The sequence below is a fragment of the Scleropages formosus genome, chromosome 14, assembly GCF_900964775.1.
Source record: "Scleropages formosus chromosome 14, fSclFor1.1, whole genome shotgun sequence".
NCBI lineage: Eukaryota > Metazoa > Chordata > Actinopteri > Osteoglossiformes > Osteoglossidae > Scleropages > Scleropages formosus.
The window spans coordinates 9,270,035-9,328,010 of record NC_041819.1 but is presented as its reverse complement, the minus strand read 5'-3'; the positions used below and the strand labels follow the sequence as shown (position 1 = coordinate 9,328,010).

The 57,976-nt window shown below is 41.9% G+C and overlaps 3 protein-coding genes across 4 annotated transcripts; all 3 read right to left on the bottom strand.

The window, feature by feature from the left end:
- Window positions 1-3,657: 3,657 nt before the first annotated feature.
- Window positions 3,658-9,575, bottom strand: LOC108920415 (mitochondrial pyruvate carrier 2-like). The gene is made up of 5 exons (XM_018729155.2): window positions 9,195-9,575; window positions 7,291-7,331; window positions 7,090-7,174; window positions 6,729-6,840; window positions 3,658-5,685 (listed from the first exon to the last, which is right to left on the bottom strand). Exons 1-5 carry the CDS (start codon window positions 9,292-9,294, stop codon window positions 5,634-5,636), a joined length of 390 nt encoding a protein of 129 aa, XP_018584671.2. The 5' UTR covers window positions 9,295-9,575; the 3' UTR covers window positions 3,658-5,633.
- A 714-nt stretch (window positions 9,576-10,289) lies between these two features.
- Window positions 10,290-23,108, bottom strand: f5 (coagulation factor V). The gene is made up of 25 exons (XM_018729130.2): window positions 22,886-23,108; window positions 22,312-22,394; window positions 22,054-22,176; window positions 21,293-21,505; window positions 20,924-21,085; window positions 20,576-20,797; window positions 18,968-19,133; window positions 18,703-18,883; window positions 18,484-18,580; window positions 18,121-18,326; window positions 17,885-18,035; window positions 17,494-17,706; window positions 14,749-17,326; window positions 14,134-14,302; window positions 13,696-13,932; window positions 13,379-13,595; window positions 12,994-13,173; window positions 12,522-12,638; window positions 12,337-12,408; window positions 11,990-12,078; window positions 11,790-11,921; window positions 11,441-11,585; window positions 11,015-11,166; window positions 10,730-10,915; window positions 10,290-10,613 (listed from the first exon to the last, which is right to left on the bottom strand). The coding sequence occupies exons 1-25, from the start codon at window positions 23,026-23,028 to the stop codon at window positions 10,467-10,469; spliced, it is 6,381 nt and encodes a 2,126-aa protein (XP_018584646.2). The 5' UTR covers window positions 23,029-23,108; the 3' UTR covers window positions 10,290-10,466.
- A 4,892-nt stretch (window positions 23,109-28,000) lies between these two features.
- Window positions 28,001-36,573, bottom strand: LOC108920448 (coiled-coil domain-containing protein 80-like). 2 transcript variants are annotated; one of them, XM_018729206.2, is made up of 7 exons: window positions 34,187-36,573; window positions 33,406-33,562; window positions 31,091-31,227; window positions 30,163-30,314; window positions 29,475-29,578; window positions 29,225-29,308; window positions 28,001-28,837 (listed from the first exon to the last, which is right to left on the bottom strand). In XM_018729206.2, exons 1-7 carry the CDS (start codon window positions 35,915-35,917, stop codon window positions 28,515-28,517), a joined length of 2,688 nt encoding a protein of 895 aa, XP_018584722.1. In that variant the 5' UTR covers window positions 35,918-36,573; the 3' UTR covers window positions 28,001-28,514. The 2 variants fall into 2 exon arrangements, with proteins under 2 accessions (XP_018584722.1, XP_018584723.2); XM_018729207.2 differs by lacking the exons at window positions 28,001-28,837; window positions 29,225-29,308; window positions 29,475-29,578 and adding an exon at window positions 29,588-29,769.
- Window positions 36,574-57,976: the final 21,403 nt, after the last annotated feature.

The following is a 57,976-nucleotide window of genomic DNA, read 5'->3' as shown; positions in this document are numbered from 1 at the left end:
TTTAAATTCTTATTATTTACTATATTATGTACCGAATTTCAGCGAATCCTCTAGGAATCCAGTGACATATACCAGTTTCCAGTTCTATGTCCAGAATACGTGGGAAAAACAGTGCCGCGCTCTCATGCAATCGCGCATCAGGACTTCTAATTTTCACTCCACTTGGAGGGATTGTTGAGCATCGGCATGATACCGTTTCACTGTCTTTAAATAGAGACCTGTTTGGCTATGCGCACGGAAACACAGTTGGCGTGGAAGCCTTGGACGCACACGGCGCATGAGACAGAAGGGACAGGGCGCAGGTCAGTGCTCGCGAAGTACACCGGGATGGAGGCTGTCACCGCTGTGAGAAGGAAAGCAAAGCCATTTGTTGTCTGCTGTTGCTATGGGTGACGTCCAAGCCGACAGCTCTCGTACGGCAGACCGAAGTGCCCTCTCCTGGTAAAACTCTGCCTCAAAAGCAGGGTTTCCAGAAAAGACCAAGGTTAGGAATTTCCCAAGTCATTGACATACTGTACAAGTACTCCTTTCTGTCTTTCTAGGCTATTTTTGTGAAGTTCGGTCCTTGTCTGCGGACTGAACTAGGGAGGACAGCCTATCTATCAGGCACACCGATCACGGAGCCTCTTTCCAATGTCTAAATTGCAATTATTTTGTTGCCTTGGATGATTTGGTTTCGAATGTTTTGTGTGCTTGAAACATGTTAAGGTGTTTGTTTCACACTTATGTCTGGACTTGCTCTTCCTATGAACCTTTATCGCAGTTCTAAGAGACCCTTCATACATAGCCTGTCCCCTCTTCTTATCGGCAGACCCAGATTTTCTCTCCACTCCGCACACCATGTCTGTCCCAGCGGTAGCTGTGTCCTTGGTCTCACGTCCCATCCATGTGTGTCCTCTCTTGGCTCGCTACAGAAAGACCCTGTGACCCTCAGCCTGGTTGCACGGTCAGACCAGCGGAAGGCTGATGAAGCTGAAAATATGGTCAAATACGGCGTCCTGCAAAAGGATCCTCCTGGTGCTCTGTGCAACACTGACACCGGTGCATTCAGTCACACACACACACACACAGAACAGGGTGCCTCCGTCTCTGGCTCCATCCACTTTACCAGACACAGTACATCACCTCCTATTACAAGGACATGAAATTAGATCGTGATAAATTGACTGTTATCTTGCAGATGCTCACAGATCCCTTTTCCGCCCATAATATCGTATTTACCTTAATTCCATTAACCATCATTTCCATTCTGATATCTTAATAATTAAATAACATTTACTAAGCACTGAGTGCTCAGACAAATGAAATTACTTTAGACCATTTGGAACATAATAGAGGACAGTTTCCACCGTATTCTAATTTGCAATTAAAGGCACAGCGACCCTAACCTGACGCTTTTCTCCAAAGCAACTTACAGTGTTAAACTACTTATTTTTTTACCTGTTTATACAGCTGAGTAGTTCAACTGCAGCAATTCAGGGTAAGTACCTTGCTTAAGGGTGCTACAACTGGAGGTGGATTCAAACCTGCAACCTTTGGGTCCAAAAGCAGCAGCTCTAACCACTAATTATCCCATAATGTCATGTCTAATTTATATGCCTGTATAAGCCGTTACATTATACTGCATATGGGGATATTTTGCAGTACTGCAGAATTGTAAATCATCCAGTATAAAAACACAGAAAATTGTGCAAAAAAGAAATTGAGAAATAGCCATTTTTGTTTGCTTCTTATTTTCTTTACTGGGTCTTGTATCTGTAGTCAGCAGTCTTCCTACACAATTCTATCTTAATACTCTTAATTTTAGCATTGTCCATTAGATTACGTGGGGCGGGCACGATGGGCTTGACCTGTTCCCACTGTGTGGCGGGTCTGGGGTTTGAGTCCTGCTTGGGTTGCCTTGCGGCAGACTGGCGACCCATCCAGGGTGTCCCCCCTCCTCATATTGCTGCGTAGGCTCTGGCTTGCCACTACCCCACTAGGGAGAAGCGGTTTTAGACATTGAATTGCATTTAGATTAGATGCCATGTCGACCATTCTGGCTCTGTTTCTATCAAATATTGCATTGTAGTGCTTCACTGCCCCCTTGTTAAAGAACTGCTTATTATGCTATGGTTTTATTATGTTTATTGCATGTTTGGAACATGCTAACCTATCAGCAGTACACACTGCATGTACTCATGGTGCTCATGAGCCTTTAAATACTATCATCCCCCTTTGGGGTGGTAGGGTTGCAAATAAACAAACGTGCTTTAACTGCAGTCACAATACTTCAGTGTTAATAGCATCGTTTTTACCTTTTCCTTCAGTGGTGACCTCCTTCACTTTGCAGTTTTGCAAGGACAACACCTCTGTGTGGAGTACTCTCCAGATAGGCATCACAGAACAGGTCATACCAGCAGGTGCTGAGGGTTAACAGAGGTTCACACACTGATGGCTGTGGTGATTGCAAGGGGTATTAACAGGGCAACACTGAAGATGGATCATACTTTTATCTCAGAGCTCAAAGGCAAACAGTGTCCTAATAGCTGGTTAATTTCTCCTTGTCCCAGTAAGTCTTCTCTTCTTCTAGTGCCATTTGTGATAATAGATCCCCACCGGTTTCCAAATGCTCTCAACATGTATATCTGGATTCCTAAATATCAATATGAAGTGGGCAATCAGTCACAGGTTTATCCAAAACTCGTCTTTGGACCACGGAGGAAACCAGTGCACTTCCACATAAAAACAGGAAGAACATGTAAATTCCACAAATACTGAGTTAGATTTGAACCCAGGTGCAAACCAAGAGCCCAGGAACTGTGAGGTAGAGCACTACCACAGTGCCCCCAAACCCTAAATCCCAAATCCCAAATAAAATGTTTAAGACAAATCTTGGTCTGCGCTGGAATATGTAGTTATCCGTTTTTTACGGTTGAGCTGTCTTTCAAAATGCTCTTTCTTGCAAAGCAAAAAATATCTGGACTGCACTTCAACTCGACATTCTTTCAGCACAGATTACCACCTTTTATGAGTGAAACCAGTGCACATCTTCAACAAAACACCAACATAATGACATGAACTTCAGTACACATGTATTTCAAATGTTTTTTCTGTCTGCAGTGCAACATAAATATGTTTAAAGGCAGCGAACTGCTCAACCCGAAAAACATCACCTTTCTCTGTTCACTGGGTGCTGGCAATTCAACCTTTTCCCCTCCCACAATACCGTAGAAAACCTGCAGGGGAATCTGACCGAAAGAGCACACCTGCAGGCTGTGAGGAACGGTGGGAGGGGGGAAAGGACCCGGAGGAGGGAGGGAAGAATGCTGCACTGCAACGTGACCGACACACACCACCAGGTGTAATAAATGCAGAGTTGTGCTAAATTCTGCCACTTACAGCACTAGACGGGCTATTTCTGGATGTCCTCTCTGCACCCCATTAATCAACGAGAGTTGCGTGTGTCAGAGAAAGGGAGGCTGTGTGTTACCGTGGGGCCCAAGATGTGCCTGCCCAGCACGAGTGTTCACAATTACCCAAGAATGGGACGGACGCATCGGTAAACACCTTAGTTAGCGCGCTGTTCCTGTCCGTCTTAGGGGTTTCTTAGCATTACATTCAGAATGTGACAGTCATACAGGTGCCTTGTCATGAGTAATTATGAAAGCTTTCATGTTTTTTTTTTTAAATACAGCTGAAGTAATTCCATTAAGAGCATAACCTAAAGACCCCCACTGGGACGTTACCTTCTGATCACAAAATACACAGTGCAAAAACTGAATGACGTGCAATACTATTTTTACCAATTGTATCTGATAACTCTGTCTGTTGTCTTCTGCTCTATTTAAACTGCCAAAGCATATCAACACACCAACCAACAGGTAGATTCCACTTCTTCTCAGACTCAAGGAGCACCTTAGCACGTGAAGTGGAGTCTTTTTTTTTCCCCACTCAGTTTATTGTCTGTCTGCTGTTGGGAAGAGTTCATATATTGCTCCACATAAACAACAGTCATGTTGCAGTATGGATTTGTTTAGTAAACAAAATCGTGGACAAAAAATTATGGATGGATGAATGAATGTCTGAAACTTAATGAAGATCAGGGCTACCCACTGCCTCCAGAACACCTTCAGTTCTTCATGGAAAGTGGTTATACAAGTTCTGAACAAGGTGTGAGATACCAGATCATTCTTAAAGGCATTCAGTGGATGAGGAACAAAATACTCCTGCATTCTGGTCAAACCTTTCACAATTTTTTTTTCTCCCCCTTTGAGATTTTTTTTTTCTTTGACAACATCCCAAATTTACATACTTCATTACATATGTAGTGGATAACAAGGTTTCGTGTTTTCATCAATAGGCTCTGCAAAAACCATTAGATAAATTATCTGGAAATTAAGCTCATCTACCTCAGTAAAATTACTGTTCACACTAATATAAAAATCCACTGATGCCTTAACTTTCTAAGGGTGGTCAATGTTCATTCTGACCCTATTTGATGGGACTATCCTGCCACCTGGTGGTTGTATTTCTTACCACAGGAATAACCCCCCCACTCCACATTGTTACAATATAGAATATGACTTAAAAACATCCGATTACTCCCAAACATTTTAAAGGTCTAATGAAATATGTCACTTAAAACTATTGGTTTTATATTTGTATAAACCCCAATATTAACCCACACAATTTTTTTTTTTCTTAAATCTGAAGCTGTCTAAATGCATTCTAGCATTCACGCTTAGAAACTGGTGCCTTTGAAATTAGTTACTTCAAATATAAGCTGCAATAAAAATAAATTTGCAGAATTTAAAATGACTGAGAAGAAAAAAAAGTTGTCTCCACAAACACCTATTCAGTAGATTGTCGACCGTGTCATGTATATTTGCAACATTTTGTCATCTTGTCCGTGATCGTTGATGCTAGATAAACCCAGACAGGAGCTGTAAACACTGTGGAAGAAAGCTGAATTAAGGGGCTCCCCCACTCACGAGTGTTACGGCCATATATATTTACTCGGCAGCTACACACAAATTACGTTTGGACCGCTGCAGAAATTGTAGAAAAGACAAGTGCAGAAAATGCAATGGGAAAAAAATGGAAAAAAAAACACTTTAAAAAAAAAAAAACATTCGTCCCTAGCAAGAGTTGCCAAAGGCTGTTTAAGTTTGGATTTGTTAACTAATTTGTGAACGGTTTAGTTTCATGTACAAATGAACTAAATGATATTTAAAGAGTAATTGTTATACTGAATTTTTCTATAATTTATTGGGAGACGTCACATAGTACAGTATTCAAGCCAAAACCAGAATTTAACTAAACTAAATCAAGAAAACAACATGTCACCCTATGACAACTTGGCAAATGTTTCAACTGGACAGTGACCATAAATTTAGCAGTATGTTTTACGAAAAATAAACATGTATATCCCCAGAACTTGTGCGTTGGTGACTTCAGTGTGCATTACTGAATTATAAATTCAGTATGATATGAACTGCAGAAATCTCTTCGACCCTGACAAAGTAACATGATCTCTAAAACATAAATCTGAAGAAAAAAAAAAAAAAATCTTTCTCCTGGATGGGTGTTGGATGTGTGGATATGACACCTAGTGGTAAGTGGGTTCCTTTTTAACCTATAGGACTAGCAGCTCAGGACTGTGCCACCTTCTCTCTCTCTTTCTTCTTCAGCTCCTGATTATACCTTCAAAGAGAAAAATGGTTTTACTGTTCATGCACAGTGGACTGGTAGTCACTTCTTTGGGCTTCAGGACTGTATGAACATAAGCACTAATTTCAGATGTTTGTATAGGAAGACCAGGGCAACATTGTGATGCAGCAAATAGTGCTGGTGCCCGGACCGTGCAAGGGGACATAGGTTCAATCCCATCTCTACCTGTGTGAAGTTTAGTCTTGTGTTCACATGGGTTTCCTCTGTATACTTGAGTTTCTTCCCACACTCCAAAAGACATGTGCTTCAAGTAAACTGATGAGTTGTAACATGTGTTACATTACCGTGGTATATAAAAAAAATGGGTCATTGCAGGGGGTTTACTGTGCTGTATCTAACATTGCATGTCTCCTTGGATAAAGGTCTCAGCTACAAGCATTTGCTTAATGAATAAACGCAAATGTTTTAAGTGTGGTTTTCAAGTACACAGCAATCACAACACGTCCATGTGCTGGACTGACACTTATTCTATAGTAGACAACAGCAATCAACAGATAAGTGATTTGAAAAACCTAACAAATAACATTTGGTCTATTATAAGATAGACAACTTTGATGTGTGGATACATTTGCAGTGAGAAGAACAAGTGTATGCTACAGATCAAATCGAGGCAGGCATCATAGACTGCCTAAACTGGGTCACATGCACTGAAGTACCAATCTTTTGAGAATGAAACAATAGAACTACTACACACACACTAGAGACAACTTATCAGTTTATGGATGTTTAAATGATAATTTTCTTCAGTTAAAATTTTCTATGACAATGAATACCATAAAACAGGAAAATGCTTTATACTAACTTTGATTATGCTTGTGAATCCACACCAAATCCTATACAAAAGAGGAATGTAATTCTTGCCTTGTCTGCTATCTGTGAACCCTACCTCATTTTAACCATAATGCTTAGCATTTCTTTAGAGTGAGCTGAAATTTCTCAGAGCACTCTTTCAGTGTCAATAAATAAAACAGTCATTTTCTGCCAGATGGCTGCTCTACAGCCGGACTCACACTCACCTCCAGATCCTGTAGAGCTGGGAACTGCCTGCAGCACCCACAAAGAAATTTACAGCAAAAAGGTTCCAGTTCTTTGGGATGATCACCAGGGAGTACCTAGACCAAATCAGACCTGAAAGACACAGGAAGTGGTGTGCAACCTTGCAAAGGCAGAAGGTAGGGTTATGGTGAAGAATACAACTTGCAGGTTATTGGTTAAAGTCCCAGCATCCCTAAAGAAATTCCTCTAAACAAGATATTTAAACAGCTGCTTGAGAGGAAACTCCAGACCCTAGCTTTGTTCCATAGATGCAAGGATTTATATGCTACTGAAATAAAAGCATTCAATTTTCTGCTCTTTTTTCTTCCCATACTCCCATACCTGTAGCAGTGAGCACCGCAGACTGGGAAGTGCTAAGCTTCTCAGCAGGTCGCGTCAAGTCAGCCAGGCCAGCTAAGACCAAGCCCTGTAGTGGGGGTATGAGAGTTTCAATCTAAGTGTATCCATTGTAATCACTCTTAATATATTGACTATGTCTAATATTGAATGGCCATGACTCATCACAGTTTTGGCAGACCTTACCCATTTGAACATTGGGGCCCAGAAGAAAACTGTTTTTGGACCTGTAAAGAAAGAAAGAAAAACAAAGAACATTGTTAGACACTTGTCAAGCTTTGGAGCCAGTATTACTGAGGGCCATGATTACTGAAATTATGTTTAATGTAGTAATTAACTCACTCAGATGATGTTAACTTTTCACTGAGTCATTAACATTTAATTATCTCTATTGGTAATCACAAGCCTTAAGGATCTCTCGTGATTATCTTAAATAGTCTAGATAATGGGTTTAATAACCAATTTTAACTGTGAAGTATATTTTATGCTTTTAAATGCTTAAATTACACACACACACACACACACACACACACTTTTTGAACTGCTTGTCCCATACGGGGTCACGGGGAACCAGAGCCTACCCGGCAACACAGGGCGTAAGGCCGGAGGGAGAGGGGACACACCCAGGACGGGACGCCAGTTCGTTGCAAGGCACCCCAAGCGGGACTCGAACCCCAGACCCACCGGGGAGCAGGACCCGGTCCAACCCACTGCACCACCGCACCCCCTTCTGCTTAAATTACATTCTTGAAAATCAGTAAATATAAATATATACTAATTTTCAGCATAATTGTACATCAAATGCATATGTAAACACTGATGTCATCCTATTAGCATTTTTAGAGCGGTAGGTTATTAATTCAATTATTAATCCGAAAATTCCTAACTTTCACAGAGAAGGCAAAAAGTGCCTCATTTTGATCCATCATGGGCATGACCTGCAGGAACCTGCCATGCTACTCCAAGTGAGTAGATGACCACCCCACAATTAAGACATCGCAAGCACATTAAGAACAAAAATTTGCACTGGTTGGAATGCACAGCTCTCTGCATGCAGCATGCACATTGTCCAACGTGTTTCACTAAACGTGGCAAAATTAATCTGGTTAACACCTTTTAGTGTTGTTTTTGATCATTCTATTCAGGCAACCAAGTCTCAGACAAAACACATCTGAATTTGGAATAACAAGTGGAAAGAAGAGCAGAATTAAGGACCAGTAACAAAAATTAGTTATTTTAATTTAAAAAATTAGTTGCATCAACAGAAGACAAGAGATACTTTATTTTATGCAATACAATGAATTTTTGTGTAGCAACCCTCAGAAGAACAGCAGCAGAAAGAACACTTGCAATGAATGAATAAATAAGAATTATTTAGAACCATACCACTCCAGTGATTCTAGAATTGTAAAAAGTCAAAGAATTCTAGCATGTAGATCAGCGTGAACATAAGGCTGTCACTATTTTCATGACGTTTCATCCAGTATGCAAATTTAAGCATCACATGGATTTCAGGAGGAGTCGGGGTTTCCTGTCGGAGCGAAACGAATAGCAACGCTTTCTGAAGCTCGTGGGATGACGTAGGCAACCTTCAGCCAACCAGTGAGCAGCGTTCACCGTTTACACGCCTCAAAGTTACGTAAACACTGACCGATAAACGCTGTCCCAACTGAAAAGGTAATAGAGGAGTTAAAGAACAGACCAACCACAATTACGTTAAGTTTTTACTCGACAAAACAAAGTCGTACAAATGAGGATACCGGAGTTTTAAAACCCCGAACAGATAACAAGTATTACCACTCCCCAAAACTACTGACTGACGTGCTCTGAGTTGGCCAACTTCCTCATTCTTCAGTTAATTTGTGTGAAGTAATTTCTTTTCCCCGTACAAAAGAGAAATAAAAACTAAGATGCATTTTGATCAGTTTTGATTTCACTCGTCTATTCCGTGCGACCGAATTCCCGATTCCATTTCCAAACGTTAATTTTACAGACAATACTTCGAGCATACAACAATGAATGATGAACGTTTAAATCTAGGCCTCATTTGATTTCCATCCTACAACGCAACAAAAATGCATTTGTATTACCTGCCGGATGGTTATAAAAAGGTCTTAGTTTAGCCGGCAAACTGTGCTCGATTTTGTCCAGGATCCGGTGGTACGAAGCTCTCAGTCCCACTAGAGCCATTTCTGCAGCGAGATAATTAATATTGATGAAAATAATACCACAAAAAAACGTCAAGTGGACCTCTACACGCGCGGTAGCACGCCTCCTTACGCTGTAAACCTTTATAAAAATGTGATCCCCCACAATATCATATCTTTAAAATGACCTTAACGTCAATATCCTGTTTAACCGCTGGCTAGGCTAAACTAGGCGTCTTTCCTCCCTTTTCTATGGAGGACAAGCTCACACTCGCGCCGGTTCAAAGTCGCTACAAGGGTGTCTGCCGCTCGGTATGACCCACCCCATCTCCCCCACAATTGGTTTATGCAGCCTGTGGCTCTCATTTGATTGGTCAGAGTCAGAACCGAGTTGACAGCAAGCGAAAACTTGTCATTGGTCAGATTTCGTCATCAAGCTCCGTTAAATGTACTGTGGTACTTTAAGAAGGTCTTCTTCCTATGTTGTGAGGAGCGTGGCTCGTGTGGGGGGAGTTTGCGTGGCTTTCTTCCGGGTGCTCTGGTTTCTTCCCACAGTCCAAAACCCCTGTATTTGAAGTGAATCAGCGACTGAAAATGTGACGTAATGCTTTCCGGACAAGTGATGAATGAATTTTGTACATTTCTTGAAAACTGAATCCTAGAGAAGGCAAAAACAAAACACTCCTTCAGCCACAAACTCTGTTGAACTTTATTTTGTTGAGCAGCATAAAACCTAAAATAACACAGTTTTCTGAAAGTCAAATGTAGAAGAAATCTTTTTGAGTTGGCTGTTTTATTTTGTATTGTAGGTCAGCTAAAAATATGTAAAAAGCCAAAGCAAGGGGAAAGAAATGGTGGATTTTATACTATTGCATTTATATTTTAATTGCTGTACCATCTGTTCTGTTAAAAGAGTCAGGTAATTATGGTGGTATGTATCCACGCGGGATGTGCCCTTTCAGCAGAACAAGAACTGCAGTAAAACAAGTCAAAACAGTTTCCTTCCCATGAGCCAGTAATGACACATGGCAGAATGAGTCATTTCACAACAAAGTTATTATTTATTCTCAAGTAATTCATATGTTTTCCATGTACATATTTACAGCTGTTGTCTTCAGCAAAATACAAATATGATGCGATAAAGCAGGTAGTGTGCAAACTGTGGTAAGTTATGACCACTGTTATGAATCATGAAAATTCAGGTGTCCAGTACTGTCATTCAAAATCACATCCAAGCAGTTCTATTCTCATTGTGATGGCCCTTTCCCACCTTTGAGGCACAATCCTTATGAATTTTGAAAATATTGGTGGATATATGTAGTTTTTTGCGTGGTCATTGTTATCCGTATTTCCCACAAAAACCTGAAAAAGGAAGAAAAAACACAAAATGGCTTGAGTTGCTAGAAAACACTTTTCCATGGGATTGTGGGAAACCATTTGAACGTAAAGAGTTTTAAAAAAGCAAAAAACCAACGTACCTTTGGATGACCATACTCGTTGTCTTCATTGTATGTTTTCCAAATTTTACCATCATCGCTATATTGTATAATGTATGACATGACATACATTTCTTTGCCCATAGACTTTGCCCCCTGAGTTACGATCCCGGTGATTTTCTTTACATCTTTTAATTCCACTTGCAACCACTGTTGCATGTCATTATACTGTAAGGAAGAAGAGGAAAATTATTAAAAGAGAACTTGGGAATTCATTGCTGTGTTGCTCCGTATGTAACTGGGTTAGGAATTCACATGCACGATTACCTTTGCTTGCCAAGCATTGACTGCACCCTGGTTATTGAGGCGAGCAAGCCAGGGATGCCAAAGACCATGAAGCCAGTTGGAGGCAGATGAGCTGGCTGTGATCTGGCTGTCCTTGATGGTCCTCTGCTCCATTCCCAGTGGTACAGAACATCCTACCATAGATAATGCATAATTACGCAGTCATGTGGAGACTCAGGACAGTTTAGACTCCCCGTAACAAAATGGTACAAACAAAACATCTAATAAATTTGTGCATCTGCATTGGCTATTTATCAGTCATGAGAAAGGAAATATTAAAAATCTAAACTTCCTAGAAAAAATTTGTCTGTGTATACAGTCCCAGCCTTTGCTTTAAATCTAACACCTTTAAAAACAAACCTGCATGCATTTTTACTGATATTTTTTACAAAAACTGTGACAACCTACCATCCAGTTCACAACCATAAAACTCCATGCGTATTGTTGGGCGGTTGTAGGAATGGAGAGGGTAGAGTCGGACATAGCGTCCAATCAGAGGGGGAAAGAAGGTGTTTTCTTTAACCTCATACGAATTTTTGTTTCCTGAAAAGGTCTTTAAAATGCAAAAAAATCTGTCCATTATTCACTGAGATAGATTCTGACATACAGTATGAAACAGACTGATTTTTGCATATGTAAAAAAGTGTTGACAGGTGCTTTTTTTGTCTGCTTTAAGATTACAATTCTCAAAGTTAGTAAAATGCGTAGGCTTTTTTTCTGCAAGCTTTTTCACTGCATTCTGAAATTCTCCACCTACCTTGTAAGTGATCCAGTTCTTTCCATCTGTCCTGTAGGAGACTGTGTAGTTTAGAACATAGTGGGAAGATATAAACTGCTTTGCTCCTTGTGTAGCAACCTTACTGATCACAACTGGCCTCTGGAAGTCCACCTGAAAAAAAAAAAAATTAGACATAGTTCTCCCAGTTTTCATGGCAAGAAAGTCTGCCTGCATCTTACCTGGATCCAGTCTCCAGAACTTCTGTCAGTGCTCCAAGCATTGTATTTACCTATATTATGTAGCCTTGCCAAGTGGGGTTTCCATTCTCCTTCAGTGCAAAGAAACGGATTAAATATCGTTAAATAAAGATGCTTCCCTGGTTTTAAGCCTTTTTTTAAAGAAGAAAATCCTGTTTTACTTATCCAGCTACAAGTATGTTTTTGGATTTGTTTGGCTGATACTTACAAAAACAAATAAAATAACAGCGAATGGGCATAGACGCAGTCTTCATTCACTGACTCCAAGATTTCACCGACTGACCGGCTTCAAACCCATGTTTCATTCTCAACAATGCAGGAGAGCTTACCTGTATAATGAGAGGCTGTGATCTGGCTGTCTTTCACACTGTGCGAGATTAGGCCCAGTGGCTGTGCACAATCTATGTATGAGAAACAATCCTTCAGGTTAGTCTATTCTTTCTCTTTGGAACATACTAAGTAAATCTTAAAAACTGTGAAAGCTTGGAAACATCTGAATGTGAGTTTGCCTTACCAATATCTATAATCAAGAAGAGTGTTTGCATTCCTTTCTGCTGGAATTCTCCCACCTCAGACTCCAGCAGCCAGAGTCCAGGCTTGGAGGGCCACATCTCCAGAGTGGAGAAGCTCCCTGAGCAAAGCAGAGCACAGAGACAAGGCTGCCAATCAGACTGGGTACTTGCGCTCTCAATATCAATCAAGATATGGGAATTTGAAGAAAGAGACAAAACCATTCGCCATTCTGTAAAATGTGTTAATTTCTCTCAGTGTATAATAAATGCAAAAACAATTTATGAAATCACTTTCTTGCTAAATTAAAATTGTAAATGGTTATGACCCTTGTTTGAAAGAATAAATGTAATCATTTTAGCTATCAGTAATCGCTGCTGCATTAATGGATCAACACTGACTGTTATTGTTTTCTAAGGTATTAGATACAATAAATAAATGAAATATGAAGTCATGATTAGGCAAATTTGACGAACCAGGAAGCAACAGATGAACTCCCTGCCGATACTCATTTTCTCGTTTCTCCACAAACGTCTGTCCGTGGAAATGAATGCTCTGCACATCTTTTGAAGAGCCCATGTTGAATACGTGCCACCTGACCAACTGGTTTGTGTACATTCTGAGTCCTTTTAAGCTGTAGATTATTCCATTTATGGCTGAAAAATAACACACAAGAAAAGTCAAATTCTCTAGAGGATGGATGATTTTGTGAGGTTAAATAATTTTCTTTTTTTGTGCTAAAATTTAAACGTGTTGATTTCAGTACAGAAACGCGTTGCCGTTTCTCATCATATTCAAAAAAGGTAGTTCGATGTTGTGCTAGGAAAACCTGTGAAATACATACTGCTGACAGTTTCATACCATGGAATTTCAGTTTGTCTTTAAGCTGAGGATCCACAACCGCCCGTTTGTTTTTCATCTCTAATCTTTGTAGGTTTTTTTCATAATACCAGCTTTTAGTTTCATCAAAGGACATAAAGAGTAAGATAAACTCCCTCATGTCCACCAGTTCTTTGTTCAGCGTTCCCTCCCGGCAGATCAGCAGTGGCCCGACCAACCCTGAGTGGATGTCCTTTTCCTGCAAACCACCACACAGTCACAGGGTCACTGTTTGGTGTCGGAAAGACAAGACGACGCCGACAGCAGATACAGTATACACTGAGAGCAGTCGTACTCACAGGATTCACACCAGAGTAATAGGGCCACATTCTACAGTCCGAATCGTGACGTTTTGGCCCAGCTTTGGGCTCCACCTTCCAGATGTAAGTATAGCTTTCATTGGGTAGGACTTCGTTGTCTAGTTTATACCAATGAGGAGAATTATCATCATACTTCAGTCCTTCCATTTGCTTTGAGTAGGAGACACCATGTGCATGTAAGGAGTATGGCCGACCAGCCAGATTTTTGAAAACAACCTTAAAAAAGGAATACATTTTTTTTAATTTACTCTACTTTAAATTCAGTTGAGAATACAGAGCAAATGGAATGCATTTTGCAACAGACAGTTATCTTCTGTTTCATACTTGCCATGCCCACAACCTCATACCCATGACAATACTGGGGTAACCAGGAGTTGTCATTCACTGAAGAAACCAGTGTCACAGCAGCCAGCCTACCATTATAGTTTCATCCACTTCAGCTTTTATGATTGGACCAAGGATTCCCAGGTGCTCATCTGTTTCCCCTCTAATCTCAGGTATAGTAAAGGTGGTGTCAAGGTATCTTCGGAAAATAACTTTGGTGAACTTTGTTGGTCCGTCCTTTGAGTCTGATCTCTCCTGTCTCCTATTAATAGGATCAAAAGGCATGCATGTAAAACCTCAGCAAAATGTCAAACATGAATTAATACATGTGTTTCTTGTGGTGGGGTATTTTGTGTTATTAAATTGGTGCGGTGGCGCAGTGGGTTGGACCACAGTCCTGCTCTCCGGTGGGTCTGGGGTTCAAGTTGTGCTTGGGGTGCCTTATGATGGACTGGTGTCCTGTCCTGGGTGTGTCCCCTCCCCCTCCGGCCTTACGCCATATGTTGCCGAGTAGGCTCCGGTTCCCCGCGACCCCGTATGGGACAAGCGGTTCTGAATATGTGTGTGTGTGTGTGTGTGTGTGTGTGTGTGTGCGAATATTATTAGTAAATTTTAGTATTCATGAAATGTTAAAGGCTAAGAGAATGGCAAATTGCGCAAAAACTGTTTACTGGTTTATTAACAAAATAATTCTCAAGAAATACATACCTCTGCCCGTATCCTTCGTAATCCCATTCCATCTCCACCGCTGCAATGAAGTATGTTCTTACATTTTCCCCTGTTACTTGAGAAAAATACCTTGCCTTTTCATCAGTCTGCTTGCCATATGGGTCCTTGTAATTTACGTATTCATATTCATTTCCTTTGTGTTCATCAGGAATGTCAATATGATCCAAATCATCATTCAGTGTTGGTATGTATATGTCATAGTCATTGAAGTCCTGTCTTGGCACACCAATAACAACAGGTTTCTCAGTCAGATCTTCTTCGCTGAAGATGGGTCTTGCCCCCCTGGGATTTAATGCAGGAGGCATGAAGCCTCTTGGAGAGAGTTCGCTTCTCGGCTGAGGTTTATATACCTTCTTTTTTCTTGTTTTTACAGCATACATTTTCATAGGTCTCCTTCTTTTGTACTTCATCTTGCTTTTAGGTTTCTGTTCTGTTTTCTTCTTGTTCACAGTGGAGTTTGAATCCTCTTTAATGTACCGAGTCATGTTTTCAGTCATCTCTAGCTGCACTATTTTATGCTTTCCATCATAAGACCAGTGCTTCCTTGGTCTATCCAAGGAGCTGGTGAAAATGGCCTCCTTGCTGTTATCCTGTAAGTATATCATTACATCTCCTCCGTTCTCAGAACTGGATGTCATGTTCTCCTTTGAGCTGTTCTCTACATCCTCATCTTCAGTTACATCAGTTTTGGGTACAGCGACAGAAATGTTGCTTCTATGGGCTTCCACAGCTTGCTGCTTATTCCAGTGTGTATCAGTATAATTGTCTGAAGATGAGAGATTCATTAAACCAGAAGACCCAGTGCGGCTGCCATCCAAGGATACCATGGAGTTCTGCTCCTTGCTGTCTGATTTTTCTTCCTCTGATGAACTTTGGGATACAAACTCTGGAGTTCTGGTTACATTTTGGGCTTGTTCCTCTTGAGCAGATGAAGAATTTGTGCAGTTATTTGAATTCAGAGCATCTAGCTGTGTTTCAGTTGTTGCCAGTTCTCCTGTTTCATTTTTGTTAGGTCTGCTTAGACTGTCATGGGACAAATGTGGTCCTGAGGTTGGTTCAAGTAAGAAACTGTTATTGCCTTTTTCAGTCTTATTTGTTACTGGAGACTCAGTTGTTTGGTTTATAAGGCTGCTATTTTTCATTTCAACATCAGAATCAAAGTTATATTTATTTTCAGTATCAGATGTTGTATTGTCCAATAAGGCTTCTTTAGCTTCAACTACAATAGATGCATTAGAATCAAAGTTATGAAGATTTTCTGAATCTTGATTGACTAGACTGTTATTTTCAAATTCAGCATCAGAATCAAGGATATCATAACCTTCACTATCAGATGTTGTGTTGTCAATTAATACACCTTTAAATTCAATAGGGACAGAAGTAGCAGAAGGAAAATTATTACTATGTTCTGAAAAATGACTGGATAGGCTGTTATTTTCAGATTCAAGATTAGAATCAAGGATGTAGACATCAACAGTATCAGATGTAGTATTGTCAAGTAAAACACTTTTAACTGTAGTAGGGGCAGAGGTAGCAAAAGGAAAGCTGTGCATATTTTCAGAATCTTGTCTCTCCACATGATGTGCATCCAACATTTTTTTGTCATGATTGTAGGTAATTGCCACAGAGTCAGCACCATCGAGAAACAGAAAATCCTCAACCCTGACAGTGGTGTTGGATGGAGTTCCATGGGTTTCACCCACAATGTAAGTGAACGCATGGTTATTGATCGTCACTATGTCTTCTGAACTGTTAGTTGATGTATTCAGTATGTATGAGCCTTTGAATGTCTCCGATGGATTTGTTGTCTTGGGCTCCTCTATGATGAGATTTGGTTCAGCTAATGGCACAATTGTTTTTGTTCTTTCTTCCAAGTCACTGCCTTCGGTGGTGGTGTTCTTCAGCAGAATAAATATGGTTGTTTCACTATTATCTTCCTCTGTGCCATTTCTTTTGACTTCAGAGTCTTTATCTAATGTGTTTGCAAATTGAGTCCACAAATGGTCTTCACTTTCATTCAGTCTCCTTGTGTTGCTCTCAATTCTGCTTTCATTGAAAGAACCTACAGTCACATTAGGTTCCTCCAAAGCAACTCCCTCTGTCAGTGTTAGCTGTGTTTTTGTCTGGCTGGAGCTAGATTCTGGATCAGTGACATTGTTTCCCAGTGTGGAGAAGGACAGGCTTAGATTTTCTGTCTTGTTGCTAGCTGGCAAGTTCTGATCAATATCCAGTAGGGAGAAATCCAACAACTCCACATCATCTATCGGTCCATTTGACTGATTTCGGAAGGACCGAAGTCCAAGTTGGGATGCCCAGTAATCAGTTGACTCATCAACAACTGGTGGACGCATTTTTGTAATCGGCTCAGGGTCTTTATTTCTTTTCTTTAGTTCATCTCTGTCTTCAGGCACCCACACAGACACAGCATCAGGAACCTTATTTTCTATCAATGGTTCACTATATTCATAATAGTAGTCTCTGTAACACTCAACGTCTTTAAAGTTCAGCCTCATTCCTTTCTTTGCATGAGAGTTTAATGATGTCAGGAGCCAGTGACCTACAGGAAAAGCATTATCAGAAACAAGAAAAATAATGTTAATCTAATCTTCAATGTATTGGTTCTTTTCTGAATTAATTTGATCATTTTCGCTGGGAATTTTATACCCAGAATCATTATTTCGCATATTCTGTGCTTCATAATTTGGCGTAAAGGTGCTAACTCACCTAAGTTATCCATGCTCATTGTGATGGTCTCGCCAGTCATTGGAAACAAACTTAGGACATCCTCCACTCGTTCATTCAGTTCAAAACTGTGTCCATAAAAGGTCACTGTTTGGATGTTGTCTTGCGCCCCAACGCTGGACATGTGCCAAGTTACGATTTCACCATTGCAGAACATCAGGTTTTGTCCACTGTCATATACATAACCATTTATTGCTGTTGAATGGAAAAATGCCAGTCCCATTACGGAACTAAGAATTGAAGTTTCTCTCTCAGCTTAGTATGAAAAAACCCTAGTACAATGTACAAGTGAACGCTACTGGGAAATTAACTTTGTCAGGCTATTTTAACCATTAGGGTCTGTTGGAAACAAAGATTGTAAAGCAATACTCACAGTGCATAACATTTGACTCGTAGAAATCTGGACTGTTTTTGTTGACATTTGAGGGGTCACTGCAGAATGTTTTGATGTTTTCGTCCAAGTACCAGCTTTTGTTCTCATCAAAAACGGCAAGCATAGCCTGCTGCTCCTTATCTGCCTTCAGCTGTAAAGGAAGTGGAGTTATTTATTATTTCCTGTGAAACTGCACATATTTAAAGTAATCATTATTTGTCAGGCAGCAATGGTACCTGAACGTTTCTCTTGTTGAGGGATTGGCTCTTGCAGATGAGAAGGTGCCCGACAAGGCCAGAAGCGATATCCCTGGGTATGTCAACTGCACTGTGGTACATCCTGGTCAAGCATCGAGAGTCTCTGTCTGTCGGCTCATCTTCATCAATCACCTTCCACACATATGTGTAAGTTTGACCGGGCTGCACTGCATGGGTCTGATTTCCTGGCCAGGCGAAGCACACACAATGAAAATATCATAAGTATAGTAAGAGACTGCCATGGGACAGTCTTCAAAGCAAGAAATAAAACATTCAAGAAATCACAGCTTATGACTGATCAGCCAAAAAGCCAAATGCAACAACAAAGTTGAGGACTCACACCTCCTTCAGGATAATAAGTTCCTTCTGCATCTTTATCAATAGTCAGTCCATGAGGATAAATGCTGTACGGCCGGCTTGCCTTATTTTTGAAGACAACCTGCCACAAATAGGATTTTTTCTTTTTTTAATGTTTTTTTCTTAACATTCAGACAGATATGATACTGACATCCACATAAATTGCCAGATTTATCCTGAAATAAAATTACAGTTTTGGCCTACCTTCACCACATCCCTGATCTGAGCTCTAATCACAGGACCAAGGATACCCGTCTCCATCTTCCTCTGCTTGTTTTCTTTTTTTACTGTGAATGTTTCATTGACATATTCCACAAAGACTGCCTTTTTGTACTTCTTGCCAATCCGATCACGACCCTGCTTCAGGTATTTCGATTGGTACTCGCTGTTTGACAACAAACAAACAAACAAACTCATTTTGATTGAGGGGAAGGTTAAACATGACAAAAATGTAAAACGGAAACTGTACCTGTCAATGTAGTCAGGAATATTTGGTGCATAATCCCATATTATTTCTTCAGCAGCAATGTAGTAGGTCCACTCTTGACTTTGGCGTTTCTCCTGGATTGTGATTCTTCGTCTTGGAGGTGTTATTCCCACACACGTTTGAATATTCAGGAAGCCATGCATTCCAGCTGCAATGAAACTGTTGCAGCTGACCTCCTTGTACAAGCCATGCAAATACTGCTAAATGCAGGTATACCCCAGTATATGGACTTCAGGTGCGTGCACACTTTCAGCATAAAGGCTCTAGAAAAGTTGTACCCATGTTCGGTATATGGACTGACTGCTTATCTTATCTATAATTATCTGTTTTTTCCGATGTTTGAAGCAGAATTTTTCCCAACGTAGCAGAAGTCATGAACCAATGAGGTGCAGATTTTTAACAACGATGTAGAAGTTATTAGCCAGACTTTTCACCAATGACCTCAAAGTCATAAGTCAATCAGGTGCAGACGTTCTAACAAATACGATAACCACTTGTTCATTTTGAATTGTTTTTCAAGTTGTTTTGTTACAGTTTTGAGAAATCTTTTCCTTTTTAAAATTTTTTGTTCACATACTGTACCTCTGTATTTAACAGGGGTCTCAAAACTCATCTCTTTCGGACTTACTTCTCCCATGATCTTGCAAATGCTCGACAAACAAAGTGTTTGCTATGTTTAATAATTTTTAATAACACCTTGTTTAATAAAGGAAAAAATTATGTGGAGCTACTCATGTGGTGTATATTGGTTCATATGGTAGTATTGACTGTACACAAGAATCACGTCTGCATCCAAATCTCTTCTTCTGTTGATGTAATGCACTTTTTTGTATTGTTCTCTGAGATGTATATCGCTTTGAAGAAAAATGTCTGCTAAATGAATAAATGTGAATGTAATGCAGTTGTAAAAGTATTGTATGTTATATTTACGTGTACTTTCTACATAGTAATTTAGTAAAAAAAAAAAAAAAAAAAAAAATTCTGCCCAAATTTAGTCTTTGTTCATTTCCAACTTGACCATTTTTAAAATCTTATCATTCTAATGTTTTCATTACTATTTCTTAAGACTCTTTTAACATGTTTGTAGGTGGTTGTGGAAATATTTGTACATGTCTGTAAAGTCCAGGAACGCATAATTTTTTTCCCTTTTAAAATGATGGGAAAGGACCTCCCCCGTTTTACAGATTCTTGGTATATGAACAGTTTTCAGGAACCAGTAAAGTCCATATAATGGGGGATACCCGTATGTGTGTTTTTTTTTTTTTTTTTTATTGTGAGATGGCAATTCACACACACATACACACACACACACATTTTCTGAACCGCTTGTCCCATACGGGGTCACGGGGAACCGGAGCCTACCCGGCAACACAGGGCATAAGGCCGGAGGGGGAGGGGACACACCCAGGACGGGATGCCAGTCCATCGCAAGGCACCCCAAGCGGCACTCGAACCCCAGACCCACCGGAGAGCAGGACCCGGTCCAACCCACTGCGCCACCGTGCCCCCCGAGACAGCAATTCAAATAAATAAATAAACCACAAAAGACAGAGAGATTTTTTGGGAAACTTTGAATACATAGACCCTCACCTTCCAGGTGTTTGGTGGCATGTGAAGACAGCAGCCAGCAGCCCGGATGGACGGCTGTGACATTGATGCTGGTGGCAGTCCCGCTGATCAAGCCCACCGAAGACAACCTGTGCCCAGTATTCTGTAACACCTGGCCATTGAAGTGCACAGAAAAGATCTCCGGCTCTGAGCTCATACCCAGCAGGTGCCAGCTTACTGAAGTGTAGGCGCACATACTGAGATCTAGGGCCAGAGCGTGAGAGAAGCCCTCAGCATGTTAGAAAATGTGGCATTTTGCTTTAAAACCAAATTACACTGATCAAGTGCATGTCTTGACAGACAACATATTTTCTCTGTTCTTTGACTTACCAGGTATTGTACCATTGCTGTAGCCGTTAATGGTGTACTTTACATGGTTCTGAGACGACGTGCTCTTTGGGAGGTACCAGCTCTTTGTCTCATCAAACACGCTAAAGAGGAGGACATACTCCTTGGAGAAGTGGATCTGCTCGCCAGCAGGATTTAGGCTGCCTGTGGAACCACACAGCTTGAATAAAGCTCTAATTCATATACCGCATGGATTACACCTTGCAGCAAGCATTTGCAGAAATTAGTACTTGACCTGCAGGTCTTATTAAACACTAAACCTCCAGAGCTCTGTTGAAAGATGTTTTACAAAAGGTTTTTCGTGCTTGAATTCAGGATATCCTGAAGGGACAAAGGCTTATGCTAGAGTACCCTTTTTGCACACCATCAGGGTGCCAATTAGTCCAGAATTGAAGTCTCTGATGAAATCTCTGTGAGAGAGGTAGCTGTAGGTAAGGCAGGGGGGGTCCGACTGTTTTGGAGCCACCTCGGGGGTCACCTCCCAGTAATACGTATGTTCTTGCTCTGGCAGCACCTTGCCATCCTTCTGCTCAAAGGGTGAGGTGTTGTCAAAGTACAGCGATCCTGTGGGTGTGTCATCAAAATTATATGACATAGCAGGACCATACTTCAAGACCTTTCATACATACAAGTCCCTTAAGAATATATAATAAATAAGTCATTTTTATCTTCAATACAAGTTATTGTACATCACATGTAATGTAAGTAGTTCTCAGCATTTCCCGTTTTCAAATAAAACATTTTTATACCCAGATTTTTTTGTCTACTGTTCACATCTTTGCTGTGCTTAAAGAACAGTCCATAACTTGAGTAAATGAATGATTTTCATCACCTTTCTTCTTCCTGTTGGACTTTAGTACAGACTCTAGTTAAAAAGTTTCAAAAGAAGTCAAACACAGCTATTTGTTTTTTCCTCCTCTGTGTACTTATCCAAAACAGCAACGTTCAATAGTATTAGGTCAAACAGTATTCCCCTACTCTCAAGTGGATAAATTTCGTCTTGCTTCTGCTGTAAGTTAAGGGGAAAAAGAACAACTTCTGAAAACTTGGAAAGAAATCTTGAAAGCATTCTCTCTGTATCTTCTTTATTTTAATCACGTCATTGTACAAACCCTCTGATTGCTTCCCGTAGGCGATGCCATGTGGATGGATGCTGTACTCCCTGTCAGCCATATTCCTGAAAGTTACCACGATGACATCCCCTTCCTCTCCACGCACAGTGGGACCCAGCAATCCTGGAATGCAGTAATGACGTTTTTTCGTCCAAACGCACTCAGATCCTAAGTTTGAGGGCATGCAACATTCTTCCTTTCACATTTATGATAGCCCGTGGTGTTTCTGGTTTCATATTAACATTCATTGATATGTACCTGCCCATGATGGATGTTTTTTGGGTTGTTTGAAGCCAGCAGTATATTCCCTGTATACCACTTTTTCATAAGAAGAATCAGACCTAAACAAAAACAATGGCAATGTCAATGCGTAGAAAGGGCTGTAAATATGTAACACTTGTATTTCTCATTATTAAATGAAAATCACATATGTTTGACTTTCCTAACATTATGTGAAAAGTGCAAATTGAAAAAAAAAAACAAACTGTACCAAGAAATGGTTGTGTAGATGGATGTGTAGCATTAATGCCATAAGAATGCCATACCAAAAGTGAACATGTAAAAGCGGAACACTAAATTAGATTCACGCTATCCAAACACCAAGGAGGTAAATCAACTAAATGTAACGAACGAGTCAGTTTAATTATCTCTTAAAGATACTTTTAGTCAGTTATCTGGAAATTAGTGTCTTCAGCAGATTCTTTTATAAAATAAGAAAAAAATATATGAATCTCTTTTGATTTGGGCTGAGTAAAATTTTATTCCTCTTATTGTACTTCATGGTGAGGGTGGTCTTTAGCTGAGTTTTTTGTGTCTGGTGTGATCCCATTACCTGGGGTGTTGCTGTCCACCGTAGTCCCACTTGATCTTGACAGCAGCAATGAAGTAGTGCCTCTCCACAGCCTGAGAGACTGGAAGAAGTGAGCCTAGCAGGCCCAGGAGGACAGGAGCCACTCTCCAGAAGCAAAGCCTCATGGCTGGGTCCCAATTCCCAGACAAGCTCGGTCCGGTGTGGGACTGCAGCGCTTTCTGGTCTGCCGATGGAGTCTGGCGTAAGCTTTATCACTGACGTGTAGACCTCCCCGACCAGCAAGCCTACACACAGGTCACCGCCCTCGCATGGAGCCTGCGTAGTGCAAACAGCGTGTTCCTGCCTTCGGAATAGAGCTCTAGCTGTATTGTGAAAACACTGGCTTGGATCAGTGGTCTTCCTTGACCCTTGAATCTGACTTTCATGTGTAGGGTCCGGTAAGCTTATTTTCAACAGACTATTGAAAAAAAAAATCCACTTTCAGCTTTTATTTTCAGCATGGCTTAACATATGAAAGCACACTGAAGGAATACTAGCAAAAATTTTCAAGTTATTTGTTATTACTTTAAACTGTTGAATTTCTCCACAGTTAAACTGATTAAAATCTGTTTTTAACACACAGACATTTTCTGCTCATGGTACAGTTTGACTCCACTTGTTTATCTTCTAGAACAAATACATAATGTCTATTACACTCAGCAATACAGAATTAATCACTTATTTTGTTTACACTGTGTGTGTGTGTTTTTAAAAACATAAAGGCTGAAGATTTTCATCCTGAGAACAATACCATGTAAATCCAACATCAGCATGTCTTCAATTAGCTGACACTTTCAATGTTCAGCTGCTTGCTATTATATTATTTGTATGTATTAGCTGGATATTTTTTACTAGTGTAATTCCTGGTAAGTGCCTTGTTCATCAAGGTCTTTTGAGGCCAAAGCAGCAGCAATAACCACTATGCCACCTGCTACCTTCAAGTATTAAGCCAATAACGTGATGAAGGTCTGTATTCTTAAGCTTTTATTCATTTGTACTTATTGTACAAGTGACTTTTGAGTTACAAACTGAACAAATTATAAACAGTTTTCCCAGCTGAGTTTGTAAGTTGAACAGCTGTATATTTCCTAATTTAAAAAAAAAAAAAAAGATCCTATTAGTTTTCTTCAATATTTTTAACATTAGAGATAGGTCCACTTATGGTGCATTGTGAAAAAGTGCACTGTGTTGAATTAAAAATTATCAATATTATTTCTTTTACAGTAACTTTAAACATAACATAACATAACATAGCAGTAAAACGTCTCATTTTTTGTAGAGTTTTCACAGCACTCTGTTAATTAATTGGAGTTCTGAATTCAAACCCCATACCGGTGAAGAAGCACAGTAAAGTGATCTGTGATCACAAAACAATACCCCCTCACTATGACTCACTCAGAATGTCTACACATCTTTACTCACATACCGAACAACTTATGCAATGTTGGAAATAGTCCTCCATCTATAGATAGTTTTCAATAACCACTTGACCTGATCAGGGCCGTGGTTATTCGGAGCCTATCCCAGAAGCACTAGAGAGGTACACCCTGGACGGGACGACGGTCCATTGAAGGGAAGTCGCACAGAGTCACTCACCCATTCACACATGGGCAATTTAGCGTTACCAATCCACCTGAATTGCATGTCTTTAGACTGTGGGAGGAAATCCTCGCAGAAACAGAGAGAACATACAAACTTCACATGGACTGAGCTGGGATCAAACACACATTCTCTCACGCCACTTAGGCGCTGTGAGGCAGCAAAGCTACCTGCTGCATCGTTGTGCCAACCTGGACATCGTCGTAGAGCTACGTTTTTCCCTCCAGCTTTTGCTATTTATATATTTATGTGTAACCAGTAGACAAATCACTTCTCACTCCATTTAGCTTTCTGTACTTTTCAGAACATTTACAAATAATAATTTTCAAAAACTGCTTCTTTCACAGGGTGGCGCAGTGGGTTTGGCCAGGGCCTGGTCTCTGGTGTGTCTGCGGTTTGAGTCCTGCTTGGGGTGCCTTGTGATGGACTGGTGTCCCATCCTGGGTGTGTCCCCTCCCCCTCCAGCCTTGTGCTGCTGGGTTAGGCTCTGGCTTGCTGCCACTCTGCTTGGGAGAAGTGGTTTCAGTCAACGTGTGTGCTTGTTTCACAGGGAAATTAGTTTGAGTACACCATAGCTAGAACAGAAGTATAACAGAGTTTACCATGGCAACTTGGAAACATGTATGTTGCTATTGACAGCTGTGTTAGCTGTTGGCTTGTTGCTAGGGTAACTAGAGTGATGCCACTTGGCTTTGCAGTGAGTTCCCCACGAGGGGGCGGCATGCACAAGTGATGAGTGCTGAGGCCAGGAATTTTCCAGTCTGAAGGAACATGTGTTGAAGGGAAATTTCTGCATGGGGTATGATGAAAGATCACCCTTCTTCTACTACTACTTGACCATCACAAAAGTGACCATGTCTATTACTTGAATCAGACACGATTCGTGCAGTTACATATTTCACCAAAACAGTGGGATTGCTGTGGTCTTTCAACACTATATTCACGAGCAACCAACCCTGCACTCAAGGTCAGGCCTCGGAAGAAAAATTGTTCCAAAAGGGACATGCAGAATAGAAGCAGTGGTGCGGACATGTCTTACTGAAGCCTATAGTGCAATATAACATTTACATTTATTTATTTAGAAGACACTTTTCTCCAAAGCAACTTCCAATGAACTCTATGTAGCGTTATCAGCCGACACACCTTATTCACCAAAGTGACTTACACTGCTAGATACACTACTTACACTGAGTCACCCATCTATACATCAGCAGAACACACACTATCTCACTCACACACTATGGGGGAACCTGAACAGTAGGTCTTTGGACTGTGGGAGGAAACCAGAGCACCCAGGGGAAACCCACGCAGACACGGAGAGAACATGCAAACTCCACACAAACTGAGAAGGGATTGAACCCACGTTCTCTCGCACCACCAAGGCGCTGTGAGATAGCAGGGCTACTCGCTGCCCACCGTGCTGCCCATACTTTTGTTAGCTGTGTGCTGTAATGACCGTGGTTTAGGTTTTATTCTAAACCACTGAAATAATAGTTATCCCCTAGGGTTGAAAATGAATAAACTGAGGTTTTATATCTTTTTATTTCAATACTAAGCTTATCTATGTTGAAATACAGAAAATTACATATGGCTCTGCATTTATCCAATTTTTTGCTATCCGGACCACTGCCATTCCCTTTTAGGCTGGATAATTGAGGCACTGCTATATTAGGGCTTCATCTCTTCAGTCTGTTCCATCTGGGGCTGGAGGCAGATCGCACCGAGTACCTGTGAGTACTGCCTCCCTGAAAGTGCTGCTCACGTGTATAAATGGGAGAACGCAGAAATCGCTTTAAATAAAGGAATCAGTCAATTAATGAAGCACTCATGTAATAACATTTCCTCAACACCCTTTCTCCACGAGGCTCTGAGTTTCAGGCTGACATTGTGCAGTTCTGAGGGACCATGAGCAGCAGGGCTCCCTGTCGTCAGTCGCTCTCGAGGCCCGCATGGCTGACAGCTTCCAGAAGCGAAAGCCTCCTTTTAGAGCCGCTCTCCTGTCGCAGGTGAACAGAAGCACTGACACCCAAGCCCAAGCTGGTTGTTTCCAGCATCAGACTTTAGCTCTTTGGTGATAGGTATAATTTAGGCAGCGTGAAGGAGGTTCATGCTGCCATTCTGGAATTTCTACAATTGCTTCTGACAACTGGAAAATCCCTGTCTACACTCCGCCTTACGCAGGGAATATTCCGGCAAATTAAATCAATGTCATTGATTCATCCCTGATGATTCACCAGAATAATTCATTCTTCAAGCTGTTCTTTCGTTTGAGAGGAGACTGCATCCCTGTTTTGCCTCCAGCATATACTCCAAGTCAGTATGGCTCTCATATTACCAGCAAACACAATGAGGGTTTTAAAAACAACCTTGAAGGAATTGCACACATGGTTTTCAGAGTGTTTTTTAGTAAATTGTACCTTCTGAAAAACAACCCAAGCAAGCTAATGCTGGCCCTCCAAAATGTCAAGCCCTGCCTGGTTCCCAATATTTGGGCAGACTCCACTTTGCTTGACACATTTTCATAGACGATTCTTTCACAGCCAAGAAGTATAACACCTCAATTAATGTCCTTTCTATCAGAGTGGGCCTATGTGTCAGTATTCAGGATGAACCCTAACCCTAACCCAAGGAGCAGGATGAACTTGTCAGAGGTAAATACCATATTTTCGTGTATTTCGGGGTGTTCATCGCAGCCATTGTTTTAACTAAATTAGACATCTGAATTTTGAATAATATTTATTGTCAGTGTAGCTCTGTGACACCAGAATGTAAAAGGTAATGACTTGTTCATTATTAGCTTACTGTTGCAGACAACATATTATAATATAAACAAATGTCATTTAAAATACTCACTTAAGTTTACATTACATTTACATTTATTCATTTAGCAGACACTTTTCTCCAAAGCGACATACATCTCAGCGAAAATACAATTTGTGCATTACATTAAGAGAAAGAGACATGGCTGCAGACACGTGATTCTTAAGTAAACCTAGTTTGTTACTTTCCACTTGATGCACCGATGTCCACCGCTCAAGTAGGTGTATAAAACACAGGACAGATAAATCCTGATAACCTTCCTACAAAATATATAGTTCCATTTTTTGTAGATTTTTTGCCATGAGGAAAAACAGGGAAGTCACATAACCACAAATTTAAAAAAAAAAAAAATTCAAATTTGGCCAAAGTTGTTATAGTGGACCCATAAGAGGAAGTTTTTATGAATCATGCTACACAATGCATCATTTTCCTTCTTGTTTAAAACTGCAGACCTGGTAGGAAACTTTGGAGTCCTACAGGGAATGATGAAGAAGCACACTATAAAATTATGGAAATTGTCATAAATTATGTAGTTTACACGGTTTAAATGGAACATTGGAATTTGTGAATTTCACAAATCATTGTAATAAGTAATTTCTTTTTTCTTACAGCAAAGCTTTTAGCATGCAAAAGATAAAATACGTGATTTACATATAAATGCATATCTGTTTAGTGGGTAGCAAAGCAGTCAAAGAATTTCAAATACACATTCACTGAAAGGTTGAGGTTCGGAAGTATAACGAAGTTCTAATTTTTTATATAGCATTTTCTGCATATGAATGTGTGCACACAAGATAAAGCAAAAGTGATGGGGAAAACAGTATAGAAGGTATTTTTTCGAAATGATGTTTACTTCCAGCAGCATTCACCCACTAATAGGGATGTTTGCATCTTCCCTCACTTTCTAAATTTTGCAAGGTCATCCATATAATGAAGAAAAACACAAAAAAGAAAAGTTTTAAAAGAAGTTACTTTTTCTATGAGGCTCTCTCTCTACAGGTCAACACACCAAAATTCTAACTATACTAAGTGATATGTTCATTCTAAGGTACAGCATGTTTAAATTAGTATTAAACAACATAGACGCACACACACATACATACAGAAAAAAGTCCAACACAAAGAGCTCTGGCCTGATACTCATAATCACTAATATAAATAATCTACTGGAGTCCAATGGTTCACATTTGGCTCAATATCCATATCCTTGGTGATAACCCTCTTGGTAGCCACCATGATAGCCCTGATTGTGGTACCCATATCCCCCATACTCTTCCTCAGGGCAACGCATGCCCAGCGACTGTTGTATGGCCATTTCCTGCCTGCGCAGCTGCATGGAGTCCACCATGTCGTAGATGATGGCCATAGACCACATTGGCGATGGGTACCAGGACTTCACGTTCCCATCCTTCCCCACTAGCAGCATGGAGAAGTACTCAGGACTGATCTGAAAGTAGTTCCGGATGTCCTTCACCAGGGATGCTGGGAGTCCCTCTCGCTCTACAGTTGCACTTCCTGGAATCAAGAACATTTATCCTGTAGATTGTGGCTTTGCCTTGTAGTCGTTGTTCATTACAGAGAAGTCACTAAGCTGTGATACACTGAGGAAACATTCTAGCAAACTACCAAGTCACATGATTACCTAATCAAAATAAAGGTGGAAGGGTAAAAACAATAAATTGTTACACTGAGCAAGAAAAGTCATTTTCTCTTAAGAGCCAATAACGTCCCGATTCAGACACTGTTCAACGAATGAAGCCCTCTTCTAAAAGTTCAGGAACTGCTAACGTCCCCCAAACACTCTCTTGACTTCAAGCAAAGATAATGTAGTGTACATGCAATCATGTTTCTTTGAGCAGTCCTGTGGTAAGCTGGTAAATGTAGAGACCCAAGGACCGTTACCATTTATAGGGTAGAGTTCTAGTACTCCACCCATGTCCACTGCATCCACCCCTAGCAACTTGAGAACGGACACATGGCGCAGACCTGAAGGTATAGACAGGTCACAGTCATTCGACAGCAGCATATCTAGAGCAGTTCAGTTCATACACAAGGAAAAGCACACCCTAGCTCAGGTACAGACACACTTTAGCAAGAGCACTTGGTGGTGGTGCACAGGATCAGGAGCTCCGCAATGCCTGTGACGACTCACCCAGGCTGCAGGCCTGGCCGCTGAGAGCTTGCAGCTGCTGCTGATAAGCCCACTCCTCATCGTTCGGGGCAGAGATGATGAACAGCCTACGCCTCCAGCGGAACCTAGGAACACACACTCCGTTCAACATAGCCTAGGGTGCAGTCAGCACCAGACACACTCGTAGAGAAACACATCACTGATCTTTCCAAGGCTGAGTCTGTGGAGACATTACTGTATCTCTTATGAGCTGCACACAAACTCTAGGGGGATCTTCTCAACACTGGGACTAATGCAGAAGACGGATGCAGTGGATCTAAAAAGATTAAAAGAATAAATTACAGAAGTATCTTGCATATGTGCTTTTCCTGCTGTCCACACTATGACTGTGATTAATGTAGTGCACGGATTTATTACACTTTCTCATTCTTCACATGTCAACATTAAACAGGTCTCCTACGACATGAGTTTGCGGACCATTATTTCTGCTTTCTCCCTGTTCTGCTGTTACTGACATTTCTAACACATTTTAAGATAAATGATGAGTGCAAGTTAGACATAAACACATTTCAGAGGCCTCAGGTAATAAAATAAATCAAGAAATCTGCTTCTGGGATTACTTTGGTTATTTTGCGCCTTGCAGGCTGTATTATTTTTAAACTGGACCTTACAGCCTTCTGTGAAACTACAGCAGTTAATGCTGGAGTACCTGGAGAGGAAGTTCTCTAAAGATCTAGGCTTGTCTTCCTTCTTGCACATGACCCCTTCCCTCCTCTGCTGTTCCATCTCACTGATTCGTGAGTTGAAGGTGTCAATGTAATCAAACATGCCCTTCATGGCGATAGGCACTTCATAGTATTGCTGGGAGGGATGAATGAAGAACAACATATTTTATTCCTTTTACTGGGACTTAAAACAGTCAGAATGTACTTATCCATATCTTAGGTTTATGATTCACAGCATGGAAATAGTTACTGTACATCTTGTATCTTGATTCAAATAACCTCCCTGAATTCCTCAAAAGCTAGTCTCTTGAGCTTCAAAAGTTAAACACTGAATAACATAGTTTTTTCAGATTTTTCTTGTCATAGAAATAAATTGAAAAGAACTTCAGAAACTGATGAAAACTCTCATCTTCAGAGTCAACAGCATTGTTTTAAACCCCATAAAACCCTACATGTTGCGGCAGATCACACAAGAATGTCCAACTTCCATGCTGGAGCTAACCAGCCAACCAGAGAAGCCAGTGGTGCCTTTGTTCACACCAGCCTTAGGCACACCAGCCAATTTACACTTGTACCCATAAAATGTTAATGAGGATGAAACACGGAGACCATATGACATGGCTTAAATATGGTCAGCCATGACAAGGCAATAAGAATATGCAATGAAAAGCCCTGCTTGGTGCACACACTGCACCTCTAAACAGTGAATACAGCACAGCTTGTAGTGTTCAATGAGCATTTCAGTGCACACTTAACTCGAAGTGGATGCAGAGAGAAAAAAATTATTCGGAGAAATTCACAATGTTGACTGAGTCAAAAACAGGGCTGTGGTAAGACCAAGGTCAAATCAATTAACCGCTGTCATGCGTGGCCTTCACCCAAAAGCACAGCTCGGGGTGAGGGAGCTCCTACCTTAGCCTTCATGTCAAAGTCAGTGAGAACCATGAAGAAGTCCTCGTCTGTCATCCCAAAGCCCTTTCTCAGCTGAGTGATGAGATCCTGGTCTACAAGATCCTCTCTTCTCAGGCCTTTCATGGGCTTGTCATGCTCTGTGGCAGAAAGCATCATTGTTACAGTAAAAGACTAAATAAAGTTATATAACTTTAAGAAAGATGATGAAAATGAAATTCCCCCAGTCCCAAGTGGACAAATAAGACTTTCAAATTTAAACCTCTCAGACCCTCTTCTGAATGGAACGCATTAAATGACAATATAAAATATGCAAACAATAGCTGTATGTTATGTCATTCAGGTAACAATAGACCGTTCCCTTTTGTGCTGAATAAATAAGCCCTTGTTATTCTAAACTAATACTCGGGAAAAAGTTTTTAAAAAATCCTTTAATTAAAAGAATTAATTATAGAACTAGTCTACTGACTGACACCATATTTGGCACACTGTTGACGTGAATGAAGAAAAGACGTTATCCTTGTTTTTTGCTCCAACTTACTAAATTACTAAATTATTAACTACTAAAATAATCATTACCTCTTGACTAGGTTTTGATTTTACAATCTTTATTTTATATTGTGTCCCAAAAAACAGTATGCTATTACTGAAACAGAAGAGAAATTTTGTGACAGTAACCCTTATGTGCTGCATGAAGAAGAGTAGAAGAAAAAATTAATTATATTATAGCCCATTAGCACCAACTACAGTAAAATCAACTTTGCAGCAAGTTCATTTTAACACTCAGGGACAAAAACTCTTTCAGAGCTGATTTAATCATTGTCAGTTTTTACTTACAATCTCACTCAGTTGTACCGCAGGATACACGCAATGTTGTGACTATGTATTGAGCCTATGTGTGAACCACGAAAGCAACCTCAAAAGGGCCCTTTCCTGAAATAACAGTGTTAATCCAACATGTTATTTTTGAAAAGGGCCACTGATTTTGCTTCTTAATGGGATGATTTAACTTTTTACACTCGTGCACCACTGCACAACTGCTCACGACACAGCGTGTGACAGGCCAGTGTATGGAACAAAGTATTATCTGCTTTGAGTGCACCAAAAAGTCTAGTCTTCCAACCACCGAGAGTCACACAACTGGAAAAATTTTGATACATCACACATACATATTGTGTAGTGCAATTCAGTCACAAATTCACATTAAACACGTCTTTGAGCTGGGAGGAAACTCATGCAAATATGGGAGGACATGCAAACACCACAGAGACTGACCAGGATTCAAACCCACATCCAAACCCACAGCCCAGGAGGTTTATTTTTAGCTTTATTGCAGCTGTAGCTTTGTTATTAAGGAATTTTTTTTGTTCCACATGCAATTGCCCGATAGACAGTGGCATAGCAGTTATGTTGGTGCCTACTATAAAAAGTAAATGTGGTGATTTGATCAAAATTAATTTTAAACCTTTAAATAAAGAAACGGTTTTATACTGCAGTGATGAGAGGTTTAAAGCCTGAATTTCTGATTTAGACAAATATCAATGAAATATGTTTGCTATTGCAAGCCAGGACACAAGACCTGTTCTCTGGAAAAACATTGCACAGTTATACTACATTTCACACGCCAGCTGCAGAGGAAGCAAAAGTCTTTTTCCTCCTTTCTACTGAGCTGATCAGGTAGTTGTCTCAGTTACTTCACGGTGTACGTTATGTCATTCCAACACTATGTTCCAGGCTTTACTGCTGTCAAACTCCAATCCCTGTGTCATGAGAAAAACAGGAATGATTGTTTTCTTATTTTTTTGCTGAATCAAATACGTTTATCCTTGGGGAATCACCATAAATATTTTAATTTGTTACAGGATGAATGGAAAAGACAATACTGGCTAAATAATACAGTGCTTGGTTACGCGCTTGGTCACAGTTGAATACAGACAAAATGCTGCAGCTATTTTTCAGCATATTTTGTACTTTTGAAGGGACCAAAGCATGATGGACAAAAAACATGTGCTCTAAGCTACGAAAGTCATTCTTTGTAGGAAATGTTTTGGATTATTAGGGCAAACGTGAACTGGTACTGTTCATCATGTTAAACCTGTTAACCAGTTTGACTGTCCCCCCTGTCCATGCCAAGGAAGCTCTGGAGAAAAATGCCTGACCGAAATGATCAAACAAATTTATGCTTTGTGCAAGGATTTCTAAATACTACACATAACCAGAAAGCTTGCAAATAATAAACATAATGGGAAAAGAAGGCAGGCAGTGAGATGTACTGTTAAAACCATCTCAGACACAAAAAAACCACAGAACATACTCACCTAGTTGGTAATGATCAATTTTCATGGTACTGTTGGTGAAGGTGCCAAAGATAGTGATGATGGAGAGCTTCCTGACAGCCATCTCGCACACATGCTCCAGGTACTCATCCCTCTGCTGAGTGTACATCTTGTGGTCCTCACTGGGGGTGGTTATCAGCTAGAAGAAGGTAGTTGTGCTGGACACATTAAACACTGCTAGGCTTTGCATAGGATTGTCCAATACAACTCTTACCCTAACATCATGGTTTTTTCCAAGCAAGAATTCCATCATGCCACATAACTACTTAGAAAACACAGTATTGTTTAAAATAAGTTTATTTAGTGTGTGGAAGAGTCCAACTGTTTAGTGAATAATGGATAAACAGATTTTATTTGCAATAAATGTATAAAAAGTGTACTGGTAAAACAAAAAAAAAAAAACAAGGCAAATGTCTTGCCATTCCAGCCCTGAAAGAGTATAGTCTTCAATGTGTAAATTTCTTTATCAACTTTTTCCCAAGAGCAAAAACACCAATTTCCAAAACAGTCGATAAAATAAAATTGTTGTATAAGAAGACCACTTTGTATATTTGACATTTAAAAAGTAAAGCATTTATGTTTTTATAACATACACAAATCTTTGTGAGGTGACCAGTGCCCTGTTATGGTACTAACATATATCTTAAAATCATTTTCAAAACATCAGTTAGCTTGCTAATATTAATATATCAAGACACACACCAAATTAGCCAAATGAATCCTGTTTTACGGACACTTGTTTTAAGAAAGACGAAAAACTTACCAGAAGCCGTCTTCTACCTTCAAAGTAATCAATGAAGGATGCTAAAGATCCCTTGGAAGGAGTCACTTTCTTTGAAGGCCTTTCAGCATCTTCTCTGTCTTGGTTGCTGGGTGTTTGCTTGTCAGTCTTTCTGTTGCGACTTTCTCCCTTCCTGTCTTTAGGAGCCTTTGCCTTCCTCTCCATTTTCTCCCTTTTGACAGTCTTTTCCATTTTCTGAGCCTTCTTCTTCTTCTCTGCCTTGTCCTGCTTGTTTTTGCCCTTTTTGGGAGGGATGACCTCTATTTCTGTCTCATCGAGGTCTCCAGCGATGGCACTTTCTTTGTAAGTATCCTCATGTTCATTGCTCACCTCTTTTCTGAGATTTGTGTTTTTGGGTTGCTTTGCTTTGGTTGACGGTTCAGGTTTGATTATTGTGCCACCGGCATTCCTCTGGTTGTAATTCCTCCTGGTTTGACTGTCTCCATTCCTACCTGTATAGGCCTTGGTTGAAGGAGGTGTAGAGTAGAGACTGGTGTGGGGATGGTTTCCATCAGCTGTGGTTCTGTGGTCAGGTACCCAGTGGAGTAACATTTGAGCTTTAGTAGGGTGCTGAGTAGCCGCTAAGGTAGTGGCGGTTGTCGTGGGAAGGGTGGTTGTGGTTGGAGGTGCAGTAGTTGTAGTGGTAGTAGTTGTAGCTGTGGTGGTAGTAGTTGTAGTTGTTGGCCTTCTAGTTGTGGTAGTTGTTGTGGTTGCTGTTGTTGCTGGCACTCTTGTAGTGCTGGAGATTGTTGGGGTTGAGGTGCTCTGGGAAGGTCTGCGGATGGGTTTTCTTTGTGGCCTCTTTTCATTTTGTGTGTCCACCTGAGGGTTTGAGTGAGGAGTCTCAGTCCGTCCACTCTTAACTATCTGTCCCTCAACGCCAGCTTCTTTGCATTTCTGCACAAAGCCCTTCTGCCTGATCTTTTCCACCTTGCGCATGGGAGCTTTATCAATCACCTCATACATGGCCTCCAGTCTGACTGGGTAGGGGTACCTCTCCTCCACCTGCAGTGTTTTACGTAGCAACACCATCCCAAATTTTCCTTTGTCAAGCTTGAGGAAGTTCATAAGCCTAGGAATCAGCAATGTGTCCAGTGGCTCTTCAATGATCTGACCCTCATTGTTGATGCGCCGCACTTTTCCACCCATCTCTCCCTCCTGATGGAACATCACAATCTGCTGCATGTGCCGCTCTGCTAGCTCACAGTAGATGTCTGGCTTAAGAAGGCTCATCATCAGCCGGTAGTAGCCATCAGAGTCATGTGGGGCAGAGATGACCAACACACGGTTTCTGCCCGCAAAGCTAGCTAAGAGGCTTGGAAATCTGCCACTTCCTGGCGTTTGGGTCTGCCTCGGCTGCATCCCTATTGCGGCTTCATCCTGGACCATCTCGTGCCATCCAGTTCTTCTCCGATGACTTGGTTTCCTCCTTCCAGGGGCCTTCCTACTCTGGCCATCAGCAGCAGAGCGCTGACCTACCTGCTGCTCCCCAGGTCTTACGCGGTCCCCTGAGGAGGACACAGCAGCTTTAGAGTGACCCCTGCCGCCAGCCCACGTTTGAGCACCTGAACTTGGCGTCGCCACACGTGATGAGCCACGATGGACGGACAACTGTCTCCGTTCTTCTCCTCTGTCAGTCGCACCACTCTCCCACGTGTCCACCACCAGCGAGGCCAAAAGCAGCGCAGCACGAAGAACTAGAGCCCACCTCATTGTGCGGCTCTGTTAAAGAAGAACCCAGCGGCGACACAGAGAGACCATGTGTGGAAGGAGAAGAGAGGCAGCAGGGTCCAGTCCCTTTGGCTTTGTGAGACTACTACGCAATGAGCTTGACCGTCACCCGTGTGTCCACATTCACCGCAGGAAACCACCAAGTCAAGTCATGGCATAACAAGAGAGGAATAAAATAAGCAATCACAGATGTGAGGAAAGGGAAGCACCAAGCGAGGCGTAAACTCCACTTGAGCGAGCGTCCGGTCCGCTTTCACTGCACAAAAGAGCGGCGCGTAAACGCGGGCGCCGCACAGACAGTCGTGTAGCTCAGCAGCGGTCGGTCCCGCTTGTTTCCCAAACACCAAACATGAACTCCACGTGAGAAATCAAGAAAACGTCTTTTTCACGCGTAACTACGCAAGAGCCAGACAAGCGCCGTTCCGTGACGGACTCCACTGGCTGGTCTCGGGTTCGCGCTCTCAGACTCTCTTCTCCTCCGCGAATCGATCGGATGATGATCGAACCTGCGGCGCTTTCCCGCTTTTGAGTCTCGCTCTTTCCTCTGTTTCAGGAGCAGGACGTGGAGGAGCGATGCGCACGACTCACTCATCCCGTGTCGGTTTCCACTCAGACTCTGCGAGTCATTCCAGGAATGTGAGGAGAGCCGCGGGCTCCGTGCCCAGCCAGCCAGCCAGCCCTCCACTGCAGAAACAAGGACCAAATGGTGCGGAGAGAACGGGGTTGGGGGTTGGGGGTTGGAGGTTGGGGGGGGGGCGTGGACGTCTCACTGGGTCTCACTGGACCTCTCACTGGGTCTAAGTGGACATCTCAGTGGACCTTTCACTGGGTCTCACTGCATCTCTCACAGGACCTCTCACTGGGTCTAAGTGGACATCTCAGTGGACCTTTCACTGGGTCTCACTGCATCTCTCACAGGACCTCTCACTGGGTTTAAGTGGACTTCTCAGTGGACCGCTCACTGGACCTCTCACTGGGTCTAAGTGGACATCTCAGTGGACCTTTCACTGGGTCTCACTGCATCTCTCACAGGACCTCTCACTGGGTTTAAGTGGACTTCTCAGTGGACCGCTCACTGGACCTCTCACTGGGTTTCTCACTGGGTCTCTCACTGGACCTCTCAGTGAACCCCTAGGTAGTTCTCTCAGTTGGGTTCTGTAGATCTATCAGTGGGTCTCTTAATGGGTCTCATTCAATCTGTCAGTGTCTCCCAGTGTATTTATCAGTATGTCTCTTAGTGTCACTCTCACTAAGTTTCTTTCTGAGTCTCTCAGTGAGTCACCCAGTACATCACACTGGGTCCCTTGATGGATCTCAGTAGGGCTCTCTGTGGGTGTCTCTAGATCTCTCAGTGGGTCTCTCAGTGTCATGTATGAGGGTCTCCATTTGTCTGTCAGTGTATGGTATGTCACAACATGATTCAGTTCTGCTAGGACAAACTGTCCTGAAAAAAACATGTCACTCATCTGGTAATGTAATGACACATGTTAGATTTGGACATGTCAAAATAGGGCTTCAAACTGGACTTGAGTATCAATTTATCAATTTATGCCAGTCCCAGTAAGCTCAGGAATGTTTGTGGGCTGTGTGGTTGTACTAGAACAAATTAAATTTGAAAAATGTGTTCTGAAGGAAGGGGGCATGGTGGTGCAGTGGGTTGCACCGGGTCCTGCTCTCCAGTGGGTCCGGGGTTCGAGTCCCACTTGGGGCGCCTTGTGATGGACTGGCGTCCCGTCCTGGGTATGTCTCCCCTCCCCCTCCAGCCTTACACCCTGTGGTGCTGGGTTAGGCTCCGTAGGGGACAAGCGGTTCAGGAAGTGTGTGTGTGTGTGTGTGTGTGTGTGTGTGTGTGTGTGTGTGTGTGTGTGTGTGTGTGTGTGTGTTCTGAAGGACCTATATATAAAGCCTACACACTAGCAAAGGCTCACAAGTAATTCATACTGTAAGCAAATGAAAACACAAGTTAGTGTCGTGTCACTAAAAATATGCAGTATGCTTTGTGAGTGCATTTCACTACCTCAGAAAAGTTCTAGATCAGTGTCGGACTGAGCCGTTTATTGAGTATACTGTATTTGATCTGCTTTTTACATGTTAATAAAACACATTCACTTCAAAACAAAATGCTTTTATTGCCTTTGTAATTGTAAGGCACCACATCCAGTTGGCTGAAGAGGACCGTACTGCCCAATTTGTTCCGGTCGCTCGCCGTTAGTGGTGTAGGTTTACACACACATGGCTCTCCTTCATAATGACCTCTGAGGGACACTAAACGCAGCACCGAAGGAGGGGGAGTTGGACATAGAGAGAACAGCCGAAGCAGACGCCACTACGGGGGCCAGAGTGTTTGAAGGTGTCCTTGGAAACGGTGCACTTCAGTCCCCCCGCTCTCAGCCCCCGTTCCCTGGATCCGCAGGACTGACTGCTCCCTCTTTGTACGCTGCCGGGCATTTGGGTGGAAATCGGAAACCTCCCTTAACTCCTCCAGAAGCAGAGAGAACATGTATGATTTCTTAAACCTCTTTGCAACGTCAGATGAAGGCCCCTTTGCTTACATTTGGAAACGAACTGAGAAGGTAATTCAGATCACGTGCAGGGGTCCTCAGAGACGCACGTGTACAGCAAATATTTTCCGAGGTAAAACAGCTTCCACGCGTATCAAGTATGCATGACGTACATTTAGGACCAACAGCAAGAAAAGGGAGGCAAGTCTTCGATTTGGACAAAATCCAGATGCAGTGCTCATTTCTGAGCGTTTAAAGTGAGTCTTTCAAGACAGTCACTTTTTGGCAATATTTTTATGTTATGCGGTCACAAATGCTAAGCCAGGACTTTGTGGACACTGAGCAGTCCGCAAAACAAGACTGGGAGACTTATATCTTACATATGCCCTGTGATTTTGAAATGTAATTAATTTGAAATCAATACAGCCATGTGTCTGTGGAAGAAGAATTTGCTTGAGGAGATGCATGGAGGACAAAGTAAAACTTGTTGAACTGGTGAAACCTTTTCACAGTGAACATGGGCTTCTGCGTTAAGGCCGTCATGGTGCTGCCCAGAACAGAAGAACCTAGGTCCCACTGGGGTCCATTCATCTGGGCACATACCGTTGAGCCTGCTGATGGTTGACCTCAGAGAGGTGTACGGACGGCCTCCTCCTCCTTCCTGCCTCCTCGGACATCTGTTGGTAGTTATTCTCCAAGTCCTGAGAGCCTCTAACCAGGAATGAGTCAGTCTCAGCTGGGTCTGTTTTATTTAAACCACACTCTATCTTCTTCTCCCCAAAGTGATACTAAACTGGTTTGTATATCCTCTGAGTATTGCTCCCTGCTGACGCTCTTGTTTACAGAGGCACAAGATTAATGTAAATAAATAGATGAATGTTCTAGATGGATAAAAATGCAGCCTTATTCGCTCCATTTTTAATTTTTGTACGCAGCCTATACTTGTCAGATGTATTTGTACACATTGCTACAATGCATTAATGCGTGAATATAAACTTTTTATTCCGCCCTGCTGCGAACAACTGGCATTTAAGACGATTTCGCCATGTACTGGATGTGATGATCCGTAATAATTTGAAATTGCAAAAGTAGGGTGATTTTGCTGTAACTACGCACGCAGAGGTTTTCAGTGTTTTTGATGTTTTGGAGTGACATACAAAACATATTTCAGGATATTACTTAGAGTTGTTGCAAATGAAAAAATAAATATAAACAAATGTTAGCTAGAAAAAGGCAGGAAACCACACACACACACACACATTTTCAGAACCGCTTGTCCCATACGGGGTCGCGGGAAACCGGAGCCTACCCGGCAACACAGGGCGTAAGGCTGGAGGGGGAGGGGGAGGGGACACACCCAGGACGCGACGCCAGTCCATCGCAAGGCACCCCAAGCGGGACTCGAACCCCAGACCCACTGCACCACTGTGCCCCCTGCAGGAAACCAAACTTTCCAAATTGGCTGGGGTAACGGTTTTTAGGTTTAAAACCAGAGTGAGTATGATACAGTAAATGGTACTTTGTTTTTTGTTTGTACCTGCTTATGAGTAAAACTCAAGCGAAGTACACCTCAAACTTTGAGAAGTGGATGTCACCAGCCCAGAGCAATTATATTATCGCAAGGTATACAATTTGAGTCATCATAAGCAAGTGTTTTCTAGTGAGCAGTAGTATACTTCAACAAAGCTCAAAATTTAATTCTTCTCAAGAATTACATACAATTAAAAGGTTGTGTTGTTATTCTCCAAAATAAAAATGCAATATATATTAGTTTCTCTGTTTTTAAGAAATTTTCCAGGCAGTTTTTCCAGCATAAATTTGAGACTGGTGTTCATTGTTCTGGTTCAAAGAAAGTCTGCCTAATTCTATTCAGAGGAAGCAACAACATTACAATGCAGGGAGAAAAGGATTTTGACATCTTTTTAAAAAAACTGGATTTCAATTCTGTTGTTTAAACTAACCCGTCCTGGGTGTGTCCCCTCCCCCTCCGGCCTTACGCCCTGTGTTGCCGGGTAGGCTCCGGTTCCCCGTGACCCCGTATGGGACAAGCGGTTCTGAAAATGTGTGTGTGTGTGTTTAAACTAACGCTGCTCGAGAAATGAAAAAAATCATATATAGGTTTTGTTAGTGTACAGAACACATACGATATAAATACAGATTTTCATACCTGAACAGAATCAAAACAGACAAAATGGTCATGAGAGTAACATCAAGATAATCAGTGTTTGATGTAGTAACCGTGTTTTTTCTATTTCTTAAATCTTCTCCGTAATGCAGCAATTCAACTTTTTTATTTCTGTTACTTATTTTTAAAAAGCCCGAGAGCCTATTCCTATTTATATTCCAAATTGCACAGTGACAAAAAGACTGTGGTAAATTCTTTGTTCTGTTTTTTTACGATTTTTTTTTTTTTCAGTTTTCTACATTTGCTGAACACCGATTAATTCAATGTTCCTAGGATCTAAAGAGCTCAATTTGGACATCATTAAAGATAAAGACAGCAGTGACACCCTGATTAAACTGATTGCTTTTTCGTAATGATAAGATGAGAAGGCATGGACTACAGCGTGCATGACTATACTAAGGTCAGGTCTTTTCTAAGATGACACTCCGGAAGCATGACGGGATTAGAGGATCATGAGATCAACAAACATGAGCACGTGGCCAAGTTTCATCTGGCCTCTGACAAGCTGCTCTCATTAATTTACTACATGGAATCAGCAGTTTGCAATGCATGAGGTCTTCATTTTCCATGAACCTTGTGTTGGTCTGTGTGTGTGTGTGTGTGTGTGTCTGGACAATAGCCAACCTAAAGCTTTGGAACAAGATGTGAATGCTCAAGCATAATCAACACCTTGGCATTCTCACGGTGGACTTTTGACTCATCGCATACCATTGAAATAAAAAAGGCACACCTAAGACACTGTATAGCCTTTCCCCCTGTTCTGTGGATTTTGGAAAATAACAAGGGGCATTCCAAACATATCACAGGAAGCTGACTTTGAGAGAGATGTCTCAAACGCTAATCTTTCAGAAGAGCTTGCCAACGCCACAGTGGCTTGGCTGTGTTTAACAAATGTATTCTCCACACCCTTCAGGACTGACAAGGGCAGTGTGTTCCATGGGCCTCGCTGTAGTGTCTCGGTAATCACGAACACATGGAGACCTCGACTGGAACAAAATCAACATACTGAAGCATCACGGTTGCGAAACACTGCAGTCACAGGGCACGTTCGAAACCCCTGCAACAAGAATGCCAGAATGCTGATGGTCTTGTGCAGTTGACTTATAATTGTCATACATGTGTTAGACAGTGGGGGTGCGGTGGCGCAGTGGGTTGGACCACAGTCCTGCTCTCCGGTGGGTCTGGGGTTCAAGTCCCGCTTGGGGTGCCTTGCGATGGACTGGCGTCCCGTCCTGGGTGTGTCCCCTCCCCCTCCGGCCTTACGCCCTGTGTTGCCGGGTTAGGCTCCGGTTCCCTGCGACCCTGTATGGGACAAGTGGTTCAGAAAGTGTGTGTGTGTGTTAGACAGTGTTGAGGCAGAAACATAAGCCAAGAAGGATCATTTACTTGTTGGCATTTGATAATACAATGCATAATATGCAATCACATGTTAGTTTAGTTTTATCCATCGGAATACAATTATCATACTTCGAATCAGGCTGAGCTTTTGGTTTCAGCTTTTCAGACATTTCTGTTTTAATTAGATTACTATTATTTTAAACACACTTTCGAAATGTTCATGAGAAGGGCTGCAGATGAGATGGCCCATACTGCCTTCCCTAGTTTTCCAAACGACAGCAGAAATTCCCACTACATGCATTTCACACACACACACTTTCTGAACCACTTGTCCCATTCGGGGTTGTGGGGAGCCAGAGCCTAACCCGGTAGCTCAGGGCATAAGGCTGGAGGGGAAGGGGACACACCCAGGACGGGACGCCAGTCCGTCGCAAGGCACCCCAAGCGGGACTCGAACCCTAGACCCACCGGAGAGCAGGACCCAGTCCAACCCACTGCACCCCCTAGATGCATTTCTAGAACAGCAATTATTTCCTGTGTTTTAATGTGCACGATTTTGGTGTCTAATGCAGGGCTCATGGAATGAAGACTTTTGTGGACGCACACAATATGTTCCACACCACAATTCCACTACAATCTCTTCCTTATACAGAGGGAAGACATCTCTGAGTGCTGTAAGCAGCAGCATGTTAAAGTCAATGTCTCACTTTTAGCTAGTTAGACTTTCATTGGTCATACTTATAAGCTGAAAGGGAAATACTATACTGTACTTCACATATTAGGTCTGGACTAGAGATGCCACTCACCTTTTCTGTTCAAATAGTATATGTTTTTATCTAGGAGAAAGCAATCGATTTCATATGTCCCGTGAGAGTAAAATGAAAAGGATTATTACATAATTAACTTGAAATAATATACTCTTCAACAGAAAAAGTTTGTTTTGGCAAACAAACAAAGCTGCTGTCTTCATACTGGACCAAGAGATGGAATTTCAGTTCTCAGTTCTTCCACATTCACATCCTTATAAGCATCTGCAGAAGAACCCTCAGCAATACTTGTGGAATATAGTGAATTAAACAAAGAGTGGGCGTGACATTTTATAGTGAGTGTCCGAGAGTTCGTGAGTAGATTGTCTCAGAGATGCTACCTTGTTCTACACAACGTCTTGTTTTTTGACATATTATAGGATATTATGAAATATATGTTCTTCAGATCTTCGTCAAGAAATCTGGGATGTAAATGTGACAGGATATTTGGCTGAAAGAGAAAGATGTATGGCACTGGGCCTAAACGACAACTGCACCGGAACAAAGATGTACATGATCCCACAGCACAAAGCCAGGACTCTGATCTTTACTTTCCAGCGGAACTTCCACCGTGCAGAGGAGATCCCAGCCGATTATATGGGACCTACACAATTTCAGTGTTATTCACAATGACACAGTCAAGGACCCAGTCTTCTGCTCACTATGAAATACGAAGTGCTCTGTGGCTGATGTTAGTGTGATTGGTCAGCCTCCACTTGTGTTTAGAAAGCGGGTTTATGCATAAACATGTATCCTTCTTCTTGGATACAAAAATATGGATCATCACATATTTTTTCATCTGTACATTTAGTAATGTGATACAGCACAGATGTTAAATGTGTTCCTGCTCTGACACAAACAACAGTCCGTCACATGTCTATGGTAAGCTACAAGGAAAGCAGCAGATCCACATCCTTTTGGCTCACACTGTACCTGATTAGTCATATAACGTGGCCAACACATGGTTTTTTACTTAAGATCATGCTTAAAAGAAAAGAAAATCGTGGACGCAGCAAAGCCGTATGTTAAAGTTCAGTCGGGAGCTGACTGATCTCAGTCTACTCAGCGGATCTGCACAGTTATATTTACACTGATTCAATTAATAAAAAACAAATAATATTAAACCATGCACTGACTCAACACAGTCAAACTTAACTCCACACAGATATGAATACATTTCTGAAGATTCGCATTACATTTATTCACATAGCAGACGTGACTCGAAAGTGACGTAAATCTCAGAAGACAAACCTTTAACCCGAGAGCTGTGAGTCACCAGCATTACCCGCTGCACCACCATGCTGTCCCAGTGCCCATCTATACTGTACTTATATTAAGATAAAACTAACATATTGCAAGGCTTACGACGGAGTTTGTTCAAAATCCTAAGATTTCCAGGACTGAAAATGACTGCGTTATAACTTTTCCATATTGGCTTGTGAACGTCTGCATTCTGCCAACATTACTGTTGCGTCAGATAAGGCTTCATAGTAAGTCGGGTCAGACACTATGAAGCAGAGGAATGAAGAGCGGAGGATTTGCAAGGTTACTGCCAGCTGAACGCAGCGTCACCAACTGCCGGCCTATTAAAAGACAGACTCCATTCAACATGGCACTCATATTAATTTTTAAAGAAGGAGACTGACAATGATTACGTACATTTAGATTAAAACTGATAGTTCATTGGTCATAGTTATTAATTCAGAATAATAAATGTTCATCTTTAGCCATGAAGATTATTCCCTATGTTTTTAGTTGACAGCTCTTGAGTTAGTCCCCTGTCTAGCAGATTAAGTGTAATGTCCCATCTCATGTTTTCAAGCAGTCTCGGAGAGATTGTATTGCATTTTTTCATGTTTTATTGACTTTTTTCTTCGCCGTCAAATATCTACCTCTGGAAGTGGAAAAACAAACTATTTACCTTTTAAATAATTTGAAACGTGGAGAGAGTCAATGTGGAAAACCCTCTTCAACCCCACAGCAAGATGTTACAATAATCATGGACTGACTAATTAATATCAATTAATACAAACCAACTGGAATGCAATTTCTAGGACAAATTTTGCTATTGTTGCTTCTTCTGTTACCAACGCTGTGAATGCTACTATGGCTACTGCTCACACAACAATGTGTAACTGAAATATTTCCAGCTTCTGTTCGAGGAGGTGTCCTCGGAATGCCAGATTGAACACTGCATCGCTGCGCCTGATGAGCTTTTTGAGAGGGCTGGGCTGGCAACGGCAGTAAACAGCATTTGTCCTTAGTAGAAGCACAATCTGGATGCAACCCTAGACAAGCACGAATGTGAATGATAATGAAGCTGACATTTACATTAACATTCCATGTGTCCAACAAGACAAAATGGAATGAATGGAATGGGCAACGAGCTCACAATTAAACTGAAAGGTTGATGATTGATCAATGGGACAAAATAATGTTGCCGCCCTACCTGGAGGCCACCCTGTAACTCCGGGCATTATTAAAAGACACAATAGCATGAAGAAGTAACCCTAAGGAGAAACAGAGTGGGAAATGTCAAGAGGAAGGTGAACTTCAGCCTACAACAGCAAGGCAGCAGAAATGGCACCACACACACACACACACACACACTCACACACTGTCTGAAACCGCCTGTCCCGAGCAGGTCTGCGGCGAAGCGGAGGCCAACCCGGCAACACAGGGCGCAAGGCTAGAGGGGGAGGGGACACACCCAGGAAGGGACGCCAGTCCATCACAAGGCAATGGAAGAACTATGTGAGTCTACATTGAGAGGTAGAGGAGAGTACTGGAAGGGCTTGTTAATCAATGGTCTGTATGCAGACTGAGCTTGCTTATGCGTTGAGCGCTGAAGACCTCTCTGACACGGTGTACACAGAAGTGTGAGAATGCTGCCATCTACTGCCGTGGCTTTGTGTACAGTCTGATACTGATAATGTATGTACGGTATTCACTGTCAAACGCTTCTGAAGGCATCTGTTGTCGCGTCACTTAAAACCCTGGGGGTGCGACTGTGGCATGTCTCATTTTACATCCCTGAAAATCCATCATTGGTGTAAATCTGCAGACCGTTACAGTTAATCGCATCAAGCTTAATAAGGGCTTGAATGTTTCATTCACAATTTTGAAGCCACAGCAAAATGACGCAAGGACTTTTCAGCTTGAAACAGTTTTCAACTGTTCATCTAGATTCTGCAGTTTTTTTGAAGCTGTGAATCGGTGTGGATTTTTGCATATGACTCAACTGCATGACCAGTTAGCCCAAAGAAATCCTAAATCTAAGATTAGCAAACACTAATTCGGAAAGCGAATTTCATGACATTCAAAAGTATCCCCGAACTCTAGAGAGATTAGAATTCTCGCACATCGCAGACCAACGCGAGCGTGATGAAGACAGACGTTCATACTGAAACATTCTGAGGACGGAGCGTGTTTCCAAAAAGTGTGGGTTGACAGAGAGCGTTTGAGGTGGTGAATAAGCAAATGAAGCATTTAAAACATCTCACAATCCTGTCCCCATTAAAACCACAAGCTGCTGTTTCTTGTTTGAACACGTCCACCTGTACAGTACGAGGCACAATCAGACAACATGCACACACACTGTTTTTGAGCCCTGGGGACCTCAACACTTATTTAAACAGTTTTGTGGCTTTTTCTCCTGACATATTTAGTCGATGGTGTCTGACTTCATATCACATTCTGCTCTAAATTACTAACAACTGTAGTCTCATACTACAAATATATTTGTTCTCTGTGTAGCTGAGGTCACAAATTACTGTACTTGATGTTCTGCTCAGTAATAAAATCCCCCTGTTTTACTAAAGAGAAACTGAGGGTGGCGTTGTTGTTCATTAGGTAGACTGTCTTGTGCTGGCAGAAGATGCCAACCACTAACCAAGGTTGCTTGTCCTCTCGCTCCTACCTGTGGGCTTTCATCCCAAAAGAGTATTTAAAGAAGCAGTGTGGAACCAACTCAAAGAGGTCCGTCCTGGACTCATCCACATTTACTCCACTTGATTTCTTCACATTTACTGTCAAAGGCTTACGTGCTATCCTGGATGACCATAAAAACCCATAAACATTTAACGTTTATCTTTGTCACCAGGAAAGCACAGAATTTTTGTGTTTTTTTTTTTTTTTCCCCCTTTTAATGTTACGCTTTGTTGTAGCGTTCAAATGAATCACTGTGAAAGTCAGCTGCAAGCAAAATGCTCCTTGTATGAACTGTCACTTCTCTCCATTTGTCAGGTCATTTGGAGTGAAGCGCCCCCAGTGAGTTTTCCCCTAACCATGACATCCCAGTAGCAGTCATGAGACCTTTTCGTGGGGAAAACTCAATGACACACTGGGAAAATGTTTTCAGTGGGGGATGTCCCTTGACAAAGTGGGCCATCACCAGTATCTCTTAATATTACTTTAGTCCTTCTTTTTGATTAACCAGGTTTTCACAAGAGAATGTCATTATCAAAACGTTTTATCTCATAACGGGTGAAATAAGGAAAAGACACGCCAGCCAGAAGTGCTTGAAAATTGTATGTATATTATTCATTCAGACTTGTTCCAAATCCTTTATGAACCATTAATATCCAACTCAGTACATCAACAACATTCACTTCAGCATCCATTGCAAGCCAGACTCCTGCTGGGTGAGTAATGAAGACCTGCCATGTCCCTCATCTTAGTCCGGTGAGTTTCACTACACAAGGTGAAGCAGTAGCAAGCAAGGGCTTACATGCCCTTGGTCAGTCTTAGAATCTAATGGGGGCTTTCTGACCTGCCGTACAGGGAGCACCTGAACGCCCCCACAGTGCTGATAGGTCCATAATCCTTCTTTTCTGCAGCATTTTCCTCAGATTCTGCTGTTCCCAGAGCCCCCTGTCACTGCACACCCCAAGTTCAGCACATGACCACATGCCACAATGTCCCAAAAACTCACGCTATTTGTTCAGACTCTTATTTTGTGTAAACAGGACATGTTGATTCACATCCTCAGTTATCTAGCCCTCTCTTTTAAAAGGCTTATGCATTCCTTGGCATGTCTTTTGACAACGAATATAAGGGTTGTGTAAAGGTGCTTTTAGTGGGTGAGATTGTGAGTCAGCCTTAAAAAGGCTGCCATGTCTTTACTCAGAGGTGTTTATTAGCCAGTGGCTTCAGTCGCGTGTACCCCAAGCCTCAGTAACGTGATTAAAGTGGGAGACTTACTATACTCTCTTTGGCACTTCCTGAACTCAGTGACATCCAACCATCTCCTACAGAAGCCAATGTACCCCAAGTCAATTGCTGCCATTTGTCACTTTTAAATTTTACAGCACTGTCAGTTTGTGGGAATATTTGTCGATTCAGCCGATAGCTGCTGAAAAGGTATTCTCGGACATCTCAAACAAGGGTTTACAAAGGCATTTTTAAAGCATTTGCAGTGTCACAGATCACAGGGAAAGATGGTATGACCCTTATTCACATTACTGAGAATGCACAATGGGAATAAACTGACCTTACAGAGCAAAGCAGTAAATCACATCAGGCCATCCATAAATACGTGAAAGGGGTTTATGGCTCTTAAAGCTACAGAGTAGCCATATCACACCCTGTCTGTTTTGCATTCGGGAACTTAATGGATATCCATTTGCATTGTTCACTTTTAGACTCAGGTAGAAAAATCTATCCTGGTGGGTTGCATCCTGACTAAACAATCAGAGATCCTGAGTGCATCAGTGCATCTGGATCACTTCAAAATCCCACATAGACATCTATATAGCTCTCCACCTCTTTCAGCAATGAGCCTTTGGCCTGCTAGCCCTCCCAAAGGGACATAAGTGGCACCCATTACTGTGACAAACACTAATGAACACCAGTCTTTAGACAATGTGCTCTGAGCAGGTGATCGGTACAAGCAGACTCCCGTACTGGGCCCACAAGCCCAACTGACAAACTGAGCAGAGAGGAACAAACTGGTGCTGGAAAGGTTCACATCTTCATGTCATCTGTAGGCTTCCTGTAGGCTTCTTCTACGGAGAATGTGAGAGTCTCCTTGAAATGTACGAGAATAAAGTTTGCTTTAAATTGGATTTCTTTGTGTCTATGTGCATATGGCTGTGTACAGGTGTATGAGTGGTTCAATACATGTCTTTCATTAATGATCAGGGCCCTCACTTTCCATTGTTGGCTCCTTTACTGGTCTCGTCATCATACAGACCATGACAAGCAAACCTCTTTTGTTATGTGTCTTATTCTGTAAGAAGAGGGCCAGAAATGACAGAATTACAGCTAAAATGTGTTCAAACTGTTGGAGGTGCTCTGATTCTTTTTAAAATCTCTAGCAAGATTATATATTTTAAGACTGCAGGGTGAGGTCTGAACACAGATGATCATGCATGCAAGTTAAAAATGATTAAATAACCTTATGCATCTTGGAATGTTTCCTGGAATTTGGTATTCTGAGGGCAACTGCATAAAGAATTTCAACAGATTGCATGGACATTTCTCAGTTAAACTAGTAGTTTTTTTCATAGAAAACTTAATACATGCATGCTTGTCTCTTTGGAAATCATAAATTTCAGACTCATTTCTTTACATCAGTTAATATCCATTTGAAGGAGTTTAACATTATTTCAGTAGTACAGTTTTTGGAAATGCAGGTAGTGTGGTAGTTGAAGTTGCTGGTTCAAACTTGACTTCCTCTCCCTGATAATTAATGAAGATTTTAGGAAAAGTATTTTCTGTAGGAGGGGGCGCGGTGGTGCAGTGGCGCAGTGGGTTGGATCGGGTCCTGCTCTCCAGTGGGTCGGGGGTTCGAGACCCCCTTGGGGTGCCTTGTGATGGACTGGTGCCCTGTCCTGGGTGTGTTCCCTCCCCCTTTGGCCTTATGCCCTGTGTTACCGGGTAGGCTGCGACCCCGTGTGGGACGAGCAGTTCAGAAAATGTGTGTGTATTTTCTCTAGGGTACAACAGGAGTTGTACGCCCTGGGTGCCGGGTTAGGCTCCATGTCTCATAGGGGGTGAGTGGTTCAGATGGACGGACAACAGGAGTTGCTTTTTTGGGTTCAGAATTTAAAGTCTTTGGTAAAATTTCAAGCTCTTGAAACACTGGGCCACCTGCTTCCTGTTGAGATTAATTGTATTACTTGTGCAGCTTAAACTAATGTCAACTGCGGATGTATTCAAGTTATCTGCATTTATTACCCCGTGCTGAAGTTCTCAGGGTGTTATTGTGCTGCAACTCATGAATATGAATATCGCCATGACAAACTAATCAAAGCCATCATCAAGAAGCAACAGGGGCATAATAGGAAATCAAGGATTTTTTTTTTTTTTCTCAAAGAGGGAAAACAGTAACGTATCATTTGAAAAAGGTTTTGTGATCCACACATCCACTCCGACGTGTCCACAGTCAAAATGAACTTGACAAAATTCCCAACAGCCTTGCAATCAAATCACATGCACTTGGCTTGAAATCGTTCAGTGTGAATAAATGCAGCATAACAATGGCAACTTTCAAGTGGAGCATGGGCAGGATAACTATCGTCCATAGATAACAACAACATGACATTATAACCCCTTTAGCTACAACAACACTTTTAAACAAAAAGCATGGTGTTCTTCCTGTATGCCTACTTTGTTAGATATTTCTATATTTATAGAATTTTGTAAGATGATGTCTGGAAACACGAGTCAATGAGCAGAATGAATTGTTTCATTCATTACTGATCAAGCTTGCTGTTGTGTCTATTCTGATTTATTGAAATGCCTTGAAATAGTAAAGGGAAATATAAATTTGGAGAAAAAAAAGACATAATGGCACTGAAAAAAAAAAAAGAGTATCTTCTTACTGCAGCCGATACTGATTTTTTTCACGTTCGATGACTGTTTAAAAAATAAACCTATTTGATAAAGAAAACTTCTTGTGAAAAATTACTGTTATGGCACAAGACATAATGCAAGGAGATGCTATACTTTCCTATACTTGTGATGTTTGAAAATATCAGCATCACCTGATTGAGGAGTAACAGGAAGAAAACAGGAAGCAAACAGATCTGGGGAGTGGTGTGAGTAGGAGCTTTGTGGTGAAAAACAAACACACACACATACACACACACACACACACACACACACACACACACACACACACACACACACATAGAAACCACACAGATGTGTGCAAATATAGGTAGTGGGTACCTGTGTGAAGGGGAAGGGCAGTGAGGGGACATGGAAGCTGAAGACAGACTGAGGGGTGGATGGGAGCAGGCTGCGGAGTTTTGTCCGGAATGCACCGACCTTTGACTTGTAGATAAATACGGAGCACAGATTAGGACAAAGGGACGGTGCTCTTTGCTTTAAAAGCACTGCTTGGACAGCTATGCCAGGAATGCAGATACTTTCATGGTTCGATACAAACCCCCAATACCACTGCAAGGTATGCGGTGACACAGACTTACGGTACCCTGTTTACCTGAACGACGGACTCTCCACCCGTGCACTCATAAACCGTCCGCATGGCTGTTGCAGGAGCACATTGAGCTTTTTACTGAAACTAGACAGACAGAGTGCCTTTTTGGCATGCAAGACTGTGAGGTGAAACACAAAATTAATACCAAGGTCTGTTTGCCCCTTGTGTCTTAGAAGAAAGTCAGGCATTTACAAAGTTCAGGGGCAGGCAAGCATCTGAAAGGACATAATTGCTGTCTTGTCAGAAAAATAATTCATTTAAAATATAGAAGACTTCTCCTGTTGAGTTTGCAGCGTCAAATGAAAAATTCAACTGGGAATGATTCCCATTGTACAACACATAAAAGCTCTTCGCAAGAGAGACCTTCAGTATTTGAAGACCTCACAAAGATGTGGATTTCATTCAGCGTACATGCATTTTGCCCCGAAAATATAATGCGAGATGTGAGAAGCGCAGAATCTCTATACCAGCTGAACAAATTTATTTGAGGCTTTCGCCGCAGAAAACAAAACTGAGTGGGGCCATTGTAATTGAAGGGGAGTTGGTCCATAGTGTGTTATCTCCATAAACTTGGCTAACACTATCAATGAATATGGGGAAATAATATATTCATCTTACATTTCTTTTGCAGAGATGTCTTGTATGTTGAAGCTTTTGGTCGATTTCCTATCAGTTTGACCTTCCCATGACTGTCCTGTGATTCTGCAGCATCTCCATCTCAGTATCTATTCATCCACAGCTTTGAAATGAGAGAGCAAAAGAAGAGGAAAATGCTGCATTTGAAGCAAAGGACTGAAGAGCAGTTTTTAAAAAAACATGTCTATGAAAGCATTTTGGAGCAGTGGACCATAGAGGTGAGAACAGCATGGACTGCGATGATGGTCCTTACTTGCCTGGCCTGCTGCTAAGAGCTCACAATCTGTCTTCTCTGGGAGGATGCAAGCTGATGGAGCTTTCCCGTGTGCTGTGAGAATGTCATGGAGAGGGAGGAGAACTTGATGGAAGACAGAGTGCTGTATCAGAGCACCGTGTGCACACATTCATGTGCCACAAGGGGTGCAGGTCCCAGCCAGGTCAACAGGCAAACCCTCTGTTATAGTGTTTTTTTTTTTTTTTACTGCAGCCAGACTGGTGTGGTTCAAAGAGAAATTTGATCTTACATGGTACAAACTGGTACAAACTGTCATTGTGAGACAGACAGGAAGCCCTCTAAATGGCAAATGATGGCACCATCACTGCTGCCCTTGCCGTTCAACTGAGCCGCATCAAAGGTGGCACAACACCGGAAGCACAACGTACAAGCTGTGTACCACTGACTTTGAGCCGCTCTTCCAAAACACCAGTGAAATATTCTCGTATTATGGAATCTAAACCATTGCTGTTAGTAGACTTTCAACAAGACCCCGCTGTTAGCTCCTCTCATGGACAAAAAGAATGACATCACTAAATTCCTTTCTTTCCAGCAACATGTGAATAAAAAAAAAATCTTATTTTATTAAAGAGGTGTCTTGCTGCATTAGTGCTGACATTAAATGTTAAATATTACCGGCAATCAATCAATGGATGTTTGCATTTGTGTGTGTGTGTGTGTGTGTGTGCTTCTGCCATCTTGAAGTTGCCTACTTTTATTTCTTACCCCAACTCTGATAAATCATCATTGAATGCACAGAATTCGGTGCGATGAGAGAAGCAATTTTTTTCAGGAGCCTGTTAGTCTGTGCTTGGAAAAGCTGTTGCGACATTTACTTATCGGCACAATAATCCGATTAAATATGCTCAACAAAGATACACACACACACACACACACTTTCAGAACCGCTTGTCCCTTACGGGGTCACGGGGAACCGGAGCCTACCCGGCAACACAGGGCGTAAGGCCAGAGGGGGAGGGGACACACCCAGGACGGGACGCCAGTCCGTCGCAAGGCACCCCAAGCGGGACTCGAACCCCAGACCCACCAGAGAGCAGGACTGCGGTCCAACCCACTGCGCCACCGCACCCCTTCGACAAAGATACAGTTATTCAATAAAAGTTCAAACTAAAACATTTAATATGCTGCATTTAACGGGCGGTAATTTCTTGTAGAAATATGATATCTTTTCTATTTTAATGACTAAAACTATAAAGGGTTGTTGTGAAACTAAATCTAAATGCGCTGTAAATCAGAGGAATCTTGGGAATGCGCTGAAATGATTTTAATCTAAGGCATGATTGCTCACCCTTGGTTCTGTGCATTCTGGGACATACCTTCACATTTATCTCCCTCCCTCATTCACATACATGAGCCGCTTTTTCCAATAAAATTATTTTTTTAGGAGGTGGACCTCTTAAGATACTGGAAAATAATAGACCAGCTAATCAGGTAGAGCACAAAATCTGTTCAACCCAGTTTAAAATCTTTCTCAAGGTTCCTAGAAGATAATAATAATAATAATAATAATAATAATAATAATAATAATACATGTGCTTTGTTTTTGTCGGTATGTCCTTAATGTAACTAGAATGTTTCACCATTCAGACTACACAGCAGTGCAGATCAGAGAGCCTGAGTACACAGCCTTGAGATGAATTACTTTCAGAGGACATTACTGTTGTGCAGATAGTGAAAAAGATGTAGCGCAGAGAAAGTATAAGCCCAGGAGATGGTGATGTCAAAGCCCTTTTAATGTCAGTATGCAGTTTTTTCAGAGCACTGGGATATGAAAGAACTGTGACGTTGATGATCAGCACTTTAGGAGCTTTGGTGAAGCTTTGTGGTGTCACAAAGTTGAGATATAGATGCAATGTACTGTCAGAGGACTGTGACATCAAAGGGTGCCGATGTCCGAGTACCGCGCTGTTAGAGCGCAGCGACGCCGACAGGCTGTTTTATCAGAGTGCCATGATACTGGAGCTCTGTAACATCTTGGGGCTGAGATGTCATATGATGCACTTCTGCTGATGTCAAAGCACTGTATTATCAAAGCGCTGTGATGTCAGAGCTCCCGGACATTGGAACGCTGAGATGCCGCTGGGCTGTGACATCAGCGCGCTGCGCTGTCAGAGCACCGCACGTGGAGAAGTGTGATGTAGGAGGGCCGTGATGCGGAAGCGTTGCCCAGTCACAGTGCCGTACTGTCAGAGCACTGCATGCTTCTCCCTCTTCTGCGCTGTTCCGACATACAGTGGTTCCGTATTCTGCGCATTCCTGTAACCGATGCGGAACCTGCCGTTCTTGTGTCCGCACCATGTGTTTCATCCTCGTGATGGAGGTGGCTGTGGGCATGTCCCCAGCTACCATGCATCAGATGAGGACACAAAGCCACTTAAAGTAGCGACTGGGACTCACAATGTTTGTCCATTCTTAGATACTGTCTACAAGGGGTAATTCCGTTGCCAACGAGGTGTACAAAATTCTGTTAACATGCTATTATGAAGATGTATCCGCTGGAGAGGAGAATCAAACAAAACGAATGCCTAAGAACCAACAAGGTGGTCTTACATGCTACAAGGACCTGTATATTTTAAAATTTAAAACTGCACACATTAAATTAAAGTGCAAATACACACACGCACATTGTCTGAACCACTTGTCCCATTCCGGGTCGCCAGGAGCCGGAGCCTAACCGAGTAACACAGGGGACAAGGCCGGAGGGGAGGGGACACACCCAGGATGGGACGCCAGTCCGTTGCAAGGCACCCCAAGCGGGACTCAAACCCCAGACCCACTGGAGAGCAGGACCTGGTCCAACCCACTGTGCTACCGTGTCCCCCAAGTGGGAGTAACTTTTTTAAAAATTGCAGCTGAACTATTATTTGAAAAAATATTTAGTCTGTGCATTACAACAAGGCTGTAAGTGGCCAGCCTTACTGTTTTCACAAATATATTTTACGTTATAAACACTCAGTTCAGAATTGCAGTTTGATACCTCTATAGAACTGTAAAAGTAGAGAAGCACATAGCACCTGAAAGCAGAGCGGATAGCTGATGAAAATGCTACAGAATTATTAGCCAGAAGGTAGATCTGATACCAGACAGAATGAAAAAAGAAAAAAAAAACTGATTATTTGAATGTTAAATGGTTTATCTTCTGAGATTTGCAAGTAGAAACTTGTAGATGCATGTACATTGGACATGTCATCGAGGAATGTGCAGAATTTGATTTACCATGCTACATTTATCAGCAACTGTTTTCATTTTGTCCGCTGAAACTGAATTCCCTTAATGAACGGAGGACAAAAAAATGTGAAATTCGTATAAGTCTCGCTCATTCAGTTTTCACATTAATATTTAGTTCAATGTGATGGTTCTTAGGGGTGCGGTGGCGCAGTGGGTTGGACCGCAGTCCTACTCTCCGGTGGGTCTGGGGTTCGAGTCCCGCTTGGGGTGCCTTGTGACGGACTGGCGTCCCGTCCTGGGTGTGTCCCCTTCCCCCTCCGGCCTTACGCCCTGTGTTGCCGGGTAGGTTCCGGTTCCCCGTGACCCCGTAAGGGACGAGCGGTTCTGAAAATGTGTGTGTGTGTGTGTGTGTGTGTGTGTGTGTGATGTTTCTTAATCTGAGTGATGTTTACAGGGCATATTGAAGATGTCTGTGGTTTATCGTTATTTAATTATGTAATGCTGCAGCAAGTAAACTATGGCTTTGACAAAATATTTTTGTAAATTTAGAGGGTGTCGCTACGACCAGTGTGTTTATTTGCCGGGACATTTTAAGTTCCAAGATGATTTAACAAAAAAACATCCATGCAACGTACAGCCCGGGCAGCGGAAGGAAGGCTGGATCCTTTCACATCTGATTGATTCAGTTGACCTTATGAGCAAATAAATAGAAGCTGCTTTAGCCACAACTACAGTAGCAATTTACATTGTGTGGATTGTAATCCCTCATGTTTTTTCAATATTGCTCCATACATTTTTTCAATATATTTAATAAAAAAATCGCACCCTGGGTTTACAGCTTTTGGCAGTGTTTTTTGCCTCATCTGACTCAAGGCTTGAGTATGAGCCACTCCCCAAAATGACACATGAGAACATCGCAAACAAAGAGAGATGAGATGGCGCATCCTCTTTTCAAGGTGCGTATCCAGTTGTGCGCGTGTCTCACCGAGGACCGCCCGGGCTCGAACTTCTCGGCAGCTGGCCCGACGCTAATCAAGGTCCGTCATGTGTCCGCCGGAGATCGCAGATTCAGAAAGCATCATACGCAGCGGCTAGACTCAAGAAAGAAACAACAAAATCCCAGTTAGTCATAGATTTGAGAGGCTGCATATAACAACCCATTTCCCCCTAGGTAAACCTGTTGAAGTCAAACAAGGAATTAACCACCCACGGTGTTCTGATTAATATGAAAAGGAATGCACGCCGGCCCACTCACACGTATACAAACACGCACTCACAAAGACACGCAAACAAATGTATTCACAGATGGTCTTTCCCTTTCCATCTATGCTGTAGTGAAGAGCCCATTCTCTCTGCTTTTATATACCTCCAGTTCTCTAATAGTGTCAGACTGCAAACGGCATCTGTCGCACAAAATGCACACACACATAACATTTACGGCTTCCCTCTTTGTTTTTCGTTTGAAATTAGAGAGTGACGCATTTCTCTGCTGTTCATTCTTCTTTTTTTTTTTTTTAAGTGCCCTCTTCTCTAATTTCTTAAGAGCAACGTTACTGTGTTCTTCGCTGTACGTTCACAGCCGAAATTTAATTTCTGGGACATTTCCAGTTCATTACAGTGCATGAATGTAAAATGATGTAAAGATTCCAGAGCCGCTACACAGATCACTTGCTGTGGATACTTTTCTGTTTCTTTTCACATGCAGTATAAACTTTTCATTGTTTCAATATGTACCTGCTGGTATTACTGGCAAAGCTGCTCCTGACACAAACTTGTACTTTGTGAGGAATGACAGCAGTCATTTTGGGATCCGTTTGGAAAGTGTGACACAGTCCGTCTTTGGAAAAACTGATGGTCAGCGCTCCATATTTCTTCTCTGTCTCTGTTACCTTGGCAACAATAGTATCTAGGGTACTTATCTTTCTAACAGCCTCCTTAAGCAGTCAGGAGCATCAAGTCAATTCTGAGAGGGAAAATAAACCAAATAAAAGGCAACTGCAGAGTTCTTAAGTCTAAATTAAACTTTAAACGCATCCGCATCGGGACAACTTTACAAGATTAATTCCCAAAACATTTCTGTGACTGATGCTTCAGTAGAGTTGACTTCAGGGTCTCCTTTTCAAGGGAGAAAGGCAGTAGATGGGGGATGCTGAAAGCTAGAGTGAAGCTGCACTGCTGGTCCTGGTAGCAGATGCAGCTGTCTGGGCTAGGCGTGGAGGCAGCTGCTTGGACTAACACCGCAACAGTTTCACAGAGACCTGAACCTCCCATTGACTCCCCCCCTCCACTTTTTCCAGTCTTAATGACTTCAAGAACATGAGACAATGTGTGCCTGTGACTTTCACAGGTCAGAAAAAAGCAACACTTAGAGACCAACCGATATTTCGCCGATGCTTCACTGCCAGCTTCGACGGCAGTTGTGGGTAATTAGTCCAGTTTTCTTTTGCACAGCTTCCACTGTGCTGCGATTCTTAATGTCAGGTTGTTCAAGGCTTTCTGGGAAGTAAAATTTATGAAAAATCTCTGGGGTGCAGCAATATTAAATACATTCCTGCTTTCATAGCGAAGGCCGCTAAACAGGTGATAACTCAGGAACAGTGGTAACCTACATGGACTGAGACCAGCCCTCAGGTCCTGTGTTACCACATATAACCTTTGCAAGAAGA

Coding starts and splice junctions, on each gene's coding strand:
- LOC108920415 (XM_018729155.2), bottom strand. CDS start 9,294: ATGGCTCTAGTGGGACTGAGAGCTTCGTACCACCGGATCCTGGACAAA. Junction 7,332..9,194: donor TTTTTATAACCATCCGGCAG/GTAATACAAATG, acceptor CTTTCTTTACAG/GTCCAAAAACAGTTTTCTTC. Junction 5,686..6,728: donor CAGCTCTACAGGATCTGGAG/GTGAGTGTGAGT, acceptor TTCTCTTTGAAG/GTATAATCAGGAGCTGAAGA.
- f5 (XM_018729130.2), bottom strand. CDS start 23,028: ATGAGGCTTTGCTTCTGGAGAGTGGCTCCTGTCCTCCTGGGCCTGCTA. Junction 18,327..18,483: donor AACTTATTATCCTGAAGGAG/GTGTGAGTCCTC, acceptor TCGCCTGGCCAG/GAAATCAGACCCATGCAGTG. Junction 11,167..11,440: donor TTATGGTTGTGAACTGGATG/GTAGGTTGTCAC, acceptor TATCTATGGTAG/GATGTTCTGTACCACTGGGA.
- LOC108920448 (XM_018729206.2), bottom strand. CDS start 35,917: ATGAGGTGGGCTCTAGTTCTTCGTGCTGCGCTGCTTTTGGCCTCGCTG. Junction 33,563..34,186: donor AAGGTAGAAGACGGCTTCTG/GTAAGTTTTTCG, acceptor ACCTTCTTCTAG/CTGATAACCACCCCCAGTGA. Junction 29,579..30,162: donor TTAGAGAACTTCCTCTCCAG/GTACTCCAGCAT, acceptor GTGTGTTCCTAG/GTTCCGCTGGAGGCGTAGGC.